General features: G+C 44.4%; 1 protein-coding gene, 1 long non-coding RNA gene and 1 pseudogene across 7 annotated transcripts; 2 read left to right on the top strand and 1 right to left on the bottom strand.

The window, feature by feature from the left end:
* Nucleotides 1-16,383: 16,383 nt before the first annotated feature.
* Nucleotides 16,384-17,241, top strand: LOC122614647. Its single transcript, XR_006325752.1, has 3 exons — nt 16,384-16,607; nt 16,692-16,760; nt 16,835-17,241. It is a non-coding gene; the product is annotated as an uncharacterized LOC122614647 (long non-coding RNA).
* An 11,643-nt stretch (nt 17,242-28,884) lies between these two features.
* LOC122614391 lies at nt 28,885-33,021 on the top strand (annotated as a pseudogene).
* Nucleotides 33,022-64,758: 31,737 nt separating this feature from the next.
* Nucleotides 64,759-71,413, bottom strand: LOC122613849 (choline/ethanolamine kinase). 6 transcript variants are annotated; one of them, XM_043788254.1, is made up of 8 exons: nt 71,187-71,413; nt 68,143-68,401; nt 67,647-67,992; nt 67,430-67,582; nt 66,647-67,038; nt 66,361-66,429; nt 65,616-66,039; nt 64,759-65,552 (listed from the first exon to the last, which is right to left on the bottom strand). In XM_043788254.1, the coding sequence occupies exons 2-8, from the start codon at nt 68,397-68,399 to the stop codon at nt 65,490-65,492; spliced, it is 1,704 nt and encodes a 567-aa protein (XP_043644189.1). In that variant the 5' UTR covers nt 68,400-68,401; nt 71,187-71,413; the 3' UTR covers nt 64,759-65,489. The 6 variants fall into 6 exon arrangements, with proteins under 6 accessions (XP_043644189.1, XP_043644191.1, XP_043644192.1 ...); XM_043788256.1 differs by having other exon boundaries at nt 68,143-68,288; nt 71,187-71,412; XM_043788257.1 differs by having other exon boundaries at nt 68,143-68,249; nt 71,187-71,412.
* Nucleotides 71,414-72,089: the final 676 nt, after the last annotated feature.

The raw sequence follows: 72,089 nt of genomic DNA, 5'->3' as shown, positions 1-72,089 counted from the left end.
TCCTTGCCCCTCGACGGGTCCTTCGACCCTCTGGCCCGTAGTGGCCAGCCTCCTTGTAGGGTGCATCTCGGTGGTTGCGCTCATCTTAGTTGTCGAACTTCTTGTGACTCGAGCCCCTCGCTCGGCTCTCCTTTACACCTCGGTTTCGCCCTTTCCTTTTAGACCTTTACTGTTATGTCCCACGGCGGCCTACGTCGGCGTCGATCTCTTCCCACCTTCTACCTGCTCTCTGGTGTTGGTTCTTCGGTCCCGGGCTTTAGTCTGGCTTTGTCGGTCTCCGACTACAGACGCTCGTTCTTACGGTACTGTCACCTTGATTCTCGTACCGTCTCTCCTCTTTCTTCGGGACACTCAGCGAGCTTGTTGCCCGGTTGCCTGGCCTCTTTGTCTTTCCGTCCTGGACCCATAGTCTGTTTCTTCCTTCGTGGGGATTTTTTTTTCTAGAGTCGGATCTGGTCCCCCTTTCCGGTGGTGGGCTGTTGGCCCAGCTGGGCCCAGCTGGGCCCATCCTTATCTTCCATTCTTCCCCTCTGTCCCGCTTCCGTCTGGAATGTTCATTGGTGCTCTGGTCCGCTCGTGGTCTGCATCCGTTGACTCTCGCCTTGGCCTGACGCTAAAACGGTTGTCCGACTCGCCGTCTGTCCCGTTGACTCTCGCCTTTGCCTGACGCTAGAACGGTTGCCGAGCCCCGTCCGTTCTCAGGTGTTGTGGACTTCTCCTGCATGCCTTCCCTGCTTCCTTTTGACGGATCCGACTCCACGTTCTTGTCCCCCTTCTCCTCCCGATCCTGCTGTTTTAGATCGCTGACATGTATCGTGCGTTCCTTTTTGTTCGTCCGGTGGCGAATCTTACATATCACTGGCGATATGAAATCCACGATTTGATACGGTCCATCGAACCTCGGAGCTAGTTTGGCCGCAAACCCTTCAGCCGCTTTAGACAAATGGTGCTCCTTGGCCCACACCACTTCACCAATGCTTGGCTTCCACTGCCTTCTCCGCAGGTTGTAATGCCTTGCTTGGTCCTGGGACACCCTCTCTAGGTTCCTGCGCACAATCTCGAAGACCTCTCTCATCTTCTCAGCGTTTCCTTCCGGTGACTCTGGTTGCCTTCCCGTACCTAGCGTTTCTCTGTCATAGAGTGCGTTCGGTAGTCTTGGCTCGCGGCCCTGTGTCAAAAATGCCGGTGAGTAGCCTGTGGAATCTGAAACACTGGAATTCACAGCCAGCATGATTTCGGGCCACCTTTCATCCCAATTCCTCTGGTTCTGCCCGGCAAACTGTGCTATCATTGTCTTCACAGTGCGGTTTGCTCTCTCTGTCGGATTCTCCTGAGGGGTATACGGTGCCGTAAACTGCTGCTTTATCCCCATGTCGTTGAGGAACTTCTTAAAGGCCCGACTCGTGAACTGCACGCCGTTGTCCGTGATCACCACCTTCGGTACTCCAAATCGCGAGACTATGCGTTCCCTGAATGCTTTCTGCAACGTTTCCGCCGTGGCTGTTCGCAACGGCACCAACTCCGTCCACTTCGAAAACCTGTCGATCAGTACCAACAACATACTGTTTCCGTGCTTCGATCTTGGTAGTGGTCCGACGAAATCGGCGCACACTGTCGCCCAGGGTTCCTCTGGGATCTGTGTCAACATCTTTCCCGCCGCCTGCCGCTGATTCGGTTTGAACCTTGCGTCTCTCTGCATTCCTGGCCAGTAGTACCGGGCTGCAAGCCGTGCAATCGTCTTCCGACTGCCTACATGACCGGCTGCTGGGGAGTCGTGGTTTTCACGCAAGACAGTTTCTCTCAGCTGCCGCGGAACACATAGCTTCCAGGACACTACATCTTCGTTCCCTGCTGTATGCGGAATCTGCCTGTAAAGGGTGCTACCCTCCCACACGTAGTCTGGGAACTTTTGAGGCTGTGCTTTTAGTTTTTCTCGCATTTCCTTGATCCAGCTGCACTCTGATTCGGCCCCCTTGTCCTGCGTTCTTCTCAGCATATCTGGTACTGCTGAGTCCGACTCTGGCAGTGGCTGCCTCGACAATGCGTCTGCTACCACGTTCAACTGGCCTTTCCTGTATGCTACCTCGAAGTCGTACTGCTGCAGCTCCAATGCCCATCTGGCAATTCTTCCCGAAGGGCTTTCTATGCTGTTCAGCCACTTCAGCGCCATATGATCCGTCACTACCTTAAAGTGGTAGCCCTCGAGGTACGGCTTTAGCTTCCGAATAGCCCACACAATTGCCAAGCACTCCTTCTCTGTTGTCGAGTAGTTCTTCTCGGCTCCGTTTAGGGTCCGGCTGGAGTATGAAATGACCCTTTCGCCATCTTCTGTGTCCTGTGTGAGGATAGCCCCAATCCCGTAGTCACTGGCGTCCGTTTGCAGGATGAACGGTCTCCCGAAGTCGGGACACGCCAAGACTGGGTCGGTAACCAATCTGGCTTTTACCTCCTCGAAGGCCTGCTGGTGGTCCTGTGACCATGTCCACTTGGTACCCTTGCGGAGGAGGTCGTTGAGTGGCCTTACAATGCGCGCGAAGTCAGGCACGAAACGTCGGTACCACGATGCGACTTCAAGGTATTGCCTCAGTTCTCGGACCGATGACGGTGGCTCTAGCTGGGCTATCGCTGCTACCTTCTCTGGGTCCGTGCCTATCCCTTGGCTTGTGACGCGGTGCCCTAGGTACAGAAGTTCTTGTTTGAAGAACTGGCATTTTTCCGGGTTTATTTTCAGGTTCGCCTTCTTCAAGCGACTGAATACCTCCCTGAGGTTTCTCTTGTGTTCCTCTAGGGTGCGGCCAATCACGATGATGTCGTCTTGATACGCAAATGCATGCGGCGACATTTCCGGTCCAATCACCTGATCCAGGGCCCGTTGAAATGTGGCCGACGCGGAGTGTAACCCAAAAGGCATCACCTTCCATTGGAACAGCCCTTTCCCTGGGACCGTGAAGGCCGTGAAGCCACGGCTTGATTCTTCCAGTGGAATTTGCCAATACCCGTCCTTTAGGTCCAGGCTGCTTATAAATCGCGCCTCCCTTAGTTGGTCGAGGATGTAGTTTATCCGTGGCATCGGGTAGGCATCCTTTATGGATTTCGCGTTTATCTGCCTGAAGTCCACGCATAGTCTCCATTTTCCCGTTTTCTTCTTCACCATGACTATGGGTGAGCTGTATGGGCTCCTTGAATGCTCAATCATCCCCATCTCCAGCAGTTCGTCCACCTTCGCGTTGATCTCCCCTTGAATCTTTGGATTCTTGGGGTAGTATCTCTGCTTAATTGGTTTATCGTCCTTCATGGTTATCGTGTGCTCGGCAATACTCGATGTTCCGGTCATGGCTTGAAACTCCGCGAGCTCTGTTTCCAGGAATTTGTTCACGTCGTCCTCTTCGCCGTCCTTTTGGACTAATGCGACCGACAACTTCTCCTCGAGCCACCCGTTATGTCTGCCTCTGGCCGGTATTTGGATTTCATGACCGGCGCACTTGATCTCGGCCCCGACTTGCGTGAGGAAATTCCACCCCAGCACCAACGCATCCACTATCCCTGGTAATATTAGCATGCTCATGACGAGTCGCCTGTTGCCGAACTCCACTCCTATTTCGAGCTTTGCGCTGATTTCGCCACACCTCCCATCTGCCAACCTAACCTGCCGTCGTATCCTTGTAATCGCTCCATGGGCAGCCAGCTTGTCCGCCAGCTCTTCACTTATGAAGCTTGCTGTTGCCCCGGTGTCGATCGTGGCCTTGTATGTGTCCCCACCGATCTTTACCGCTGCGGACAACTGCTGCTCCTCCTCGATTAATTTTCCGGTTAGTTTGGAGAGGCGGCATCTTGCGACCCCGGCTCGTCTCTCTGCGGCTGGGATCGCTGGCCATTTCCCGCTCTTTGGCAGCATTCTGTGCTTCGGACTCCTATCTTCCCGCACATCCAGCAGAACAGCAGCCTCTGTTTTCGGCAGCCTCTTGCCCAATGGTCGTGTCCGCCGCACCTGCGACACGCTTCCTGTGGATTGGCAATATGGGTTGGGTTCTGACCCGGGTTGCCCCCTGACGTTGTTCCGGTGTATCTCTGTGTGGTGACTGGCGGCCTCCATAGGGTCGTGTTTTGTCGTCTGGCCTGGACCGGGGTATATTGTGCCCACTGTTCCCGGGTATGCGTGCCTGGATCTCCTGAGTCCTCACACCTTCTGCACGTGACTTGTGTTGCGGCCGGGGCTTTGTTGCGGCTGTATTTGTGCTCTTCCGCAAATGCCTCCCGTTCCCTGTGCAGTTCCTCGTATTCATCTGCCAGGATCATGAGAGCCTCTAGGTCGTCCACGTGGTAGGATCTTAACGCTATTCGGAGGTCTGGCGTGCAGTTCTCCTTGATGAGCTCCAGCGTTTCTTTCTTCCCATACCCAAGGGGTCTTATCAGGGTCTGCATCTCGACCATGTAGTCTTTGAATGCCTCCCTGAACCCTTGTTTCCTTTGTCTCGCCTTGTCCGCGAGCTTCGTGAAGTATCCCCTGGGCAGGAAATACGTCTGGAAACTGTCTATGAACTCGGCCCAAGTCCTCCAGTGCTTGTTGTTGGCTATGTACCACTTCAGAGCCTTCCCCTGCATTAATTCCGGCATGGCTCGGGGAATCATGTTAAGGTCCAAGCCGTATGTGTTCGCGGACCATTCCACCTGCTCCAGGAATTCGAGGGGTTTTTCTTCCCCGTCGAAGCGAAACGACCACTCTCTAACTTGCTTTGCTACTTTCGCGTAGTCTGGCGGACTGGATCTGGGTCTTTCTGGGCTTGGCCTCCTTTCCCTGCTCGTCTCTCTCCATTGACCTTCTCGAAACATCTCCTCCATGTTCAGACTTGCGATTAAGTCTTCACCCTCGGGGTTCGTAATCTTTATGCTTGGACCTGGTCTGTCTGGATATGCTGCCTCCAATTCTGTCCAGACTGCTGCGAGCTTTGGGTCGTTTTCTGTCTCTGCGTAGTACTCCGCTAGAGCCTTTCGCATGTCCTCTGTCCTTCCTGACAGCGATATGCGCAACCTCTGTGCGACATATGCGAAGTCTTCCTTTTTAAGACGGTAGATCCAACTTCTACCCATACTGCTTAATTTGTGTCTACTGCCGGGATAATCACGTTATTTGGGCGCCAGATGTAACGAACTGATTTGCTTGGTCTGCTCGCTACGAAATACGTGCGGCTAGCTCAGTAGAGTTTGTGTGTTCGTCCCACCAAATTTATAGAATAACGTGATCACCCGGTTACCAGTAATAACACTCGCAGTTTCGTTCTCGGGTCTTTATTCGATCTCAGTTTACAATGTATTTCAATTGTCCGGACGCCTCTGCTCTCGCTCGTCGTGGCCTCGGATCTTCGCCTGGTATTGCCGCTGACGTGTGCGGAGAAAGGTCGAGGGCTTAGGGAAGCGTCACCGTTCTCAGACTAGGGTGAACAATTGGTGGGCTCTCAAAGGCATACGCCTAGCTAGCCACAACCTCTTGTCCCTTGCTCTGTCCCGGCCGGTCCCGCCAGACGCTTGTCCAGTTCCTTCCGACGCACCGCGCTGTCGCCCGGATACGCCGCAGTCCCTGTAGCAAGACGCCCAGTGAAAGACGAACGTTCCACCCTACCTTTCCTCTTCTGCCGGTGCGGTCGGACCTGGGTGTCCTGCTCAGCGGCCTGGTTCCACTGTCTTACCGCCTTCGTCGTCCTGGGTGGCGCGGACCTTTGTTGTCGGGCGCTCGTCGCGTGGGCTGGGAATTGTTGTCGTACGCAGACTCACGGAAGCTCACGACTGTGATCCCCAAGGCAAACGCCTGTGGAACAGCAACGCGTCAACCCCACGTCTGGTTCGGACTGGCGGCGCCGGTACCACGCCTGCTTGGATTGCACGGACACACCAGGCTATCGCCTGGTTCAAGCACGCGATCTCCTACACAGTCCACCGGGTCTACACCACAATCCCTGCCGCTTTCTCGGGTGCCCGCTTAGGTCTGGCCTCTCCTGTTGTTTGCCTCCTGGCTACTCGTGCTTCGTCGTTGGACCTCAGCTACCTGCGTCTCAGTTCGGAGACCTTCTCGTCCCGAACGTCTTGACGTAGCGATCTTGCTCCTTGGTGACTATCACGATCGTAGCTCCTCTGCTGCTGTCGTTGTAACGCTGTTGACTCGTACACTTGCTTTCCTTGACTGTCCGTCCTGCTTCCAGCGCTCGGCCTGTTTATATAGGCCTCCTCTAACGGTTTATCCCTTTGGTCTCCAGTCCCCGGATCCAAAGTCCATGATTTAACCGTTGGCCCGGTCCAAAGTTCGATTTGTCCCGTTAATTGCCTTTAAACCTGCTGACTCTCCAAACTCTCTTTTCAGCAAGTCCGGAGTCTCCATCCTCTCTCTCTCCACTTCCCGAGTCTCCAAACTCTCTTTCTTTAGAGTCTCCAAACTCTCTTCCTCCAGCCCAGAGTCTCCAAACTCTCTTTCTCCGGGCTTCGCACTACCGTTACTACGCTTTGCCTTGTTGCGTAACTGGCAACGGCAGGCCCTTCTTATGCTATCACTATTCGCATTTGTGCGGAGTTTTAACTCCTCACAATTGTCAGCGCTAACATTCGGAACGGCTTCTACACCCTTCACGGCCATCAGGGTCATTCAACAGTTACCGAAGGATGAGCGGCGTTCATTTCCTAAAGCGAACTGGGCCAGTACGGATTCTATCAAGGCGCTAGGAATGTATTGGCTCCCAAATAAGAACTGCTTTAAGTTCCAGGTCAATTTTGTGATACCAGCTAGTTACACCAAAAGGACGATCCTCTCGAGCATAGCGAGGCTGTTCGACCCGCTGGGTCATCTTCATCGCGCCAGTGAAGTAGGTTTGAAGTAGGTAACCATGGCCAAGAAAGCTCATGCCGACGGCACTCTGACGGCCCTGGATTGGGACGACGAGGTTCCTAATGCTCTTTCGGAACAGTGGCAAGCATTTCGGAACAGCTTGCTTAAGATCGACGGTATAAGCATACAGCGGTGGATTATTATGCTCCTCGATCCATAGTTTCAGCTCAGCTTCACGCATTCTGCGCTTTTGACTGCAAAATCAAAGGTTACTCCTACTAAACCCTTAACCATACCTCGAACGAAGATGAGTGGTGCAGTACTAGCGGTCAAATTGGTCAAATGGCTGACCACGGCCAAGTGGCTAAAGGACCTTCCCATCAAGACCTTTTATTGGACGGATGCTACAATTCTGCTGCATTGGCTGGATGGGGACGTCAATAGATGGAAGACTTTCGTCGCTAACAGGGTCGCCTTCATCCTGGATCACTCCTCACCATCTCTATGAAGACATGTCGGAACTAGCGAGAATCCAGCGGACTGTGCGACAAGAAGGCTGCTTCCGAGTGAGCTGAAGAACTTTGCCTTGTGGTGGGAAGGCCCGGAGTGGCTTACACGCAGTCAAGGATACTGGCCTTCGACGGAGATCGGACAGGTCGACATTGAGTGATGCCGCGCTAGAGGCAATGGCGAACAACGTTCGCGTTCACCACGCAGTCCTAAGGTCATCGCTTCTGGGAAGTTTTTCGAGTTTTAGCCAGGTGGTACGAGTCATAGCATATATATTTCGGTTCAAAACCAATGCTATCAGAAAAAGAGATAGGTGCACAGGTCCTCTAAGCATTCAGGAGCTGGACTATGCTCTGTTCGCTATCGCACACACTCGCCAGCGGTTCTGGATACTGACAGGAAGACGAGCCGTCCAAACAGTTGTACGGAAATGTGTAAGGTGCTTTCGGACCAGGCCAATCGCTTCGACACAGCTCATAGTAAACCGTTCCTGGCGACGGGAGTTGACTACATAGGCGCTATAGAGCTGAAGGCAGCACATTTGCGAGTGACAAGGGACATTTGTCTTGCAACAAAGGCGGTTCACTTAGAACCGGTGACAGGCCTCACGATGGAGCATTTTCTTCTTGCTGCTCTTGCTCTTTTCTCTTTTCTTGCTCTTTTCTTCTTGCTGGTGTACAGATTCACCGGTCGACGAGGAATGGTTCAGCATCTCTACAGTGACAACGGAACCAACTTTGTGGACGCGGACAATTTAATGAAGGCGTTCTACGGCAGGCTCAAGGATGACTACGAGAAGCTCATAGCTCCCAAGCTTGCTTCGCAGCGGACCACATGGCACTTCAATACCCCTCAGTCGCCCAATTTTGGCGGGCTTTGGGAGGCTAATGTGAAGTCGGTAAAACATCACTTTAAGAGGGTCTGACCTATGAGGAGTTGTCAACGGTGCTTATAAGCATAGAAGCATGCCTCAACTCACGGCCGCTTTGCCCTCTCATAGCTGATGCAGACGACGAGTTAGAGGTGCTCACGCCGTCTCATTTTTTGTTTGGGGACTCAATGCTGGCGCCTCGGGAATATCGATCACAATCCAAGTTCTTCGTGGAGCAGTTTCTCATTCATCAAACCATGATACGACATTTTTGGAAGGCCTGGAGTCGAGACTGGCTAGCTTATCTGCAGCAGGGACCCAAGTGGTGTCAGGAGGCTGAAGGTTTTCAGCTCAACGACTTTGTCATCATCAAGGATGACCGATTTCCGCCGTCACAATGGTTACTAGGACGTGTCGTCGAGTTGCACCCAGGAACGGATGCGTTAGTCCGAGTAGTAACGCTTAAAACCAAGCAGGGTCATTTAAAACAGTCAGTGTCGAAACTGTGTTCGCTTCCAATCCGTTCTTAAGCGCTCTCACTTACACACCTCAATCATGGAAAATTATTTCTTGCGCACACTTCTTGTATCATTTTCTCCAAGCTAGATTCTACCCCACCTGGCAGGATGGACCGGACATGCGAGATTTTGCATGCTACGTTTAGCATTAGCGGGCGGAATGTTCAATTTGCTGCTTGTCCCAATGTGCGGGAGAGCAGCGATCAGCTGATCGCTCGCTCGTTTCTGCGCAACGCATACAACGAGGAGAAGGAGAATGGAGGACAGGCCAAAAATCAGTCTAAATTTGCACACAACGCTGAACGCCCGCCACCGGTCTAACTATCTATTTCTTTTTATATACACACACACACTCGCCTGTACATAATCTTAGCATAGCTTAAAGTAAATCAGTGAATAATTATACCGATTGAAATTAATTCGACTGTGTTATTGCCGGGGAACCCCTCTTGCAATGACCCCTATTTAACCATATATAACTCTACAAATTACGTATTTGTTTAATCTATAATTTGTTGGCGCACGAATATATATGTATGTATAATTCCATTAGCATTTCAAGTAACATTCAGGATCCAACGCGTCGAGATCTCATCGCTTAGGATGAAAGTACGTTTGACGGAACACAGTTCCTGCATTTTCTTTATATATTTTATATATACATATATTCTCGTAGAAATAAAAACAAGAGAGAACGCTATAGTCGAGTTCCCCGACTATCTGATACCCGTTACTTAGCTAGTCGAAGTGCGAAGGGGAAATTTCAGCAATGACAGTTTTGGACGTTTTGTGGGCGTGAGAGTGGACGTAGCAACAAATGCGCTGCGTCTAACTTTCTGGGATCTGCATACTTAATTTCAACTTTCTAGCTCTAAGCTCTGGTATCGAGGAGTTCATACGAACAGAAGAGAGTCGGACATAGCCAGATCGACTCTGCTATTAATTCTGATCAGAAGTATGTTTACTTTTTGGGTCGGAAAAGCTTACATTACCTGTTACATACTTCTCAACATATCTAGTATACTTCTTACAACTGATATAAATAGAAAACTCAATGGGTTAAAAACTTATTTGAATCGTGCACAAATCAAAATAGACTCACTCGCGAACAGAACGGAGGTATGATAAATCTGTTCATAAATTTAAGCAAAAACAAATATAAGTTTCCGATAAGAGTTTAACTCGGTATAACTCGCTCCCAACCCGCTTTCAACTCGCACTCAACCACCGCTCGATGCGGGCGATACGTACACCCTATTTGTAAGATCATAAGACTTTGAAGATTCGCACATAAAACCAGCCAGACTCTACAGCAGAGAAAGGGGTCAACTATCTCGTTGGAACTGATGACCGAAGTAGTCCAGAGAGAGCTCTATGCTGGTATAAAAAGACCTCAGCCCCCGATAAAGCATTCATTCAGGAGGAGACCTTCTAGGGAGGCGACTTTACCGACATACTGAAGGAGCCACCTACCAAGAAGAGACCGTCTCAAAAATTAAGGAATTCCATTCCAGAGTACTGGATTGGAATAATAAGGGGAAGAAGGAACCAACAGACAGGAATCAAGAGGGCGCCTTGTGAAGGAAGACTGACAATTCAAAGCAATATAGTTCAAGCCAAGCCAATATAGCCAATGTGATCAACGTCGTGGAAGTAATCAACCACAAAGATGATATTATAGGCTAGCAGCCTACAGCGTACAGCGTACTCATTGATTTCATCGCGGTGTTGTTCGTGTTTCTGGCAATATTGAGATTATTGAAGACCTCACCATACATAGGAAAAGATTGTATCCAGCATCCCGCAGCCTCAATAATTTACATCGTCAAAGGCGGAGTCCGCTTGGCATATATGAACACTGCACTGACAATGAAAATAAGCAAATTCAACTCACATAATTACGGCCGAGCATAACTTACTCTTGCCGGGGAACCCCTCTTAAGATGACCCCTATTTAACCATATATAAGGGGACACAACTTTACAAGGTGGCCCATGAGGGGAACCTGCAAGTGTAAAAATTTAAATTCGAAAAGTTTTGTGTGTAAATAGATTACGTTAGATCGCAACCGCGTTAAGTTGCAATTCGACTCGGCACATTGCCTGAAATAATTTAAACGCATAATAAATAAAACTGCGATAAATAGATGCAGCAACGGCTGTTTTGGAATTTGGCTTCTTCTTCCTCGCCTATCGGGGATACATAGGCGCCGCAGGTGACGCTTGCTTCTATTGTTTTTGGCGGCTTTCTTGTAAGTCTAATTTGGTGCACAAACGGATTCAGAGGCTCCGATATTGGATCAATTAGTAAATTTGCAGTCAAATCGGTACCAGTCCCTTAAATCGACGTTGCAGAATTTTAAGAAGGATTCGCAGTTAAGGAAAACGAGTATTTATTTAAAGAAGCGCCTATAGCAAGTGGAAGAGTTGCGGAACACGTTTCGGGGCACGGATTCCGTGATCGTGAACCTATAAGGGTTCGCTGGTTCGAACTATGTCGCGAAGAATTTCCAGTCGGAATTCGAGGAGCGCTATATGGACGCCTAATGCGCCATCGCAGAGGACTTAAATAAACTTTCACCCGAGAATCCTCTGCCCCCGCCACAAGCAGGTGGGGGCGCCGATCCGAAAGTGCGGGTAAACATGCCACAGATGACAGTGCCGAAATTTTCGAGTGAATGTGTGGACTGGGCAGGCTACTATGACGCCTTCACAAGCCTTATACACAACAACAACAATCTGAGCAATGTGCAACGGTTGGACTTTCTCAAAGAGTCGTTGCCAGAAGGGCGCGATAATGACATCCGACAAATGCAGCTCACGGAGGCAAATTACGCCGTGGGTTGGAGACTGATGATTAAAAGATACAATAATCCTCGTCTCGTTTATTCGCACCACATGAATTTACGCGTTGCCCAGGCTGCAAAAGGAAAAATGTCAATGTTTCCTCATTTCGCCGCGTTCAAGCCTTGGACGGGTAATCGCAGCAATGAGGCTCACAACGCTTGGGAGCATTATCAAGGAAGCGGTGCCACCGTTCCTACGTATAAGGATTTAGAATCATTTTTGAATGATTGGCTGGTCATAATGGATGCAAAGGAGTGCAAGTGCATAATGCACAGGAGCTCTCAAGGCGCTCGGATAGGGCCGTTTACCACTGCGGCGGCGACCACATCTTGCGATTCTTACAGGAGGAAGGATATAGTGATCAGAGCGAAATTATGCATTAATTGCTTGAGCAAATCACAGCGCCATCACACGCTGTTGCATTTCCCAGTAGTGGCTCATAATCAATCGTCGAGTCGCGCACAGCCGCATCTGATCCGGCCTCTAGCGCCGCCTCTTAGTGCACATGCAGCCATGGAGAACGTATCTCAGCAAAGCCTGCAAGCGACGGAGGACCCAAAGCCGCACGCATCTTACAGATGCCATTCGGCAACTTCATCGAATGTCCCTTCGAGGAATGTGCTTCTCGCCACTCGGCCTACAAGCAGACATAAATGCTCTCTTCGATCAAGGATCTGAGGCAACCGTAGTATCGGAACACGTCGTTCAGTCTATGCAACTAAAGCGGTCAGCCACCCGATCATCTACTTTTGGGGTGGGTCCCGGGGGCGGTCGTCGTTGCAAGTACACAGTAAATTTCGAAATCAGTAGTATTATTAACCCAAATTTCACTTTAGGTGTTGATTTAGCATATGTTCTCAATTCAGTTACTTCCGCGCTCGAGCAAATAGCGCCGGCGGTGGGCAGTGAAAGCAGTTATGTAAGGAATACTTCCACGAATAGGCACGTAGCATCCTGTGTGCTCCCGCATCACGCTGTCTTGAAGAAGGATTCTCAATCGACCAAACAGTGAATCACCTTCGATGCCTCCTTAAGGACTAGCAATGGATGATCTTTAAACGACATTCTTTGGACTGGGTCGGTCCAGTGCTGCAGAACGACATGTCGGCAGCCATACTCAATTGGAAATATCGTTTCGCTTTCACGGCGGATATACAGAATGTATCGCTGTATCGATGTGCACCCGGAAGACGCCCATTTTCAACGGATTTTATGGCGGGCAGCTTATGGATCCATCAATGTTTATGCATTGTCAACGCTAACATTCGGAACGGCTTCTACACCCTTCACGGCCATCAGGGTCATTCAACAGTTAGCGAAGGATGAGCGGCGTTCATTTCCTAAAGCGAACTGGGCCAGTACGGATTCTATCAAGGCGCTAGGAATGTATTGGCTCCCAAATAAGAACTGCTTTAAGTTCCAGGTCAATTTTGTGATACCAGCTAGTTACACCAAAAGGACGATCCTGTCGAGCATAGCGAGGCTGTTCGACCCGCTGGGTCTCATCGCGCCAGTCATCATCTCAAGGAGGTTGATTTTGAAGTAGGTAACCATGGCCAAGAAAGCTCATGCCGACGGCACTCTGACGGCCCTGGATTGGGACGACGAGGTTCCCAATGCTCTTTCGGAACAGTGGCAAGCATTTCGGAACAGCTTGCTTAAGATCGACGGTATAAGCATACAGCGGTGGATTATTATGCTCCTCGATCCATAGTTTCAGCTCAGCTTCACGCATTCTGCGCTTTTGACTGCAAAATCAAAGGTTACTCCTACTAAACCCTTAACCATACCTCGAACGAAGCTGAGTGGTGCAGTACTAGCGGTCAAATTCGTCAAATGGCTGACCACGGCCAAGTGGCTAAAGGACCTTTCCATCAAGACCTTTTATTGGACGGATGCTACAATTCTGCTGCATTGGCTGCATGGGGACGTCAATAGATGGAAGACTTTCGTCGCTAACAGGGTCGCCTTCATCCTGGATCACTCCTCACCATCTCTATGAAGACATGTCGGAACTAGCGAGAATCCAGCGGACTGTGCGACAAGAAGGCTGCTTCCGAGTGAGCTGAAGAACTTTGCCTTGTGGTGGGAGTGGCTTACACGCAGTCAAGGATACTGGCCTTCGACGGAGATCGGACAGGTCGACATGAGTGATGCCGCGCTAGAGGCAATGGCGAACAACGTTCGCGTTCACCACGCAGTCCTAAGGTCATCGCTTCTGGGAAGTTTTTCGAGTTTTAGCCAGGTGGTACGAGTCATAGCATATATATTTCGGTTCAAAACCAATGCTATCAGAAAAAGAGATAGGTGCACAGGTCCTCTAAGCATTCAGGAGCTGGACTATGCTCTGTTCGCTATCGCACACACTCGCCAGCGGTTCTGGATACTGACAGGAAGACGAGCCGTCCAAACAGTTGTACGGAAATGAGTAAGGTGCTTTCGGACCAGGCCAATCGCTTCGACACAGCTCATAGTAAACCGTTCTTGGCGACGGGAGTTGACTACATAGGCGCTATAGAGCTGAAGGCAGCACATTTGCGAGTGACAAGGGACATTTGTCTTGCAACAAAGGCGGTTCACTTAGAACCGGTGACAGGCCTCACGATGGAGCATTTTCTTCTTGCTGTGTACAGATTCACCGGTCGACGAGGAATGGTTCAGCATCTCTACAGTGACAACGGAACCAACTTTGTGGACGCGGACAATTTAATGAAGGCGTTCTACGGCAGGCTCAAGGATGACTACGAGAAGCTCATAGCTCCCAAGCTTGCTTCGCAGCGGACCACATGGCACTTCAATACCCCTCAGTCGCCCAATTTTGGCGGGCTTTGGGAGGCTAATGTGAAGTCGGTAAAACATCACTTTAAGAGGGTCTGACCTATGAGGAGTTGTCAACGGTGCTTGTAAGCATAGAAGCATGCCTCAACTCACGGCCGCTTTGCGCTCTCACAGCTGATGCGTACGACGAGTTAGAGGTGCTCACGCCGTCTCACTTTTTGTTTGGGGACTCAATGCTGGCGCCTCGGGAATATCGACCACAATCCAAGTTCTTCGTGGAGCAGTTTCTCATTCATCAAACCATGATACGACATTTTTGGAAGGCCTGGAGTCGAGACTGGCTAGCTTATCTGCAGCAGGGACCCAAGTGGTGTCAGGAGGCTGAAGGTTTTCAGCTCAACGACCTTGTCATCATCAAGGATGACCGATTTCCGCCGTCACAATGGTTACTAGGACGTGTCGTCGAGTTGCACCCAGGGACGGATGCGTTAGTCCGAGTAGTAACGCTTAAAACCATGCAGGGTAATTTTAAACAGTCAGTGTCGAAACTGTGTCCGCTTCCAATCCGTTCTTAAGCGCTCTCACTTACACACCTCAATCATAGAAAATTACTTCTTGCGCAAAAAAAATTGAGAACAAGTTTCACCAATGATTATAACTCCAGAACGCATGAGCCGATTTCAACGGTTTTGCATTCGTTGGAAAGGTCTCGGGCTCCGTTAGGACAAAAGCAAAGAAAATTTTGGAAAATGTCAAAAGAAAAGCGGGAAAACCGTTTTTTACATGCTGCACCATTTCTAAAACATAGGATGTCATTCTTCTTTGCTCATTTCGTTTTATTTAATTCATGAGACAAACTTTATTTGGTTCATAAATAAATTGTAACAGCAGGCATTTCTTTGGTGGTAAGTTGAACTTTGTTAATTATGTGTATCGTGCACTTGAGGTTAAACTCACCACTTCCACCTTCTTCGACTTCCTTATCCTCATCCTCCTTCTTCTTCATCAATTAAAAGATGGATATGTCAACAAGGGAAGCGACATGGCTGTTTTTGGAGTAACTGGTGACAAAAGGTATGATGAAATTTCACAATATCAAATGGGACGTTACATTAGCACTAATGAAGCTCTTTGGAGAATTTATTCATTTCCAATGCATGAGCGATATCCTGCTGTGGTTCATTTGGCTGTTCATTTGGAAAGTGGACAACGTGTTTATTTTACTAATTCAAATGTGGAGCAGAGAGCGGCACAGCCACCAGCAACAACATTAACTGCATTCTTCCAATTGTGTGAAAGTGATGAATTTGCAGGAACATTGCTGTATTCGGACGTACCACACTATTTCATTTGGACTGCAAAAAAATGGCAACGACGTAAAAGAGGAGCCCCAGTTGATGGTCATCCAGGCGTTTTATATGAAGATACTATGGGAAGGTTTTTCACACTATAAACTCGCTACTGCGAGGGCATCGCCTTATATTCATTCTTACATAGGTTCCTATCATCTAATTATATAATGCAGCGCTTGTAAGACGCTGCAGTCTGCGTTGGTCAATGCAGCTGAGTATTATCTTAAATCTATGTTTGTGGCCTATGACCGCGCTAATCACCTCACGCGTGGTCATATCTCTTGACACTTCGACAGTAGACCACTGCAATCGTACTTATCTGTAGTTGCCACTTATGCTGTCCCGTGACATGTTTATTGCAGCCCTTACATAGAACATATTTATAGTTTGTCTACTTATCATGTCTAAACACATGTTTAGACAAAGGTTGTACACAGTTCATCCAAACAACGCAGAGTGCTTTTATTTGCGACTGTTGTTGGTAAACGTTGTAGGACCACGCTCATTTCAACATTTGCGAACAGTTAATGGTCATTTACATTGGGATTTGACACTTAACGATGCATCGATTTCTTCTTCTCCACATCAAATACGTATGCTATATGCCATAATATTATGGACATGCTTTCCATCGAATCCACTTGATTTGTGGAATAAATATAAAGGTTTAATGGCCGAAGACTTTTTAAATCGAATGCGTCATCACAGGTCAATTAGGTATGCCTTCACCGAATCGTCCAATGCATGATTTGTTTGATCGAGAATTGCAAAGTGAACAACAGTACAATATCAATAAATTGCAAACATTTGTGAATTGGAATTTACCCAAATTGAACGACCAACAAAAACATGTTTACGATAACTTTATGCAAGCAGTACAAAATGATGTTGGTGGATTGTATTTTTTGGATGCAACAGGAGGTACGGGTAAAACATTTGTGGTATCATTGATTTTGGCAGCCATTCGGTCACAACAAAAAATTGTATTTGCACTTGCTTTGTCAGGAATTGCGCTACTTTATTGGATGGTGGACGAACAGCACACTCAGCAATAAACTGCCGTTAAGTGTGCAGGTTTGTTTGTATTCATTGATTGATCTATTTAAAATACATTAGTGCTAATTACTATATTATTTTTGAACGTATAGGCGATTGACAATCCCACATGCAACATATCAAGAAATTCTGCAAAGGCAAAAGTTTTGCAGCATGCATCATTTATTCTATTGGATTAATGTACAATGACCCATAAAAAATATCTGGAAGCATTAAACAGAACAATGCAAGATCTACGTCGCAATCAACAAATTTTTGGTGGTGCACTAATATTTTTGTCAGGAGATTTCCGACAAACATTGCCCGTCATTCCACGTGCAACGTTAGCGGATCAGGTCAATGCATGAATTTTAAGACTGCATGCGGCGAAGCGCATAGGGCCCACTAGTGTATGTATAATTCCATTAGCATGTCTAGTAACATCCAGGATCCAACGCGTCGAGAACATAGTTCCTGCATTTTCTTTATATATTTTATATATACATATATTCTCGTTTTCTTTTTCTTACGACCAATAAATACATTTTTATAATAGTGTAAACCACATGGTATTAGGCATAAAAGATAAGCCAAAAGACTAATGAAAAACTATCAAAACCTTTTTCAAAAGTGTGGGCGTGGCAGTTTTGGACGATTTGTGGGCGTTACGGTAGGCGTTGCCAATATTTTGTTTAGCATATCGATAGAAATTGGAAAGACAAACAATAAAATGAAAATATGTCAACACCATTTTAAAAAGTGTGGGAGTGGCAAAATGTTTTTGGTAAATCGATAAAAATTTACAATACTATTAAGAAACATTCAAAAATATGAATAAATTTGTTAAGAGTGACAGTTTTGGACGGTTTGTGGGCGTGAGAGTGGACGTAGCAACAAATGCGCTGCGTCTAACTTTCTGGGATCTGCATACTTAATTTCAACTTTCTAGCTCTAAGCTCTGGGATCGAGGAGTTCATATGAACAGAAGAGAGTCGGACATAGCCAGATCGACTCTGCTATTAATTCTGATCAGAAGTATGTTTACTTTTTGGGTCGGAAAAGCTTACATTACCTGTTACATACTTCTCAACAAATCTAGTATACTTCTTATTTGAATCGTGCACAAATCAAAATAGACTCACTCGCGGAGAGAACGGAGGTATGATAAATCTGTTCACAAATCGATTATTTAAAGAATTTGGTCCACCGCTCTTTTAAGCAAAAACAAATATAAGTTTTCGATTAGAGTTTTACGACATTTGTTGCGTACACCCTTTTTGTAAGATCATAAGACTTTGAAGATTCACAACCAGAATCTAAAGCAGGGGAAGGGGTACTATCATCGCGTTGCGTCAGACTAGAAGACCGATACCCGGAGTAGCTCAGAAAAGCTCTAAGCCGATATAAAAAGACCGTGGCCCACCGATAAAGTAGTCAATACCCGGGAAGACTCGAAGTGAATACCCGAAAGTGAATATCCGGGAAGACTCGAACTGACTACCCGAAAGCCAATACTCGAGAATCAGTAGTCGGGATTCAATTCCCGAAAATCCTTTTTTTTTGAGCCTTTTTTTCACGATTTAAGTAAAGACTGCCTTAAAACGCTAATAACTACGGTGAAAGGAAAAGTGCTGAGAGGAGCGAGCACTCCATCAACCCCCAGGAAAACAATACGTAGTCTGGAAGGATCCAGGGTCCAAGGATCCAGGACCAATACAAGGAACACGCTTGAAGAAAAACTACAATTCTATAGAGATCTCAAGATGGGCTGCAAGGAGTCTAAGTCTCCGACAACACCGCCATAGTGATCAACACCGTGGAAGTCGTCGACCACAAAGAGGAGATATTAGTAATGCAGCATACCCTGGAGTTCATCGCCGTCCTATTTATATTGCTGGCCCTATTGAAGCTAGTAAAAATTTACAAAAGATCAGTACAGCGCGACCATCACCATATCCTAGAAAGAATCGTATCCAGTATCCCACAACCAGTGAGCAGTGTAGCGATCAAAACAATCCGTCAATTAAAACGCACTTGCCTACTACCGAACATAAGATAAAAGCCGGCAAAACAAATAAACAAGGAATAAGTGAACCGGTGCATTTTTTTATGTGGATATCAGCAAAGACAAAGTAACAGCAGTGACATTCCTAACAATTTAGGTAATCTGAGAGTCGGATGGTGGCCGACTATATACATATACTCTCGTGCCAATTTTATTTTCATACGATTAGTAAATATACGTATATTTATACCCGTTACTCGTAGAGTAAAAGGGTATACTAGATTCGTGGAAAAGTATGTAACAAGCAGAAGGAAGCGTTTCCGACCATATAAAGTATATATATTCTTGATCAGGATCAATAGCCGAGTCGATCTGGCCATGTTCGTCTGTCCGTCCGTATGAACTCTGAGATCTCAGGAACTACAAAAACTAGAAAGTTAAGATTAAGCATACAGACTCCAGAGACATAGACGCAGCGCAAGTTTATCGATTCATGTTGCCACACCCACTCTAACGCCCACAAACCGCCCAAAGCTGCCACGCCCACACTTTTGAAAAATGTTTCGATATTTTTTCATTTTTGTATTAGCCTTGTAAATTTCTATCGATTCGCCAAAAAACTTTTTGCCACGCCCGCTCTAACGCCCACAAACCGGCAAAAACCGTCAGTGTTGAAGACTCTCCTGCGCACTTCCAATAGCTGAGTAACGGGTATCAGATAGTCGGGAAACTCGACTATAGCTTTCTCTCTTGTTTTTCAGAGTCTGGATGCGCATTTAAAGATTTTGCAGTTCATTAGTGTTGTTGATAATCAAGTGCTTCAGCGGGACCACGTTCCATGTCTCCTTGTCATCTATAATTCGTAAACTGGGGAAGATAGACATTTCAGACGCTGCCGAAATTACTTTTTAAGGAGTTATTATTTTTGTATCCCCTAATATTGCTGTGCATCCTGCAAGTAGTTGTATAATGCCTTGATTGGGCAGTCTTATAACTTGATACTGTTGGTTGCATCTTATATTAGCTGTTGTATTTCGAAACAGTCTAAATAGCCAACGGTTGGATCCACTTATCTCTTTGATGAACGAATTGCCTTGGAATTCCATCATTTCGCATGAGGGTGCCTTGCTTGGTTTCAATGGAGATATTTCGCAAGAGTGATCATCCGCGTTTTTCCATGCCCAATTACTTTCGCAAAGCCATGTTGTCGAATCCTCTTGTCTGCATTGGTTAATTTCCATTTCAGACATTAGGTGATATGTGTTTATGTCTGTATTGAACGCAAAATATTTAGAATTTAATTTCGGAATAAGCTTTGTTCCGTTTGTCCACAGTGGTATTGGGATTACTTCAAAGAGATCCGTTTCCTTATTGTTTTATATCGGCAATTTTGCTTCAATAAATAGGACATTATCATTCAACATAGCTTGTGCCTTCATCAGTTTATAGATCAGTGGTAATTGTATAACTGAATTTTTCTGAATTATTCTAATTTCATTTCCGATATCAAAGAACAGTATAAACCTTTTCTTTCGGTTGGTACGGTTCCGTAGTATTTTGTCTTTTTCTTTGATGTTGTCAATTTTTGTCCGTATTGTCGTGCCGAAGGAATCGCAGTAGTCCTTTTTTCGCAAACCAAGCGGGATTCTTCCAGGAAGTCCTCTGATTGTTTTATGACATCAAAATAGGCTTGCATGTCATAATAAAACAATAATTGCCAACTGGATGTAGCGACTTCAATTTTACCAATTTGGTTCACCATAACTGCAGCTTTTGCTTCGATGTCGTAAATTTTCCCAAGTTCTTTGGCCTATTTTCGAGGTTCCGAATTTTCTGTCGCAGTTGTAGCTTGCAATATCAATGAACAGCATAGCACAGTAGCTATGCTTCTATTGCCATTCCTTTTGTCTTTTAGAACTCGCTGCCTAAGCTTATTGTCCTTGCGTAGCTGCATTGACTCCGTTATAGATGGCGTTGCAGCTCCAGCTGGTTTTGCTTCGCTAACAGGAAGTTGACAGATCTTGTTAAGCGATCTTTTTACTTCCCCATCGTTTGTTTTAACCGTAACTACACGGAGTTTATCATCTTGTCCTTTTTTTTTTTTTTTTTTTTTTGGAATCGAACGTCGGCGAGTGCAGACGTGTTTCTTTCAAGCTACGAATAGCAAGTCCTAAAAACTACAACAGTATAGTGAAAGTTAAACACAAAGTGTAAAGTGCAGTTTGCACAACTAACAATTATTGTCTATAGTAATTATTTACTAAAATAAATAATTATTCCATATTGTTCTGGTAATTGTTATATGTGGACTTAGAACAATGAATCAAAACGACATACGTTCTCAGCGACAATGTGAACAAGACGAGCGCCGGCTCTCTTTACAACGCAACAATGCATACTTTTCTTTCGTCTCACCGCAAATCGGTGATCGAGCACCCTCACCTTCAACTAACTCGAAACTTTTGCCCTCAGGGAACGACAGACCGCGTTCTTGCTCTCCCTCTCTGCCTGCTTCGGCTCACAAGTCGTGGAGCGAAGAGACCGCCTCTCCTACCCCGCTCCTCTCGCAGCGCCAAACGACCGTCCCGGGTAACTGTAACACTGCAATAACGAGTGCAGTGACCTCACTGGCAACTGTCACTGCTACCACAACAACAACTTCGTCAGCGGCCCAACTAATTATCGCTGTGCCAGCTGTAAATAATTCAGCAGCACTGACCGTTTGCAACAACAATAATGCACGCAAAGAAGAATCAAAACAAAAGCAGAAGTCGATTTCGACTGTGCAGACTGGCATGGATCGCTACATCCAAATCAAGAGAAAGCTCAGCCCTCAAAACAATAAGGCAGGTAATCAACCCAAAATCAATCGAACCAACAACGGCAATGAAAACTCTGCAGTAAATAATTCAAACCGATATGCTATCTTGGCTGATTCTGCGACCGAACAACCCAACGAAAAAACGGTAGGGGAACCAAAAAAGACCAGGCCTCCACCAATTTTCATACGAGAACAAAGTACAAATGCACTTGTAAATAAACTCGTTGCTTTGATTGGTGACAGCAAATTCCACATTATCCCACTTAAAAAAGGAAATATTCATGAAATAAAACTACAGATCCAAACAGAAGCAGACCACCGTATAGTGACTAAATACCTAAATGATGCTGGTAAAAACTACTACACATACCAATTAAAAAGTTGCAAAGGGCTACAGGTAGTACTTAAGGGCATTGAAGCAACAGTGACACCAGCTGAGATAATTGAGGCTCTGAAGGCCAAAAACTTTTCTGCAAAGACAGCTATTAATATCTTAAACAAAGACAAAGTTCCGCAGCCACTATTCAAAATAGAACTCGAACCAGAGCTCCAGGCACTAAAGAAAAACGAAGTGCACCCAATATACAATTTACAGTACTTGCTACATCGGAGGATCACCGTGGAGGAGCCGCACAAACGTATCAATCCAGTTCAATGTACTAATTGCCAAGAATACGGCCACACCAAGGCATACTGCACCCTTAAGTCCGTATGTGTTGTCTGTAGCGAACCTCATACTACCGCAAACTGCCCCAAAAACAAGGACGATAAGTCTGTGAAGAAATGCAGTAACTGCGGGGAAAAACATACTGCAAACTACAGAGGCTGTGTGGTGTACAAAGAATTGAAGAGCCGCCTAAACAAACGTATTGCCACAGCACATACATACAACAAAGTCAATTTCTACTCTCCGCAACCGATTTTTCAACCACCCCTAACTGTCCCAAGCACTACTCCAACAATTTCTTTCGCTAGCGCCCTAAAATCCGGACTAGAAGTGCCCGCCCCACCGACAAGAACTGCTCATTCCGAACATACACCGACAAACATCCAACAAACACAACAAAGTGGCATCGAAGCTATGATGCTATCCCTACAGCAAAGCATGAAAGACTTTATGACGTTCATGCAAAATACTATGCAAGAGCTCATGAAAAACCAAAATATCCTGATTCAACTTCTTGTATCTTCAAAATCCCCATAATGGCTTCCCTACGAATATCTCTGTGGAACGCAAATGGCGTTTCACGGCATACACAAGAGCTCACACAGTTCATTTACGAAAAAAACATCGACGTAATGCTACTATCAGAAACGCACCTCACAAATAAAAACAATTTTCATATACCAGGATACTTGTTCTATGGTACAAATCATCCAGATGGTAAAGCTCATGGAGGCACTGGAATACTCATCAGAAATCGCATAAAACACCACCACTTAAACAATTTTGACAAAAACTACTTACAATCTACGTCCATAGCCTTACAACTCAACAATGGTTCAACGACTCTAGCCGCAGTCTACTGCCCACCGCGCTTTCCAATCTCTGAGGATCAATTCATGGAATTCTTTAACACACTAGGTGACAGGTTCATCGCAGCGGGTGACTATAACGCCAAGCACACCCATTGGGGATCTCGACTTGTGACGCCAAAGGGTAAGCAATTGTACAATGCGCTTACGAAGCCAGAAAACAAGCTAGACTATGTATCCCCGGGTAAGCCTACATACTGGCCAGCAGACCCAAGAAAAATCCCAGACCTGATCGATTTTGCAATTACCAAACATGTCCCCCGCAACATGGTCACCGCCGAAGCACTAGCAGATTTATCATCAGATCATTCACCTGTTTTTCTAAATATGCTAACTCGCCCCCACATCGTCGACCCACCGTATAGACTCACAAATTTTAGAACAAACTGGCCAAGGTATAAAAAGTATGTCTGTTCACACATAGAACTAACGACGGCATTATCTACAAAGGAGGATATAGACAAGTCAACGGAAACTCATGGAAACATTTTAGTTTCGGCTGCAAAGGCATCAACCCCGCCAGTGACGTATGCAAAACCAAACTACATCAAAACTAATCGCGAAATCGAGCGGCTGGTATTAGATAAACGACGCCTACGAAGGGATTGGCAGTCTAATAGATCACCAATTACAAAGCACATGCTTAAGATAGCCACACGCAGGCTTACCAATGCTCTCAAACAAGAGGAAAAAAACAGCCAACGTTCATATATCGAGCAACTCTCTCCCACCAGCACTAAGTACCCTCTTTGGAGAGCTCACAGAAACCTAAAGACTCCAATAGCGCCAATTATGCCACTACGAAGTCCCTCTGGCACCTGGTTTCGAAGTGATGAAGAAAGAGCCAGTGCTTTCGCTGACCATTTACAAAATGTATTCCGACCAAATCCCTCTACCAACACATTTATTCTCCCTCCTTTAATAGCAGCCAATCTAGATCCTCAAGAACCCATTGAATTCCGACCATGTGAACTAGCAAAGGTTATCAAAGAGCAACTGAACCCAAGAAAATCGCCTGGCTACGACCTAATAACTCCAAGAATGCTCATTGAACTCCCAAAGTGTGCTATTCTTCACATCTGCCTGTTGTTCAACGCAATCGCCAAGCTTGGATACTTCCCTCAAAAATGGAAAAAGTCGACCATAGTAATGATTCCAAAGCCAGGAAAAGATAAAACGCAGCCATCATCATATAGACCGATAAGCTTACTAACATGTCTTTCAAAGCTGTTTGAAAAAATGCTACTCCTTCGGATTAGCCCTCATCTTAGAATAAACAACACACTTCCAACACATCAATTTGGCTTTAGAGAAAAACATGGAACCATCGAACAGGTCAATCGAATCACGTCAGAAATTCGTACTGCTTTTGAACATCGAGAATACTGCACAGCCATTTTTCTAGACGTCGCGCAGGCATTTGACAGAGTGTGGCTCGATGGACTTTTGTTTAAAATAATCAAGCTGTTGCCCCAAAACACACATAAGCTACTGAAGTCATACCTATATAACAGAGTGTTTGCAATAAGATGCGATACAAGCACTTCACGCGATTGCGCAATCGAAGCTGGAGTGCCGCAAGGCAGTGTACTGGGTCCAATCTTATACACCCTGTATACGGCGGATTTCCCCATAGACTACAATCTAACAACCTCCACGTTCGCTGATGATACCGCGATACTCAGTCGCTCCAAATGCCCAATAAAAGCCACGGCACTCCTATCCCGACACTTAACATCTGTAGAACGATGGCTTGCCGACTGGAGAATTTCAATAAATGTTCAAAAATGCAAGCAGGTTACCTTTACCTTAAACAAACAAACATGCCCACCACTGGTCTTGAATAACATATGCATTCCACAAGCCGACGAGGTAACATATCTGGGTGTTCATCTGGACAGGCGGCTCACTTGGCGCAAACATATAGAAGCCAAATCGACACATCTTAAACTTAAAGCAAGGAACCTCCACTGGCTCATAAATGCTCGCTCTCCACTTAGTCTGGAGTTCAAGGCTCTTCTATACAACTCCGTCTTAAAACCTATCTGGACTTATGGCTCCGAGCTGTGGGGCAACGCATCCAGAAGTAACATAGACATTATTCAGCGAGCACAGTCAAGAATTCTGAGAATTATCACTGGAGCGCCGTGGTACCTTCGGAACGAAAACATACACAGAGACCTAAAAATCAAATTAGTAATCGAAGTAATAGCTGAGAAAAAAACGAAGTATAACGAAAAGCTGACCACCCATACAAATCCCCTCGCAAGAAAACTAATCCGAGTATGCAGTCAAAGCCGGCTGCACCGCAACGACCTCCCAGCCCAGCAATAAACTTATTAGGGCATTAATGAAAAAACTATCACTAAGTGAAAGTTAATTAAGTTAGATTAAGATTTGAACACTTATTGTTAGTCTTTTAACACAAAGGGAAGATTCAATAAATAATAAAAAAAAGCAAAAAAAAAAAAAAAATCTTGTCCTTTAGTCGTACTAATGATTCTTCCCATCTGCCATCTTGCAGGGTGAGTGTTCTCATGTTTTATAAGAACCAGCTGTCCCTCCTTCAGATTTGGCTTTTCTTGGCGCCATTTGGTTCGCTGTTGCAATGACACCAGATACTCCTCGTTCCATTTCTTCCAAAAATCACCTCTGATGCGTTGAATAAGCTTCCATCTATCCAAAGAGCTGATTGTCTGACTTTCGTCAAAATGTTCAGGAGCTCCAATTAGAGGTCTTCCCACCAGAAAATGACCCGGCGTTAATATGTCCTCACCATCGTTTTCGATCCTTATAGTGACTAATGGTCGCGTGTTTAGCACTGCTTCGATTTGACATAGCAGCGATGCAAATTCTTCATATGTAAAGCTGTTTTCACCAATAACTCGTTTAAGGTGATGCTTCACTGATTTTACACCGGCTTCCAATAAACCTCCCATGTGGGGGCTTCCAGATGTATCGCTTTTGTTGCCATACAAACAAATACACAAATGTATCCTTTATACGTTTTTTGACCTCTTCCCTTTGAGCAGCGAATCTGGAACGGTCCGGCGTAGTCGATTCCAGTATTTTAAAACGAGTAATCAGCCGTTACTCGATAAACTGGTAAATTTCCCATCAGTTGACTGGATATCTCTTGCTTGTATCGTATCGTATTTTTTTAAGGAACTTTGTATGCCAAATATCCAGAACTCCCTCTGAATATATGTTCTCATAATGTTAATTCCGCCATGCAGAGTTTCTTTATGAGCATCCTTTGCCATTAACCAAGTCAAATGTGACTTATCCAGTATAATTGGATGTTTTACATTATAGGGTATCATTGCGTTTTGTAGTCGTCCACCAACTCGAAATATGCCATCACTATCCAAAAACGGATTTAGCGCCTGTAACTTACTTTTTGAGTCTAATGGTCTTTTGTTTTTGAGTAGTCTGACTTCGTGTCCAAAATCCAGCTGTTGTTGTATCTTTACCACGGCAATCTTCGCTAGCTTTAATTCCTCCACCGTAAGATGTGACGGCTTTTGCGATTTTCCTCTCAGCTTACTTCGATAAAAGATGATTTTGCAGATATTCGGGTTTTATCTATGTGGATACCACAACAATTTCCGATTCCTTTTGAGTGGGCCAGTGTTGTGCATCTATTCTTTGGTGTGATCCGTTGGAGGATTTTTTGATTGGTCGCCCAGTTGACCTAGCTGTGCCTCGACTCACTGCTGATTGATCAGCCAAGGAAAAGCAAGAACACAATGTTTCGCCTTATAGTCCTAGTACTTTAAGGCGTGGTCTTTTATTCTGTGTTTCTTACCACTGGTGGGGGAAAACAACAGAATTTCTCGAAGGACCAAAATGATCACACTATAAACTTGTGCGTACATTTAATGAGTTTAATTCGGGTGTTTGAATCTAACTGACTCGCTACTGCGAGGGCTTCGCCTTTTATTCATTCTTACATGATTCTTATCATCTAATTATATAATGCAGCGCTTGTAAGACGCCGCAGTCTGAGTTTGTAAATGCAGCTGAGTTTTATCTTTAAATCTATGTTTGAGGCCTATGACCGCGCTAATCACCTCCCGCGTGGTCATATCTCTTGACACTTCGGCAATAGGTCGCTGCAATCGTACTTATCTGTAGTTGCCACTTATGCTGTCCAGTTACGTGTTTATTGCAGCCTGTCCAAGTTACGGGGTTTGGACTGTCACCCGCTCTCCGCTCCCTCTCACGCTCTCCTGCTCTTCACCACAGAGTCTCCAAGGAGTCTCCGCTGCGCTTGGGAGAGCCTCGCTAATTAGAATAGGCTCCTGTGTCAAAACTACTACTAGCGAATAAACATACGCCCGGTCGCGCCCGCGCAATTAAGAAAAGTCGTGTTCGCCCTTTCGAGTGTTTTTCTTTTCAGCAACACCACAAAATTCAAGGACAGCAACCCCAATTCGACCCAACATTTTGATCCACTCGAGCCAGATCACCTGGATTTTCAAGTTTGTCCACCAGCGAACAAATTACAAGTAATATTATTGCCGGTCTGCAGCAAAAGGTTCGAAAATCCAATTTCGTTCAATTTGCTGTAAGATTTATTGTCAAATCTAACGGATTTCTCCGACAAAAGGCGATTAAAGAAAAGTACTTATTCATTCCTACGGGCGCCGCCATATTTCCCAACGTTCTCCTTTCACCCTCATTCGTGAAAATTTATAAGTCCAAATTTCCGAATATATTTAAATATTCATCGTCCGAAAAGTGCAAAATTCCAAATGTGAAAAAGTGAAAATAATTTGTGCCAGGTTCAGTGAAACTTTCTAAGTCCAAAGCCTGCCAAAAGTGTCAAAAATTCAGTTCTCGTTTCACTGTGTCCAACGCAAGCCAAATTCTTTTCGCAACACATTTTTTCTTTAACTCCGCAGTCCAATTAATACAATTTGCTATCGAAGAATACAATAACAAAATATACAACACACCCCCTCTGCCCATTCAAAAAAAAATATTAATAAAACTTTTCCCCGCCAGTTCCATATATTACATCCACATATATCATATATACATTGCATATATTACATCCACATACAAATATCACAGTGTACATTTTTTCCCGTCGGCAAATCCAAACCACAAATAAAATTTTTTCCAAGTGCCGACGCGGAAAAGGCGTTTTGTTTTCCATCAATTTTTTCCATAAATTTCCAAATCAATTTCCGAGCAATAAATTAAAAGTGTTTTTTTTTTTTTTTTAACAAATACATTTTTTATATTTATTTAATTATTTTTCAAAATTTTCAAAAAAAAGTTTAAAAACTACAAGACAATAATTTTTTAATCCATAAATAAATAATACGACCGCCAAATATAAGTCGTTCACCCGACAAATATTTTTTCCTGTATTGCTTGGATATTAAATTGTGTTTGTTTTTAGAAGTACTTACAACGCGGAGAAAAGATTCCAATTCCACCATTCCAATTTCTCCGTTTCCAGTTGTAAACAAAAAAATAAAATTTTCTACGTTCTAATAAACATTTTTTTCACCGTGTTCCACTTTCCAAGTGTTCCAACCGTAAATCAGGTGGACCTAATTACCATACATCACCAGTCATTTATACAATTCGCTGTTCACTCCGAGTCAGCTGTCCAATTAGTCGAAACTACGCCGTTTCCACTTCGTAAATTTTACACCATTTTCTCACCCGTTACATCCTATACGGTCTTTTTCCGCTGCTTTATACCGTTCACGGCGGCAAGCTTAAATTTATTAAGTGCAGTCTAAGGAATCTGTCCACACTTTCCATTTCGCATTTCTTCGATTATGCCCATCGGGGCCGATAAGAAGAAATGGTCCGCTGACAAACCCAGGTCTATTTTTTCACCACAAGGGCCCAAGAGTCCAAGAATTTCAAGCATTTCGGTGAAAACGCCTGCGCAGATTTCCGACGACTGTGCTACTCCATCCAAAGCCACAGTACAGCACACGATGCTTAGCGTCCGTCGCGACCAAGTCCGAACCCTATGGGACAAGGTTGAAAAGGAATTCGACATCTGCTCAGAGTGCCTTGTGTCAGCAGGTGAAGCGGCAGCAGGCAACATGCCTATTCTCAGGGCTAAATACAGTTATTGCTATTCAGTCTATGAAAGGTGTGTTGCCCAGCTCGTTGATAAAATCGAGCAGGGCACGTCTCAGTCCATCCCAGCCGCGAACGCTGCGCCCCAGGCCTACATTTCTTCTGGCTGACGGTTGCCTAAATGCGATACAGAAGTTTTCGCAGTCGACTATCTTCGCTGGCTGACTTTCCGGGATCTTTTACAGCCATTTATATCAATAATCCACGGCTGACTCCGGTTGAAAAGTTATTCCATTTAAATGCCAAAACAAGTGGCGACGCGCATGCCATCGTTTCGATTTCGCTTCTCACCAACGAGGGTTTCCGCTCTGCGTAGGAAAACCTAACAGAGCGTTTCGAAAATAAACGATTGTTGGTAAACAGTCAGTTGAAAATACTGTTTAATGTGCAGTCGATACCACAGGAATCTGGGGCGGCCTTGAAGGTACTGCAAAGTACTGTTCAGAGTTGTTTGACTGCCTTAGAAATGTCAGGCATCAACACTGAGAACTGGGACTGCCTGCTGGTATATATGTGTTCATCCAAGCTCCCGAAGATAACTCTCTCCTTATGGGAGCAGTCGCTCCATAAGAAAGCCGACATCCCGACATGGGTAGAGCTGAACACCTTCCTCACAGAACGTCATCGAACCCTAGAGGCCATCTCCAAAGCGATGAACTTAAGTGGGCCCTCTAGAAAACTAAATTCCTATGAGACGAAAGTGTCTCCAAAATCGAAAAGCAGTTATGCTTAAACTGCTTTGCAAAGGGACATCAGCTTCGTGAGTGCAAAAGCACGCCCAATTGTTTTACTTGCCGTGGCCGGCATCACACGTTGTTGTACCGAAACAACCCCTTTTCCAGCAATTCAAGTCCTTCAAATCCTGCAAGGCCAATTTCTGCTAATCAGGCCAATTTCGTTCCAAATTAGCAAGCCGGTGTTCAAAATTATTTCGCCACGGGCTCCAGAGCTATCCTTCTTGGCACTGCCGTAATCAATATTTCCCATCTTGGCACTAACTTTAAGGCACGCGCCCTGATCGACTCCGGATCAGAGGCAACATTCATAACCAAGCGACTGTTCAATCTAATTAGATTGCCATTCTAGGTGGTTCAAGCCCAAGTCTCAGGCTTAAACCAAACAGTATCCGCTCAGTCCAAGAAGCTCTGCAGTTTCACCATCCGATCTCCGACTAGGCCCGCGTTGCAGTTGGAGACAACGGCCTATGTCCTCCCTCAACTAGCCGGAAATCTGCCTTCCTACCCAATTCCGCAAAGTTTCCTTCGGGATCTTTCCGATTTTCCACTGGCGGATCCAAAATTCTATGAGAGCGCACGAATAGATGTCCTTATCGGAGCCGACATTCTGACTTCGGGGCTTCTGAGTGGAGCAAAAACCAACATCTATGGCTCTCTCTTGGGGCAAGAGACCATTCTCGGCTGGGTACTAACTGGGCCACTGTCAGCCTCAGCACAAAGCAGAATTTCCTCCTTTTCCTCCTTTTCCTTACTCACAAAATTTTGGGAGGTGGAGGATATACCAATAAAGTTGGTAAAAGAGTCCGATTCCATGTGCGAGAAGAATTTCCTTTAAACGACCACGAGAAACGAGTGCGGCAAATATGTCGTTACTCTGCCTTTTCGCGACCCAGAACATATCGGTTCCGGGCTAGGGCATTCCAGGTCTTTATCGTTGGCTCAGTTTTTAAGAAATGAGCAGCGTCTAAAAAGAGATGAGGCTTTAAAAGCGAGATACGATTCGGTGATCCAGGAATATCTCGACTTAAAGCACATGCGACAAGTTCTTCCTACCCATGATTGCAACGCCTATTATATGCCACATCACGCCGTCTTAAAACCGGAGAACGTATTTACTAAACTCGGTGTAGTATTCAATGCCTCCAGCCCTTCATCGAATGGTACCAGTTTAAATGATATCCTTCATGCTGGCGCCGTGTTTAGCGCCGATATCGAAAAATGTATCGGCAGATCTGGGTAGATTCCTGGCCATCCGAGTACTGCAGCAGCTAGCAGCTGACGTAGAACTCAGCCATCCAAAAGCTAGCAATATCATTCGAAATTTCATGTATGTGGATGATGTTCTAGCCGGAGCGGACTCCACGGAAGAAGCTCAGCTCAAGGTGCAAGAGCTCCGAGACGCTCTGAATTCCGCCGGATTTCCATTGAGGAAATGGACCTCCAACCAAAAGAAAGTTTTAGCGGCCATTCAGAGCAACCATCTATTAAATACTGATTTTCTCGAGATCGATGCAGAAAGCACTGCCAAAACCCTCGGTATTCGCTGGAAGGCAACCTCCGACGAATTCTTCTTCGTTCCGCCAGAGTTGGCTATTGAAACGTCCTTTACAAAACGCCAAGTCCTGTCCCAAATTGCCAAATTGTTCGACCCTGCAGGCTGGTTAGCGCCGTTTATCGTTCGAGTTAAAATTTGCAGGAGATTTGGCTACAGGAGCTTGGGTGGGACGAAAACATTCCAAATGAGCTTTCTCAGCGATGGCTTAATTTTCTCCAAAGTTATTCGGTTTTAGAGCAGATTCGCATTCCACGCTGGCTCTCGTTTCATCTAGATTTCAAGGTCGAGCATCATGGCTTTTGCGATGCATCGCAAATAGAAGTGTCCGCGTAGAAGTGGGCAGCACCATTATGGTGCAACTCCTAACCGCGAAAACCCGGGTAGCAGCAGTCAAAACGGTTTCGCTCCCAATACTGGAGCTGTGCGGAGCGTTATTGCTTTCCGAAATGGCTGCAGCCATCATTTCGCAGATGCCTACGATCAACTCCGAACTTTACTGCTGGACGGACTCCACAATAGTGCTTGCATGGTTAAGCAAGCCAGCGTGCCAGTGGACCACATTTGTAGCCAATAGGGTGACGAAGATCGCCCAGGTCACAAAAACAGAGAATTGGTCTCATGTTCAATCTGAGCATAATGCAGCAGATCTGGCAAGTAGAGGAGTTTCCCTCCAAGATCTAGCCGATAGCCAGTTATGGTGGCACGGGCCGACTTGGTTGCAAAATCCACGCAACCAATGGCCAACTCAGGTCGACAACGCTCCGGTGACCGACCTGGAGAAGCGTGCTTTGAAAGTCCATCTCGCAAAAGATAGTGATTCCTCCGTATAACTGCCTGCTTTCTCGCCTCCTTGCGAATTTCACACACCGCATAACTCTCCATGCTGGTAACCAGTTAATGGTGCGCCTCATCCGGTCAAAATACTGGATTCCGAGAATTACGAACCTGATGAAAGCAGTAGTAAATTCGTGCAAAGTATGTGTGATCCACAAAAAGCGGTTGCAAAGCCAACTGATGGGTGTCCTGCCCAAAGAAAGAGCATCGTTCTCCCGACTATTCACGTATACTGGCATGGATTACGCCGGTCCGATCGATATGAAGAACTATACGGGAAGAGCATGTCTTATTACAAAGGGGTATGTGTTAGTTTTTGTTTGTTTCTCCACCAAGGCCATCCATTTAGAGCCTACATCTGACTTAACGACCAAAAAGTTTCTTGCCGCTTTCGCTCGTTTTGTATCCAGAAGAGGGTGTCCATGTCAAGTCCAGTCAGACAATGGCAAAACCTTTGTTGGCGCTGCCACTCTGCTTTCCCGGGATTTCCTTCAAGCCGTAAAAGAGTCGGTGACGAATGCCTATAGTCATCAAGAGATGGAATGGCAATTTATTCCTCCGGGGGCACCCCATATGGGAGGCCTTTGGGAAGCAGGCGTAAAAAGTTTTAAGACGCTATTTTACAAATGCACTGCCACACGAAAGTACACGTTCGAAGAGCTCTCCACGCTCTTGGCAAAAATAGAAGCGTGCCTTAACTCCAGGCCGCTCTCTCCTATGTCTGAGGATCCGACAGATTTGCTGGCTCTGACGCCAGGTCATTTCCTTGTCGGGGGACCCCTTATGTCCACGGTGGAAACCGAAGTAAAGGGAGAAACGAAATCCATTCTTAATCGGTGGCAGCATTTGAAGGCTCTCCATCAGCAGTTCCGTGTGCGATGGAAAGAAGAGTACCTCAAAGAACTCCACAAGCGCACTAAATGGCAGGCCCCGTCCAAAAATCTCCGCATCGATGACATGGTCGTCATCAAGGACGACAACTTACCCTCTAATGAGTGGCGGCTAGGCAGAATTGAATCTGTCTTCCCAGGAGCCGATGGCAACGTCCGTGTAGTAAATATCCGGACTGCACGTGGAGTTGTTAAACGTCCAGTGGCAAAAGTGGTGCTTTTGCCGACGGAGTCTTCCGAACCTCCACAATAAATAGGCGGGCCTCTCGTCCTTAGTTGTAGTTCACTATCACAAATCATCCATTCTTTTTCATTTCGTTTTCGATCTCCTTTCGCCATTCAACTACCCGCAGCATGGCTGCGTTCGAAACGAACGCAGTGCTCGTGACTTTTAGAGCAGACGTACCCGAGATACTCAATCCTACCGTTGCCTAGTCTGCCGCGGTATCCATCCTCTTCGGAAGTGCGCGAGGTTCCTACAGCTCAGCGCTGAAAAGCGTCTGCGAGCAGTCCTCATTAACAAATACTGCGCCAATTGCCTCGCTCACGAGCGGTGATCGTTGCAAGAAGTGCGACCGATCCCACCAAACGCTGCTCCACATGCACGAGCAGGTTAGCTCGTCGTCGCGGTCGCGCGCTCGCGTCTCCAACCGGTGCCAACCCGGCAAGCAGCTTCGTCCCAGCGTTCCCGCCGGCAAAATCCGCCAACTCAGCTTAGAAGTTCACCGCCACGACGCCCGGAATCGACCACGCCAGGCCCATCGCTCGCGTCGCTACTGCAACGCCACAGCGTGAACATCCTTCCGACAGCGCTGGTCAAGTTGGAGACCGGGACGCAGACCTTCGAGACCGCAGCACTCATCGATCCGTGCACCCCCATGAGCTGCATCGACGCTTCGTTGGCGTCAGCCTTTAAGCTGCCGATGACCAGTGTTGGCGACGAGAAGATCTGCACGACGACGATTCGTTCCAGGGTCGACGCGGGAACGAAGCTGGAGGTCGTGCTCAAGATCGAGCCCAGTGTGCGGATCCGAACACCTGTCCGGGCATTGAGCGACACAGTGGTGTCCAAGTTCCGGGACATCATGCTGGCTGATTACCAGTTCCATCGGCCTGCTACCGTCTCCATGGTCTTGGGAGCAGATGTTTATCCAAAGGTCATCCAATCCGGATTCCTGACCTTCGACGAGGGAATGCCGGTCGCCCAGAAAACTGTTTTTGGGTGGATCGTGTCCGGTGCCTGCAGCCTGCCGTAGGATGGCTATGTTGCAACCCCAGTGAATGCAAGGGGGGCGGAATGTCCAAGTTACGGGGTTTGGACTGTCACCCGCTCTCCGCTCCCTCTCACGCTCTCTCGCTCTTCACCACAGAGTCTCCAAGGAGTCTCCGCTGCGCTTGGGAGAGCCTCGCTAATTAGAATAGGCTCCAGTGTCTAAACTACTACTAGCGAATAAACATACGCCCGGTCGCGCCCGCGCAATTAAGAAAAGTCAAGTGTTCGCCCTTTCGAGTGTTTTTCTTTTCAGCAACACCACAAAATTCCAGGACAGCAACCTCCATTCGACCCAACACAGCCCATAAATAGAACATATTTATAGTTTGTCTACTTATCATGTCTAAACACATATTTAGACAATATTTCATTAATACACATTAAATGTTCATATTTCAATATTGTTTAAATAAAAATAACTTTTCAGCGGCGAGTATCCGCCTTGTTTATGTTATGCAAAAACATGAGCCCTCAGAGCGACGTTTGTAGTCGTGAATAGCCAACAATTTTTGTTGGTGATGAATTCGATACTCCCCGCTAAAAACAATTATAGTCAACTTATCTGAATCTTTGTATGCTAGCCTTTAATTTTTGTATTACAAATGGCACTAGTTAACAATTTGTGGGGACCACCCACTAAACTTCCACACCGTGCTGCGTCCGTCGGTGATTGGCAAACAGCCAACACACTTTTCGATAGTTAGCTTTTTCGATAGCTTTCGAGGGCACTCTCTCTTTCACCAGCAGCGGCCACGTGCAGAACATACGTGCTCTGATCTTAAGTTTATAATTTAGTCAATAAGGGATTACTTATTCATCTACTGCGATCTCCACACGATTTAAGCGAAAATCGTGTGGAGATCGCAGCATTCCGGCGAACTTATTGACTTCGGTTGAAAACTGGCACTTTGGTGGTACATAACCTCAAAATATGGTTAACGACAGCGATGATGAATACGCCCACTCGAGGCAGCAACCGCCCCAGCAGGCACAAGCAGTGCCCCCACAACAAGCGCCTCTTCAATGGCCGCAGCAGACGCTTCAAACACCGCTGCAACAGCAGCCGGAGACCCAACCAGTTGGGCAACCGCAAGGTTCATTCCAACCTCAAAATTTTGTACCTATTGCGTTGCAGCAACCCGTTGCGTTTTAACCGAGTTCATCCGCTCCGCCGCCATCGATCGCGATAAGGCCGGGAGGCGACGAGCATTAAAATTATTGCCGAACACATGCCTTCAACTCAGTCCCAGTTCGCACAGTTGTTTCGGTCGCTGGAGCTTGGAGCTGGAGACAGCAAGCCGTCTGCATTGCTGCGCCGCATGCACGAACTGGCCAGGGACGGCATTGGAGAAGACGCCCTGAAAGCCATGTGGCTTGAGCGGTTACCCGATGGCGCAAAGCGATCTTGACAATATCGCGATAGTGGCGGACAGGACCTGGGAGTACGCGCACCCTACGATCAAGACGGTCGCCGCATCTGCTCCGATTACAACCCATAGCGCGTCAGCACGGCACGGATCTGTGGAGCAGCAATTGACGAAGTTGAGAGCGATGATAGCCGAGCTCGGAAGACGCCCAGACCATCAGAGCCGTAGTCAAACCAGAAGCAACAGACCCGGCTCTCGTGGAAATAGCAGCAGTCGATCAAAGTCCCGTGACGATCGCTTTTGTTTCTACCACAATCGGTTAGGTGAAAATGCGAGGAAATGCAGATCGTCTTGCAAGTGGCCAGCGGGAAACTAACCGCCACATCGCAAGAGGCAGCATGCGAATTTCGACAGAAATTCGAACACAGAATATTTGATAGACACTGGTGCGGACATATCAGTTCCGCCCCCCAACGCATTCCCTCACCTAAAACCATCGTCAACGCATCAATTATACGCAGCCAATGGCACACCAATTAGCACCTACGGGACGAGAACCCTAGCACTAACACTTGGACTCCGAAGACGTTTCAACTGGACGTTCATAGTGGCCAATGTGTCAAAAGCTATCATCGGCGCCGATTTCATCTCTCGCTACGGTCTCATCATCGACATCAAGCGACGCAAAATTATCGATGGAGCCACCTCACTGTCTACAGTCTGTGAACTTCGTCATGTCCAGTACTCACCCACCTCGACCGTTGCCACCGAATGTGAGTACCATGACATAACTTTACAATATAAACCCCTGACCCTGCCTCCTGTTTTCGATGAGGAACTCATGCATAATACCCGAGTGCAGCACTACATTGCGAAAGAGGGCCAGCCTGAATGCTGATACTCTAGCTACCGCCAAAAACGAATTTGCACGAATGCTCGAAGCGGGAATATGCCGACTGAGCAGCAGCAGCTGGGCATCGCCATTACATATGGTGAAAAAAAAAGAACGAAGACCTTGTGGTGACTATCGTCGGTTGAACGCGATCACTGTTCCTGACCGATACCAAACGCCAATAGCAAACGCCCCCCTTTGCTCTCCATGTTGACGCCAGCAATTACGCGGTCGGAGCAGCGCTTCACCAGGTCAACGACAAACAACTACAGCCCCTGAGTTTCTACTCTAAGCGCATGACGGAAACACAAAAGCGGTACGTACGAGCGGGAGCTACTAGCGATTTTCCAAGCCGTCAAGTTCAATCGTCATTAATTTATGCGTTTCGACAGGATCACGAGAAAACATCACCACGCAAGCGAGACAGTTGTTGTTTATCGCCGAATTCTGCACGAAAATCGAGCATATTAGAGGTGCGTCCAATACTGTGGCAAACGTCCTATCCCGACCAAGTTCGAGTCGGGCCTCTTCAAAGAGCTTTCGCGCATCCTAGGCGTAAAATTAAGCAGAATCACACCATACCACCCACAGACGAACGGAATCATTAAGCGCTTTCATCGTACACTAAAGGCAGCATTGAAAAGCAAACGATTAAGAGTCAGCATCGATCGACTCAAGCCAGCAGTCCTACCCGACAAAGAAGCAAACGAAGGACGTGCATCGACTAGGACGAAATAGCGAAGTCTTCAGCAACCAGCGACCCGCTGCCAACATCGACTACAACGCGAAGTGGACGTCATGTGCAGCTGCCGCCTCGCTTCAAGAGCCAGTGATCAGCCTCCTGGTCCAGCAGTTCCAGCAATCGGCAGTGCTGACTTCTGGGGGGGAGTAATGTGGGGACCACCCACTAAACTTCCACACCGTGCCTGCGTCCGTCGGTGATTTGCAAACAGCCAACACCGCGAATGACACTGTTTGATAGTTAGCTTTTTCATAGCTTTCGAGAACTCTCTCTCTTTCACCAGCAGCGGCTACGTGCAAAACATACGTACTCTGATCTTAAGTTTATAATTTAGTCAATAAAGGATTACTTATTCATACTCCCACAAATTTATTAATCAATAAAATTATGCTATTACGTTAACTACAACAAAATAAGTAGGTAAACATTTCCAAAGGGAGTGCTGACGCGAGAAGCGGAGTTGGTCAAAAACGATGACATAACGTTTGACGGACAACCTTGACAAAGGGGATCGTATTGCGCGGCTCGCGACGATCCATCAAGCGTGCGGAGGCATGAAGGGAAGGGAATGTGGCCGAAACATTGCTCGATCGTTTTACGATCAAGCTACAGCTTGTGGGGATCCCGCGAATCGAAGAACTTACGCTGGCAACATAGTGCTTGAACATCGGATGCCCGTCCCTCGGCCTTAGTCCTTACCCAGGCATTAATACGCCGACGTAACACATTTTTGCGAGTAAGTTTAACTGCTGCTTCCGTTGGGTTACAGGTCGTCTTTCAAGAAGTTGGCTTAAGATGGTGCGCACCATAGAAAAATTCTGCAGGTGGTTGCGTACACCCTTTTCGTGAGATCGTAAGACTTTGAAGATTCAAGACCAGAATCTAAAAGCAGGGGAAGGGCTACCATCATCGCGTTGACTCAGTTGGATTGCGACAAAGATGCAAGTAAACAATAAACGAGCGTCCGATAACCCGGTCAGCGGCCGCAATGGATTGCAGAAAGAAAGGAAAATCAACACCAGTTCCGGGCACACTTCACCGAAGGGGTATTGACTCCCAAAATAGGGGAAAGTTAGAAATATGATTCCTAGGTGGGAACACTTGGCATAGAACACCAATAGATCAGAAAAAGCTCTATGCCGGTATAAAAAGACCGTGGCCCACAGATAAAATAGTCAGTCAGTACCCGGGGAAAGCACCCGTATTCAATACCCGGGGAATCATCCGTACGTCAAATACCCGGGCAATTATCCGTCAGTCTATAGCCGGAAAGACTCAAGGATAACTGCAGTCGAGAAAAAAAATGTCTAGGAGCAAGGACACTATCAACCTTTAAAATAACAGCACCTACCTTGGAAGAATCCAGGACTAGCAAGGAAAACACTTTAATGGAAGACCATAGTTCCACAAAACTCTCAGGATGGGCGGCAAGGAGTCTAAAGCCTCCGACAACACAGCAAATGTGTTCAACACCGTGGAGGTTGTCGACCTCCCCCGGAGGAGAGACCATCACAATACCCTGGACAGAATTACATCCGGTTTCCCACAAAGTGCTGAATTGAAAATACTAACGGAAAAACAATTAAATAAAAGAACAAGTGAACCGGTGCTTTGCCGTTAATGTAAATATCAGCGAAAACAAGCAACAGCGTAGACTTTCCTTACAAGTGCTTACTCCAAGTAATCTGAGAGCCGAATAGCAGCCAAAGCTTGCCACACAAGAAAAGAAAACCAACTCATTCATTCATTCATATATATGCATACTTCACTTAGTGTATTTTTTTGTATCTTTGTTTGTGTATATCTTATTATTGTTCGGTTACAATTAATTGGTGCACGAAGGTATATTTATGTATAACTCCATCACTATATATGTATATATAGCAACACCCAGGATCCAACGCGTCGAGATCTCATCGCTCTCTATATTCATATATATACATATATTGTCGTGCTCATTTTATTTTTACACCATTAGTAAATATAAGTATATTTTTGTAACAAAGGTAACCGAAGGGTGTCAGGTTTAAAGAAAAATATTTTATTGTTAGCCTCTTCCAGGCAATGTATTTCATTAATAGAAGTTAAATATTTTTGTGCTCGATATTGTTTTGTTATGCAAAAACAAGAGCCCTCAGAGCGACGTTTGTAGTCGTGAATAGCCAACAATTTTTGTTGACGTGCACACCTTTGCTTGGTGATGAATTCGATACTCCTCGCAAAAAACAATTATAGCCAACTTATCGTAATTTTTGTCTGTATTACATGGCACTAGCCAACAATCTATTAATAAAATTATGCTATTATGGTAACTACAACAAAATGAGTAGGTAAACATTTCCAGAAGGGGTGCTGACGCGAGAAGTGGAGTAGGTCAAAAACGATGACATAACGTTTGACGGACAACCTTGACAAAAGGGGATCGTATTGCGCGGCCCGCGACGATCCATCAGGCATGCGGACACATGAAGGCTACAGCTTATGGGGCAATGAGGACTGCTGACTGACGAACGGTACGAACATTTTCGTTATGTTGGAGAGGTGAGGGGCTTACCAAGATCCCACGACCCGAAATCGACGAGCTTACGCTGGCATCATGGTGCCTGAACATCGGATGCCCCTCCCTCGGCCTGAGTCATTACCCAAGACACAGGCACGAATACACCGACTTAACAGAATTGGCGCCCAACGAAAGGATTTGTCATATTTGTTAAGGAATAGTGTCATTAGTTTCAACAAAAAATAGGCATAAATTCCATCTTTTATTGTCTATGTATAGAATATTGAACTTAAGTAAAGTTAGCGTACGCTTAATAATTATTTTACCATTTAGTCTAACTTAAAGTCCACAATTTCTGCAACCGAGAATGCGCATTAATGGGCCAGAATGGAGGCATGACTTTGAGATCACTTTTATTTATCTTTCCTTTAAAATCGTAAGTCCTTTGTTTTGTCCTTAGAAAAATCGGTTTGAAAAAATGTCTTAAATCAAGAAGATACCGTGTGTGTTTTCCCTTTTTACCCGTCGAGGTTCGTGTGAAGTTAACAGATTCCCCAGCCAGAGGCACTGGTGAATTTTTGTATCCGATGTGGATCGGTGTCGGATAGGTCGGACGTGTCTATCAGGAATCCGCTTCCCAGTTGAGCAAGTCTTTTCGCTTGCAGTGCTGGGCAGTGGCATAATAGATGTTTCCATTCTTCCATTTTCTTCCATTGCCTCGTTCCTACAGCTACGGCAGAAATCATTATACGGGGCATTTAGTTTTTTGCATTCTGGGGGCCAGGTGTCTGTGAGTTCCACTCGTCCCATTCTGGGATAATAGTTTTGAACGGTGTTTGTATGTATTCCGTTGGAGTACAGTAGTCTGTCCTGGAGGGGACTATTTGGGTGTGTTTTAGGATACATGAGTGACCCGCTTCTTGTGGGTTCCACTGTTTGGTATCTCTAAGCCTGATTGCCGCTACTGTGGCCTGTTCCATGCCAGCTAGTTCTGGGCTTGGGAGGTTGAGTATGGCATTTAGGGCTTCGTTTGGGGTGGTGCGGCTCTTTGCATCTTTGCTAGCATTTTTATGCTGGATTTCTTTTTCAGGGCCGGCCACCATACCACGAACCCATACAGTAGTATTGGTCTGACGATGGCCGTATATATCCAGTTTACTATATAGGGTATCATGCCCCATTTGAGCCCTATTGCTTTCTTGCACGTGAAGAGTGCTATTGAAGCTTTTCTGTATCTGTCTGCGAGGTACAGGTTCCAGTTTAGTTTCCTGTCAAGTATTACACCCAGGTACCTTGCGCTGCTACTGAAGGAAAGTCTTTGATTGTTGAGGATAGGTGGGACTAAGTCTGGTATATTATACTTCCTAGTGAAGAGAACCAGCTCGGTCTTTGAGGGGTTAAATCCTAATCCGTTATTTTGGGTCCAGTTGAACAAAACACTAAGCTTTTCGCTCATAAGATCGCATAGCGTTTGAGGGTATTTGCCTGTGAAGATGATAGCAACGTCGTCCTCATAGGCTTTTATCCTACAGCCCCCTCCTTCCATGTCGCACAGTATCGAGTTGACTGCTATGTTCCATAGAAGTGGGGTGAGGACGCCTCCTTGCGGAGTGCCTCTGCTGACGTGCCTAGTGAGGGTTGACGCGCCTAGTGAAGACATAACCTTCCTGCAGGTGAGCAGTTGGTTTATGAGTCCCACCAAGTGGCGGTCCACCCCAAGGTCTGTCAGAGCTCCGGTAATAGCCGTTGGGATGACGTTGTTAAAAGCTCCTTCTATATCCAGGAAAGCTACCAGCGCATATTCCTTTTGGGACAATGATTTTTCTATCTAGGCGACGAGAGAGTGTAGTGCTGTCTCTGTCCATTTCCCTTTCTTGTAGGCGTGTTGCGTGTCTGTGATGAGACTTGGATTGAGAGTTGATCTCAGATGAAGGTCGATGATTCTTTCAAGGGTCTTTAGTAGGAAGGATGACAGACTAATTGGTCTGAAATCCTTGGGTGTCGTGTGGGATGAAGGCAATTCTGGACTCTAGCCACGATTGCGGTAGGTGTCCATGAAGTAGGGACCTTTTAAAAATGTCTAGAAGCCAGTTTATGGCTATGTTTCCCGCAAGTTGGATTTGTGCGGCTATGATTTTGTCTGGACCTGCAGATTTGTATGGAGGACCTTTGGGTCCAAACACAGTTCGATGCTTGCCAGTGTGGCGTTTGTATGTTGGGAGGTGAGAGCGTTTTGGCTGTTTCCTGGGGAGTGAGTGTGTAGAAGTATCTCCAGAGATTCCTCACTCGAGCTGGTCCAGGAGCCATCTGCTCTTTTAAGGTAGCCAAGGGTTGTGACCGATTGGGAAAGGATTTTTCTAAGCCTGGCTGCTTCAGTTGTATTTTTAATTTCTGAGACTAGTTCGTTTAGACTAGAAGTTGTTTGAGGGTATGGGGGAGGGATCCGCTGGGACTTTTTCCCTTTGAATATTTTTGTATTTTTGCCAGTCTGTTTTCCTTGGGTTAGAGAAAACTGCTGGTCTTGGGGTTGTGAGGGTTGTTTCTATATACCTGGGTCCGAGAAAGAGTGCTTATCTAGCACCCTCCAGTGAGTTACTGTCTTTAATAGTTGTTTAGAGACGAGAGTTAGGTCTATTACCTCTTTACGGTTCTTAATGATAAAGGTGGGGTCATTACCTTTATTGCATATGAACAGATTTGAACTAAAGATAAAGTTAAAAAGAGACTTACCGCGGTCGTTTGTGTCTGTACTTTCCTATTGTGTATGGTGGGCGTTGGCGTCACAGCCTATTAGTAGGCCTATGTTTTGCTTTTCGCTGTCTTCTGCCAGTCTCCTTACCAGCTCATCCGGCGGTTCTTGCCTTTCGTAGGCCATGTACGATGACAGCACTCGGAACCGAGATGGCTGACTCTCCACGGTGGCTGCCGCGTTATCTGCATCGCTGTAATTGTGGAGCAGAAAAATGCTAAAGTGCTTTTTGGCTAAGATGCAGGCCCTTACTTTACCTTCGCTGGGAGCTGTTAGAAGCTTATATTCCTTACGTCCTGGGAGCGCTCCCTCTTAGATGGAGGTCGCTTTTTGACCTCTGTGGGCTTGGATGGCTTGGGGGCTTCCTTGCCAAAGTTTGGCAGTACGGATCTTGCCCATTCCACCTTTTTCAACCATTCCGCAGAAGGAGTCGTTTTCGATCTCTCCTGGCTGCGTAGGATTTGCCCCGCAGATCACTCGGTTGCCACTGAGTGCTTGCCGTCCTTGGCTGCGCCTGAAGGGGGCATCATGGCACTAGGGCCTGGAGATGTTCCCATGGCGACGGCTTTGGGCGGCTTACACTCAGTCGCCTCAGATTTGAGGCGGGGTTCACCCGAACTCGATCCTGTGGTGGTGGCCAGGCAGGTGGGCTCATTCGCCAGCTTCGCTGCCTTGAAATTTATACGGCCAGACTCCGTCGTCACTGCCGTTTGAGTAGGTTTTTTGGAATATCCGGACTCCTTTTTATTTATATTTTTGGATTCCATGTAATTCCTACGAGTTGCGGAGAAAAAGAGGGTCCACCCGGGCGGAGATCCGCGACGCCCGGGTAAGGCTTCTTAGAACAGGGGGTCGCCAGGTACCCTGAGCTCTCCATTTGAGACTGAGCTATTTTGTGACCCGGGCCCTCAGTCAGGCTGACTGTCGGCACGGGTCAGCACGGTTTGTAATTAACGTAAATATAATTTGAGGGTGGCTCACGCTTCCAACGTATTAGGCCAAGTAGCCAGATCGTTCGAGAAGGTTGAGTCCAAAGGGGATAGGAGCGCAGATATAATGGTAACGCATTTAGCGTTGGGGTGCAGGTATATCGTTTATTTTACGATCCAGTACAGAGGGGGTGGGGGAACTGACCGGAAAACGTAAAATCGACGCTGCCCACGTACTAGGCTAAGGAGCCAGCTCGTTTGAGGGGCTCGACTCTTTACGGCTTTCAATAACTAATTATGGTTCACGCTGCCGGCGTACTAGGCCAAGTAGCCAGGTCGTTTGTGAGGCACGTGGCCAGGGAAATAGGAAAACTGTTGTGGAGTCCGAACGTATCGGTCAAATAACAGCAGGTTGTGGAGTCCGCAAATATCGGTCAAACAGCCTGATTTTCCGACGACTGGCGGGAGGGGGTTTTCGGACATACACTGTCTTAGGTGGACCAGATCACATATGGAGCCATCGTAAAAGCTCTCCAGGAGAAGATGGGCCAGCTCACATATGGAACCAAGTAAAAGCTCCCCTGGAAAAGTTGGGCCAGTTCACATATGGAACCATAGTAAAAGCTCCCCAGGAAAAGGCGGGCCAGTTCACATATGGAAACATCGTAAAAGCTCACCACGAAAAAAGAGGACCAGTTCACGTACAGAACCATAGTAAAAGCTCCCAAGGAAAAGGCGGGCAGTTCACGTACGAAACCAAGTAAAAGTTCCCTAAGCAGTGGAAGACGGAGGCATGTTGGCCGGGTGTAACCATGTCAGGGCAACGACCAACATCCCGGGTAGTTATTTGTTTTTTTTTTTGGGCTTAAATACCGGACTGAGGATAGACTTATTAATGGCGTAACAGCACCCCAGCTTACCTATCTTATTTTAGCAGTTGTAGTCAGCAACGTTCACGGTAGATCGTGTCATATATTTAGCTGCGTACCAAGCAGAACAAAGAAACAAGTCTTAAATAGAGCAATCCAAATCCGTAAATGAAGGGGACAAAAAAGAAAGTGTTGTTTCAACACGCCATCGGGAGAGTAACCCGATCGCGAACACAAGAAGACGGTCGTGCACCGCGAAGTGCAAGTGCGGGAGACACCCCCGACTATATGAGGCACTTAATCAAGAGAGTCTTGAAAACCGGAAGAGGTAGGACACTTGTCTGAACAGATTGAAACTCAATGGATGAAGCAGCCGGAGGAATGGATTTACCACTAGGACCGCCTAGGGGACGCTCCAGAATGTTTCCACTGTACCAGGCAAGTTTAGAAGACCGTTCGGAGACTGCCGATAGGCGGGAAAGAGAACTAATGGATTTAGTGAGACAAAGTAGAGGTGCGGAATTGGCAATAAACGCTTTTAAGAAAAAAGTGGCTGAGTTACAAGCCACCCAAACCTTTACCGAACAACCAAGAATGGCCCCACCACCTGGACTACCCAGAAACCCCACGGATAGCTTTCTAAGACATCAAGATAACCCGACACCAGAACAAGTGTCTCAAGAATCAAGCACCCCGAGTTAGATCGTTGTCTAACGTTTCAAGCGCCAGCACAAAAGGGTGTTCGGCTAGATAAATGGAACTTAAAATTTGACGCGGTATGACCATTGAAAATTTTTTATTCCGTGTGGAAAGACTACAAGAATTATATGGTATAAGTCGACAGCAAGTGTACAGAGAATTTCAAAGTCAGCTGATCGGTGCAGCCAGCAAGTGGTATTGGCAACACATGGAGGATCGAGCCGAGGATTACGATTTTGGTTACTACTCGCTCACCAGTGAAACGAAAAGCGCTTTTTCTACAACTGGAAGTGACTTAATGAAAATCAAAGAATTGATGGAGGGGAAACAAGGGTATAACGAGTCCTTCAGCGATTATGTCGCCGTTGTGCATGTCGGCTTACACTTTAAGTTAACACACAAGATCGCCGAGGGTGAATTTGTAGAACTTTTTAAGGACAACCTGAACTCCCAAATGGGTGGGTTACTGTTGACATCCCCAATAAGGTCTCTGGCAGAGCTTAAAAATGAGGGGCTCAGAGTGGATCGGTGGTTAAGAAACCATGGGAAACCGATGCGAGGTAGACCAGTAAATGAGATCCAACGCTCAGAGAGGCAAGGACGTATTTCCCATGGTGTCCTTGTGGAAGAATTCCAACGCAGACCGGGAGACAGCCGCGATTCCAACAGAACAGCGCCTGGGTACAGAAACTATTTGCACGATATGATATGCTATACGTGTGGATACGGAGTGGATTTCTACCGCCAACACCCCGGAAACAAGAATCCATGCACGTCTCGATTCCACGAGGTCACCTGCCGCTTTTGCCAGAAGTCAGGCAGAGACGCTAGGCGCACGGGTTTTCCGCAGAGTCCGCCAGGCCGAACCGGGGAAACCAGGCGGACCAGGAACTCGTCAAACCCGTAAATGCCATCTAGAACTCTAGAACAACGAGAGCAGGAATATGCAGCGGCACGAGAGCGCATTTTTAACAGCGCTGAGGAAAACAAAACTAGCACACGAGATGATCGCGGGACACTAAAACACCATGAGAAAAGGACAGTAAGGACAGTAATGCTGTAAGCGTGCAACATGACAACCGATTCTTTGCTAAAACGAAAGTTGACGGAGAAGAAATACTGGCGCTGCTGGATACCGGAGCTAGCGCAAATTGTATCGGAAAAGGCGCAGAAAAGTTCCTAAGAAACAGATCACAGCCGGTAACGAAATTCAAGGAAGAAAGTGTGCGCACGGCCAGCGGAGGCAAGACCAGAGAGACAGGAGTCATTACACTACCCGTGGAATGGGAAGGCAAAACGAAAAACTTGGAGTTCCTAATCGTGCCTGGTCTAACTCAGCGGTTTTATTTTGGAATTGATTTTTGGGAAAATAGGTTTCTCGGCATGACTGGGTGGTACCGGAGATTCATTCAGAACTACGCTCAGACTGCCTCCCCGCTTCATGACTGCCTTAAGAAAGATCAGATTTCAGCGTCGAGTATCTGCCTTGTTTTATGCAAAAACATCGCGTCAAGAAATTCGAGCTATCCGATGCGGCCGTCCAGGACTTTGAGTCGCTGAAAACCGACATGGCAGCAGCACCTGTACTTGTCACTCCAGATTTCAAGAAACAATTCGTCATTCAAACTGGCGTGGGAGGAGTCCTGTTTCAAAATGATGACTGTTCACGCCAGAAGGGCGCAAACAATTGAGCGGCAGTGTAAGCAGTGTAAAGCTCCTCCACGGCTCGCAAGCACCGCTGCTCGCGCTCTCCTTCTCTCCTCGCGCTCTCCTTCTCTCCTCTCGCTCTATTCACCACTGCCCAATGTTAATGCCCAATGTTAGTTTTAAGTTAGTCTTAAATTACAAGTGCTGAAATAAAGTGCGAATCTGAAGTCGATCCCGTGACGTTTTCATTTCTGAGGAATTTATCAGCAGCAGCCGCAGCAGCAGCCACAACAGCAACAACAACGACGTCAGAAGCCACACTATTATCCTGATCAGACAACTCCGCCCACTCCATTTCATGGTCCTTCGAGTCCGCGACACATCGTGATCCTGCCAGCGTTCCTTGCGGAAAAAATCAAGATAAGTACGGCTCTATATCCTATTCCGTCCGTGGTCGCCATTTTCGTTTTTTCCAACGGCGTTATTCTTTCCGTTCATCCGTATCAAGTGAAAAGTGAAAATTAAGTGAAAATATATAAGTACATGCGCCCAGCCACCGTGATTACTTCTTTTTTAAGTGCATAAAAAAGCACTTTGCCTACCGGCCCCCTACTTCGTCTCACGGTGATCCGCTGGTATCCAAGCGCATATACATATGTATATTTACATTTTTTAAAAAACACTGTCCAAAATTCACTATTATCGTCCGCTGCTAAACTGCTGTTTTTTGCCTCAATATAAAATACAAACCACAAAGTCAAATAAATTAAATCAAATATACATATACGTATTTAGCAAAATTTTACATACACATAAAATTACACATACCCATAAATACATATCCATACATATATATCCATACACATATAAATATACATATCCATATAAATATACATATACATATTCCAATAATATTTACATCTACATACATATATAAAAATCAATCCATATATTTAACCAGTTTAATACACAAATAAAACACATTTCCAAAAAATAATAAATAATATCGAATCCGAACTGAGAACAAATTTTATCTCTTGGCTCAAAATAAAACACAAATCTCGACATACAGAATAAAATAAAATCTGACTTTTTCTTCCGTTATTACATTACATATATATGTTTAAACTCCAAAAATTACATACATACATACACACAGTCGCGACTTACATAGGCTTGCCAAGTGCAAGTTCTTTCGTCTCCTCTTTGTTCTTTATTGCCCTGACAAAAACCGGCGCATAGCGACGAGAGAATACCCTATAATCGAAACATAAAATAAAATAAATAAGTCCGACGACAAAATTTAAGAAAAAAACTGACCCGATTATTTAATAATTATTTAAGCCAAATAATAATTTTTTACAAGCTATTTCTGGCTCCTATTTCTGGTTCCTAAATTAAAATAATTATTTATCAGTTCCACCCGAATTTATCAGCCTCCCAACTTGGCTTTTTGGCGTGTTTGTTGGTTTTTTTTTTGGTGTTTATGTTTCGCATCCGTTTGTCGCGATTTTTCGTTGTGGTCCTAAATCCGGTAGCTATTTTTATAAATTATTAGCTATCATCCGAACTCCATTCGGTAGCTATTATTTAGCTATTTTTCCATAAATTCAAATTTATAGCTATTTTCTATATTAGCTATTTTTTTTTCGGGATTTCAAGTCGGTAGCGATTTTTTATAAATTATTGGCTATTACCCAGACTCCATCTGGTAGCTATTTTTTTTAGCTATTTTTTTCCATAAATTCAAATTTATAGCTATTTTCTATATATTAGCTATTTTTTTCGGGATTTCAAGTCGGTAGCGATTTTTTATAAATTATTGGCTATTACCCAGACTCCATCTGGTAGCTATTTTTTTAGCTATTTTTTCCCATAAATTCAAATTTATAGCCATTTTCTATATATTAGCTATTTTTTTCGGGATCTCAAGTCGGTAGCGATTTTTTATAAATCATTGGCTATTATCCAGACTCCAGCTGGTAGCTATTTTTTGGCTATTTTTCTAGAAATTGCAATTCATAGTTTTTCTTTTTTATAAATTTAAGCTATTGTTTTTCTAGGCTCCAATATAGCTATATCTTCTTGTGGACTTCACTCTAGCTGTTTTTTTGAGAATCCTCCTAGCTATTTTTCGCACTGAATTTTAGCCATATTGTGCTTCATTTAAGCTTTTTCCAGTTGATTGAAGATCTATTGGGGCCTTATTTCACAAAAATTGGGATTTTTTTCTCCTTTCGTGCTCCAATCTCCAGATCCCAATTGCAACTTTCTCCCAAATTCCGACGGGATTCTTTGTCCATCCAGATTTGGGTGCTCTCTGTGTCTGGTTCTTTTTCGATTCCACATTTTTTGCGGCGGGCAGGCCTTCTTGACTTCCTTCTCCTAGGGCATAGCTGAGCATGCCCCTAGAGGGAGACAAGAAAAAGACACCCGCACCTGGAAAAGAACAAAAGTTCAACCCGCAATCTCCGCTATCCACTCGCGGTAAGCCAGCACCCAAGTCCGTTAGTCCCAGGGTCAAAACCGCGACTCTCACTCCGAAAGCAAAGGTTTTGCCATCGACCAATTCGAAGACAACTCCTAGGATTGTCATTTCCCGACCAGTGACGCGAGCGTCTAGTGAGTCTTCTCTATCGAGAAAATCCGAGAGTCCCTCCGCTGTCGGGACTGATTTCCTCCGCGTCACACGCTCTACCACAAAGAAAATGGCATCCTCTGAGCAGCCAACGCCCGCAACCGCAGCGTTGCATAAATTCATCGCCGTCAGCGATCGCGTAAGCCTTTTCGAAGCGAAGATCAACACTCCTGACCAAGCCTCTCCGTCCCTACACACGTTACAAGTCCGTCTGCAACAGGTGCGAGCCTTATGGGACAAAGTGGAAAGAGAATACGAAACATGCTCTGACCTAATGGCCCAAGAAGGATCCCTCGACACAGTGTCTATTCTCCAGGCCAAATATGACTACTGCTACTCAGTATACGAGTCATGTGCAGCACAAATTGGCGAAACAATCGACAGAGCAACGCCTCAAGTCGCGCAAGCACCCTCTCAGCCGCTAATTTCGTCCGGCTGCCGATTACCTCCATGCGACACGGAAGTCTTCGATGGCGACTACCTCCGATGGCCCACTTTCCGGGACCTATTCACGGCAATTTACGTAAACAACCCCAGGCTGACTCCGGTCGAGAAGCTATTCCATCTCCTAACCAAAACAAGTGGCGAAGCAAAAGCCATCGTGACGAAATCTCCTCTCACGAATGATGGTTTTGCTTCGGCGTGGGAGGCGCTTCGAGATCGGTTCCAAAACAAGCGACTTTTAGTCAACAGCCAGCTCAAGCTCCTTTTTAACTTGAGTTCAATTTCGCAAGAATCTGGTCATGCTCTAAAAGAGCTACAATCCACGATTCAGGGGTGTTTAACAGCACTAGCGCATTCCCAGGTATCCACAGAAAACTGGGATTGTCTCTTGGTTTTCCTTTGCGCGAGCAAACTGCCCAAGCAGACCCTGTCCTTATGGGAACAGTCGCTAACTGCCAAATCCGAGATCCCAGCTTGGGAAGAAATGAATGCCTTCCTGAGCGAAAGGTATCGGACGTTGGAAGCCATCGAAGATATGAAACCGACTCAGGCGTTTCCAAAAAGGCTTCAATCCTTCGAGACAAAGGTCAGCACCAAACAGAAAGGGTGTGACTTATGTTCTAAGGAGAACCATCCAGTCAGATTGTGCCCGCGTTTTCTTCAAATGTCTGTTGACTCGCGCTCCGGCTATATAAAAAAGAAGCAGCTATGTCTGAATTGTTTTGCCAGAGGTCACCAGCTACGCGACTGCACAAGCACACACAGCTGCTTTACATGTAAGGGCTGGCACCATACGCTGCTGCATCGCAGCCCCCCAAATTCCGAAAATGCGAGTTCCTCAACCTCGCCCCCTACACAGCAACCTCCGAGACCCTCCAGCAGAAATGCATCGGCAAGCACCTCAGCGGTGCAAACTTTTTTCGCGTCCGGCACTTCAGCCGTCCTACTGAGCACAGCGATCATTGACGTGTGCCATTTGGGGACGAACTACCGAGCCCGAGCCTTAATCGACTCGGGATCCGAGGCGACGTTCATTTCAGAACGCCTGTTCAACCTCATCAAGTTGCCATTCCGCAACACCCAGACCCAAGTCTCCGGGCTAAATCATTCGGTCTCCGCGAAATCCTCGAAGCTGTGTCACTTCGGGATTCGCTCTCCTACTAAGCCAGGTCTACAGTTAGACACTGAAGCGTACGTCCTCCCGGAGCTCTCAGGCAAACTGCCCTCCTATCCGATCCCTCGGAATTCTTTGAAGGACCTGCCCGCACTCCGCTGGGCAGATCCTACCTTTTTTGAGAGCTCTCAAATTGACGTACTGATCGGGGCTGACATTCTACCATCCATAATGATGGATGGCACCCGACAAAATATTTGCGGCTCGCTCCTGGGCCAAGAAACTATTTTCGGGTGGGTGCTAACGGGGCCGATTTCCAAGGGTAAGCCGAAACGGGTCGCATCCTTCACGACCCAGGTGCACCAAATAGGCGACCCTGATTCGCTCGACACGCTTCTCAGCAAGTTCTGGGAGGTGGAGGATCTACCAGTAAAGATGGTAAAAGAGTCGGACTCCTATTGTGAAAGGAACTTCCTCCAAACAACAACAAAAGACGCAAGCGGGAGGTACGTGGTGACGCTCCCGTTCCGGGACCCCGAGAATACCGGATCCGATTTAGGATATTCAAGGTCCATTGCGTTAGCTCAGTTTCTTAGAAACGAAAATCGTTTAAAAAGAGACTTTCCCTTAAAAGAGCAATATGACAGCGTGATTCAGGAGTACCTGGATCTGGGTCATATGAAAGAAGTTCCGCCGATTCACAATTCTCCCTCGTATCATCTTCCTCATCACGCGGTAGTTAAGCCCGAAAGCACCACTACAAAGCTTCGCGTTGTATTCAACGCTTCAAGCCCGTCGGCAAATGGGACCAGCTTAAATGATATCCTTCATGCTGGTCCAGTCCTACAATCCGATCTAACGATCCAGGTCCTGAAATGGCGTTATTTTCAATACGTCTTCAGTGCAGACATTACGAAAATGTATCGTCAGATCTGGGTCGATCCAAAGCATACCCCGTTTCAAAGAATTCTGTTCCGAAACAAGGAAGGAGATATCCGAGACTTTGAACTAAAAACAGTTACCTTCGGGGTCAACTGCGCCCCCTTCCTCGCCATTCGAGTCTTGCAACAGCTGGCAGAGGATATCCAAGTGCCATTTCCAAATGCCAGCCGCATCATCCAGCAGCACATGTACGTCGACGACGTTCTGGCAGGGGCGAATTCCGTAAACGAAGCCCAAAGTTCGATTCGAGAGTTGCAAGCAGCCCTAAGTGCCTCCGGGTTTCCGCTAAGAAAGTGGACCTCGAACAACAAAAGCGTCCTTAAAGACGTCCCGGCCGAACACCTCCTTCATAGCGAGTTCCTCGACATCGATGCCGAAAGCACGGCCAAGACGCTCGGTATTCGGTGGAGGGCAAAGTCCGACGAATTCTATTTCGTTCCCCCCGAAATTGTTGCGGAACCCTCCTATACAAAGCGAGAAGTTTTGTCCCAAATCGCTAGGTTGTTCGATCCTGCCGGGTGGCTCGCGCCGTTCATAATCCGGTCAAAAATGTTCATGCAGGAGATTTGGTTGCAGAACTTAGGCTGGGACGATAAGCTTCCCACTGAAATGAGTCAGCGGTGGCAATCGTTTTTAGACGAATATTCCGACCTCAACCAGATCCGCGTTCCGAGATGGATCTGGTACCAGCCTGAGGTAATCATAGAGCACCACGGTTTCTGTGACGCGTCTCAGAGAGCCTATGGAGCGGCTATATACATCCGCGTCGAGATGGGGCAAAAGATCCTGACTCGCCTGCTTACAGCCAAAACCCGAGTGGCCCCGGTAAAAACCGTCTCCCTTCCTCGGCTAGAGCTCTGTGGTGCCGTGCTGTTAACCGAAATGGTGACAGCAATCCTTCCGCACATGCCCTCCGCCAATTCAGATATCCGCTGCTGGACAGATTCCACAATCGTCTTAGCCTGGCTACGAAAGCCTGCGTGCAACTGGACCACATTTGTGGCCAACAGAGTTGCCAAGATCACGCAGGCGACGCCAGTCGACTGTTGGGCACACGTTCGCTCAGAACAAAACTCCGCCGATCTAGCCAGTCGAGGCGTATCCCTACATGAATTGGCCGAAAACCATCTCTGGTGGCACGGACCAGAGTGGCTGCAAGGGCCACGAGAGCTATGGCCAGCACAAAGCGACACTCTTCCAGTGACAGAGCTAGAGCAGCGCGCGGTCAAAGTGCATTTTGTCAAGGCCCCGTCCATCGACTTTCTCGAACGGTTCTCCAAATTGGACAAGGCCCTGCGAGTTCTGGTCTATGTTCAACGCTTCCTTAAACGCTGCCGCAAAGGTTCGTTCTTGCCCAATTCACGCACTACAAGTGAAGAGATCCGGGAGGCAGAACGAACTCTGACCTCCATTGCGCAGCGCAGAGCATATGGCCAAGAGCTTCAGCATCTGACCGAGAAAAGGCCTCTTCCAGTGTCAAGTCCTTTGGTGAATTTGTTCCCGTTCATTGACCAACACGGCCTTTTAAGGGCGTGCGGCCGTCTCACTGCCTCCAAAACCCTGCAATATGATGAACGTCATCCGATTATTCTCCCCTACGACTGTAGACTGTCGCGCCTCATCGTCCAATTTACCCACCAGATTACTCTTCATGGCGGCAGTCAATTGATCGTACGCCTGATCCGATCGAAGTATTGGATTCCTAAAATCAAGAATCTGGTGAAGGCTGTGGTCAATCCGTGTAAGATTTGCACGATTTACAAGAAGAGACTCCAAACACAGCTGATGGGCGATTTCCCGACAAATAGAGTCTCCTTCTCGAGGGCGTTCACCTACACGGGTGTCGACTATGCCGGCCCGTTCGAAATAAAAAATTATACAGGGAGAGCGTGTCTCATAACGAAGGGATATGTTTGTGTGTTTGTGTGTTTTTCCACGAAGGCTATCCATTTGGAACCCACTTCCGATCTAACAACCGAGAAATTTCTAGCGGCCTTTGCTCGTTTCGTCGCAAGGCGCGGTTGTCCTCAGCGGGTCCATTCGGATGATGGTAAGACCTTTGTGGGGGCGGCAACTTTGATTTCCAGGGACTTTCTCCAAGCTACCAAAGAATCCGTGACTGATGCATATAGCCATCAGGGACTCGTATGGCGGTTCATCCCACCAGGGGCTCCACATATGGGGGGTTTGTGGGAAGCAGGGGTGAAAAGTTTCAAAACCCTGTTCCTTAAATCGACGTCAGCCCGCAAATACACATTTGAGGAGCTGGCGACGCTTCTCGCTAAGATTGAGGCTTGCCTTAACTCTAGACCCCTCTCCCCTATGTCCGAAGATCCCTCAGATTTGCTGGCCCTCACACCAGGCCATTTCCTTATTGGAGGGCCGTTGCTTTCCACGGCGGAACCCGAGATAAAGGGCGAAGCCAAGTCGATAATAAATCGATGGCAACACCTCAAGGCACAGCATCAGCAGTTTAGTGCACGGTGGAAAGAGGAGTATCTTAAAGAACTCCATAAACGTAACAAATGGCAATTTCCGACCAGGAACCTCCAAGCCGACGATATGGTAGTTGTCAAGGAGGACAATCTACCACCGAACGAATGGCGGCTCGGCAGAATCGTTTCTGCCTTTCCAGGAGCCGACGACCGCATTCGAGTCGTTGAGATCCGTACGTCTCGCGGCACCATAAAACGCCCGGTCCACAAGGTTATCCTTCTACCGATGGAGGACAAAGAGTCCTCCGTTCCTAGGGATTAGGGCACTTCCCCCATTCCGGGGCCCAAATAGTAGTCGGCTCATACTAAGTTTTTTATTTCTTTTATTGGCAGACTTACTACTCACTTCCTAAAAATAATGGCTCCTCGTCCTCGTGCCACCCAGTCGTTGGAGAGCAGACGTACTCGAGGTATTAAATCCTACCGCTGCCGAGTCTGCTCTGGAATCCATCCTCTTCGGAAGTGCAAGAGGTTCCACAAACTGAGCGCTGAAAAGCGCCTTCGGGCAGTACTTATTAATAAGTACTGCTCGAACTGCCTCGCCCATCAGCACTCAGGAGGAGACTGCCGCAGCCAAGACGGATGCAAGAAGTGTGGAGGAGACCACCACACCCTACTCCACATGCACGAGGTCCTCCCCGCTCCGACCCCGGCAGCGCTACCAGCTCCGACGCGCAGAGAGCGCCATCCCGCTGCACCTCGTCCGGTCCGGATTTCCGGCACTCCGCCACCAGCCCCAGTCGCCAACAATCGCCCGCGTCCGAAGGTCTCCGTCGCGTCTCCGTCGGTGGCAACGGGGCAGCAGAAGGCTGTCCCCATCCTGCCTACAGCCGTCGTCGTGCTGGACACGGGCTCGAAGACTTTCGAGACCGGGGCCATGATCGACCCATGCATGCCGGTGAGCAGCATCGACCGGTCGTTGGCGGCTGCGTTCCGACTGCCCATCACACGGCTGGGAGACGACGAGGTCTGCGCGGTGACACTCCGGTCCCGAACAAGCACCTTCCAACTCAACGTCGTCCTGAAGATCGAGCCCAGCCTAAGGATCCGGACACCCATCCGAGCTCTGAGCGACGCCGCAAGGGCCAAGTTTGACGGTGTTCGTCTCGCGGACGAGCGGTTCCACCGGCCGGCCACCATCTCCCTCGTGTTGGGGTCAGATGTATATGCCAATCTGATCCAACCGGGGTTCCTAAAGATTGAGGATGGGTTGCCCGTCGCAAAGAACACGGTGTTCGGATGGACCGTTTCTGGAGCGTGCACGGAGTGAATAGGCCGATCCTGCTGTCTAGCCGGCCAGGGATACCTTTGCCTACGCAAGGGGGGGGAGAATGTTCACGCCAGAAGGGCGCAAACAATTGAGCGGCAGTGTAAGCAGTGTAAAGCTCCTCCACGGCTCGCAAGCACCGCTGCTCGCGCTCTCCTTCTCTCCTCGCGCTCTCCTTCTCTCCTCTCGCTCTATTCACCACTGCCCAATGTTAATGCCCAATGTTAGTTTTAAGTTAGTCTTAAATTACAAGTGCTGAAATAAAGTGCGAATCTGAAGTCGATCCCGTGACGTTTTCATTTCTGAGGAATTTATCAGCAGCAGCCGCAGCAGCAGCCACAACAGCAACAACAACGACGTCAGAAGCCACACTATTATCCTGATCAGACAACTCCGCCCACTCCATTTCAATGACGAAGGCGGCGAACACCCAATCGCATACATGTCCGCAAAACTAAACAAGGCACAGAGGAATTACAGCATAACTGAGCTGGAATGCTACGCTGCAATCCTCTGCATCACAAAATTTCGAGCCTATGTGATACCCTGGACAGAATTACATCCGGTTTCCCACAAAGTGCTTAATTGAAAATACTAACGAAAAAACAATTAAATAAAAGAACAAGTGAACCGGTGCATTGCCGTTAATGTGAATATCAGCGAAAACAAGCAACAGCGTAGACTTTCCTAACAAGTGCTTACTCCAATGGTAACAATGGTAACCGAAGGGTGTCAGGTTTTAAGAAAAATATTTTATTGTTAGCCTCTTCCAGGAAATGTATTTCATTAATAGAAGTTAGATATTTTTGTGCTCGATATTGTCTTAAATAAAAATTACTTTTCAGCGGCGAGTATCCGCCTTGTTTTTGTTATGCAAAAGCAAGAGCCCTCAGAGCGACGTTTGTAGTCGTGAATAGCCAACAATTTTTGTTGACGTGCGCACCTTTGTTTGGTGATGAATTCGATACTCCTCGCTAAAAACAATTATAGCCAACTTATCATAATTTTTGTCTGTATTACATGGTACTAGCCAACAATCTATTACATTCTATGCGTAACCGCATCGATCACTTCGAGCCTGTTGCGTACACCCTTTTCGTGAGATCGTAAGACTTTGAAGATTCAAAACCAGAATCTAAAAGCAGGGGAAGGGCTACCATCATCGCGTTGACTCAGTTGGATTGCGTCAAAGAAAATGCAAGTAAACAATAAACGAGCGTCCGATAACCCGGTCAGCGGCCGCAATAGATTGCAGAAAGAAAGGAAAATCAACACCAGTTCCGGGCACACCATAACCATAAGGGACCATAACCATACCCTGGACAGAATTACATCCGGTTTCCCACAAAGTGCTTAATTGAAAATACTAACGAAAAAACAATTAAATAAAAGAACAAGTGAACCGGTGCTTTGCCGTTAATGTGAATATCAGCGAAAACAAGCAACAGCGTAGACTTTCCTAACAAGTGCTTACTCCAAGTAATCAGAGAGCCGAATAGCAGTCAAAGCTTGCCACACAAGAAAAGAAAACCAACTCATTCATTCATTCATATATATGCATACTTCACTTAGTGTATTTTTTTGTATCTTTGTTTGTGTATATCTTATTATTGTTCGGTTACAATTAATTGGTGCACGAAGGTATATGTATCTATAACTCCATCACTACATATATATATAGCAACACCCAGGATCCAACGCGTCGAGATCTCATCGCTCCGGATTAACGGAACCCTGTTCCCGAGTTTTCTCTATATTCATATATATACATATATATTCTCGTGCTCATTTCATTTTTTGCACCATAAGTAAATATAAGTATATTTTTGTAACAATGGTAACCGAAGGGTGTCAGGTTTTAAGAAAAATATTTTATTGTTAGCCTCTTCCAGGAAATGTATTTCATTAATAGAAGTTAAATATTTTTGTGCTCGATATTGTCTTAAATAAAAATTACTTTTCAGCGGCGAGTATCCGCCTTGTTTTTGTTATGCAAAAGCAAGAGCCCTCAGAGCGACGTTTGTAGTCGTGAATAGCCAACAATTTTTGTTGACGTGCGCACCTTTGTTTGGTGATGAATTCGATACTCCTCGCTAAAAACAATTATAGCCAACTTATCATAATTTTTGTCTGTATTACATGGTAATAGCCAACAATCTATTACTCAATAAAATTATGCTATTATGGTAACTACAACAAAATGAGTAGGTAAACATTTCCAGATGGGGTGCTGACGCGAGAATTGGAGTGGGTCAAAAACGATGACATAACGTTTGACGGACAACCTTGACAAAAGGGGATCGTATTGCGCGGCCCGCGACGATCCATCAGGCATGCGGACGCATGAAGAGGAGGGAACGTGGCCGAAACATTGCCCGATCATTTTAAGATCAAGCTACTGCTTGTGGGGCAGTGAGGACTGGTGACTGACGAACGGTACGAGCTTTTTCAGGCACTACTAATATTTATTATCGTTATGTTGGAGAGGTGAGGGGCTTACCAAGATCCCACGACCCAAAATCGACGAGCTTACGCTGGCATCATGGTGCCTGAACATCGGATGCCCCTCCCTCGGCCTGAGTCATTACCCAGGACACAGGCACGAATACACCGACGTAACAAGGTAATTTACTTTCTTGGGGAGAAGTGATGCCAAACGAACATCGGATGCCCCTCCCACGGCCTGAGTCATTACCCAGGACACAGGCACAAATACACCGACGTAACAAGGTAATTTACTTTCTTGGGGAGAAGTGATGCCAAACGAACTAAGCTATTTGTAATGGATAATTATACTGGATATCCATCTTTAATATTTTTGCTGTTTTATGTTTTAGACGTTTAAACACAACGCTCAGCAAGTCCATTTAATACAGGAAAGATTGTAGCTATGGTTAAATGGCTGGAAACAAAAAATATTAAATTCGGACGCTTAGTTCTCGCTGACTAACGTTTTTTAATAACCTGCTATTGCTAAGGTGGATGTCAGTGCTGATATTGCGTTTCCCGTTGTAGTCGTCATTTGTTTTACAAAGGGAAACTGAATATAGGCATCGACGCATATAAGTTAAATTTAGGACCTGCAAAGTCAAAATTCTCCCTTTCTAGCTTATGTATTGAATATCCTTAATTGTGTCTGGATTGTCAATTTTGCAAACGCTGCAATGCTTTGTCAATTGTACAATGTCTTCGTCAATACCTAGTCGCCAAACATGTTGTCGTGCTAGTTGATTCATGCAAACTATTTCCAGAGAGTCTGAAGCTTTTGCAAAGCGGCTGTGCTATCAGGATATATCTTCGTATTTTAGTTTTACCATAAATAGGGTAGGTTTAGAAAATAGTAGCGATCTAATATCTTCTGAACTAAGAAGATCGAACCTCAAAACTACAAGACTGCAGTTATGGTCAATTATTATTATACCCGTTACTCGTAGAGTAAAAGGGTATACTAGATTCGTTGAAAAGTATGTAACAGGCAGAAGGAAGCGTTTCCGACCATATAAAGTATATATATTCTTGATCAGGATCAATAGCCGAGTCGATCTGGCCATGTCCGTCTGTCCGTCCGTCAGTCCGTCCGTATGAACGTCGAGATCTCAGGAACATTAAAAGCTGAGATTCAGCATGCAGACTCCAGAGACACTCTAACGCTCACAAACCTCCTAAAACTGCCACGCCCACACTTTTGAAAAATGTTTGAATATTTTTTTTTTTTGTGTTAGTCTCCTTAATTTCTATCGCTTTGCCAATAAACTTCTTGCCACGCTCACTCTAACGCCCACAAACCGCACAAAGCTGGCACGCCAACACTTTTGAAAAATGTTTTGATATTTTTTAATTTTTGCATTAGTCTTGTAAAATTCTATCGATTTGCCAAACAACTTTTTGCCACGCCCACTTTAACGCCCACAAACCGCCAAAAACTGTCAGTGTTGAAGACTCTCCTGCGCACTTTCACCATCTGAGTAACGGGTATCAGATAGTCGGGGAACTCGACTATAGCGTTCTCTCTTGTTTTAATTTATTGATAGGTTCTCTCAGGAAACAATTCACTTCAATCCACTAATTTATTGTTATAGAAGCACTCTAGATGGGCTTATATGGAAATTAGATTGTGAAGCATAAAAAAGACCATAGCATCTAAATATATTTTAATGTTAGCCCCGAGATAGACATCGTCCTTTCAACAGACGCTTGCAAAGCTATTCTTGCAGGATTACCTTTTCACAAATATATTGCAAACAAAAAATACTCTAAAACTTTATAGCCAAAGCACTTTAACCAAATGAAGAAAATATATAGCACAGTAGTATTATTAAAATTTTAGTTTTTAAGCTAATGGCACTTCTTGCCATATTTGGTATATGTGTTCTGTCAGAATGCACAGGTGGCGCTCACATCATCTGCATTTAACTTCTATCAACCATCATGTTGATGCATGATGGCACCTATTACTTGCTAAGAATTCCCCACGTTATCGAACCAACTAGATAGAATACGCGATAATATTATGTAATAGACAAAAGCCTGTTCTGTTTAGGCTATAAGAAAATAGAGCATAAGGAATTCGGGCTTAACAAAAGTCGAGTTCCCCGACTGTCAGATATCGGTTACCCAACTTGCGGAAGAGGAAACGAGAAATTTTAACATTTTCTGAAATATCGGTAGAAATTGGGAAAAAATATTTTTGGCAAATTAAAAAAAAAATTACAAAACTAACAAAAATCGAATAGAAAAATCAAAAAGCAAATCGATAGAAATTTACAAGACTAATAAAAAAATGAAAAAATATCAAACCTTTTTTCAAAAGTGTGGCAGTGGCAGCTAAAGGCTGTTTGTGGGCGTTAGAGTGGGCGTGGCAAACAAATTTTGGAAAATCGATAAAATTTTACTAGACTAATAAAAAATTATCAAAACATTTTTCAAACGAGTGGGAGTCGCAGTCTTAGCCCAGCAGACAAAGAGCGGACGTAATGCGGATGGATCGGAAAAATAACCGCTAAAGATATTAAATACGGGCGTAGAATCGTTCCCGCACTAGGTTCCATGAATGCTCAAAAACGGACGCTAAAACGGACAATTATCGAAACTGTGGCGTCCCTCAAAAGTCCGCAAAAGTATTGCTAACGGACACTGAAACGTACAGTGCGCGGGCAAATAGCGGACTTATCGCAAGGTTTGCCTAATTATCGAAACATGACCCGAAAACGGACGCTAGAACGAACGAAAACTGGGATCCGTATAAATGCCGCAAATTTCTCGCTAACGGACACTAAAACGGATGGCACGCGACACGCGATGTTGTCATCGAATTTTCTAGAAATCGGGGAACGGTTCTTTTCCTTCCTTCTTTTGTAGCGTGACTGTTTTTTATTATGCCGCTGCAAATGAGCGAGAGGCACATAGTCAAATATAATAAATGAATGAGAGAGAAGATGTTCTTGCATCGTCTCTTTGCGAACTTCTTCGACGCCTCGTTGTAATTGTTGTTTTCTTCTAATGAACCGCTACTTTTGCAATGTTGCTTTTGCTCAACTTTTTTGTTTTGTAGAATTTATAACGACGAGTCGGTTTTCGATTTTGACCGGCAAATAGTGCAGACGTGAGTTATATAATATTTAGTGAGTTATTTAATTATTAAATTCCCTCTTCCAAGCGCCACAAAAGGAAATTAGCCGACATAAATCTTCGCTTGAGGCGCTTGACAACAGGAATGAAAAAATGTTCTTGAGTTTTATTTATTCTGAAGAAATTTTTTTGTAGTTTAACCACCATCAACGGTTCCTGCGACTTATTTGCAGGGGGAGTAGTTCCATTTTTACCATTTTTTATCGTTTTTCTTGTTTTTTTCAAAATGCCCAAACGCAAAAGTCGACGTTACTTGACACGCTAAAATACACGGCTTTTGACGGAGGTCACATCTTTAAGAAGTGAAGTGGCTTCTATCAAAGCCAAGGTTTGCGAGGAAAACAAAACCCCTAAACTTATAATGCCGCTGGAGCCCTATTTAAATATTGACGAATTGAAGATATTTGAGCTAGCACTAAAAGACTCCAATATTTTCTCAAAACTTGTAAGTTTTTTAACATAATATATGTTTAATTGAAAAGAAAATCTAGCAGGATATATATTTATTTACAGGTCAACGATTTGTCTCTATGTGGGGAGAAATCATCTGATAAATTCATCCGTCAATGTTGGCGCCAATGCTCCTGGCGTGGGACTGAGGCCAAATTATGTTTTATTGGGATGGTTACAACGTCATCCGTCAGAGGTATATTTGTTATCGTATATTTGTTTAATAATTAATTACTCATAATAAGTTGTATTCTTACAGTCGCTTCAAGAATAAATTTGCGTTTGAGGACGCCGATTTTGACCGCATTACCAAAAAATATTTTCATATGCGCAGGATATAATAACAAAAACTAACAAGAAAATAAGAACTATTCTATAAATTATAAATTTGTTGTTATTAGTAAATATAATAAAAATAAATAATAACAACAATTTAAACTAAAATAAATCATTGTTTTTTAGTTTTGCAAAAAAAGGAATTAAATTATTTTTTTATTATATATATTTTTAGTTATAGAAAACATCTTTATGATATAGTCATCAAAATAACATTAAATAATAAATTCTTTAAATAAAATTAAAATTGGTCATTGCTGGAAGTACATATCTAAAACGATACCAAATCCGTTTCGTAAATAATATTAAAAAAGTATCGCGAATGATACAAATCCATTTCGTTAATAATATTATAAAAGTATTGCAAAAGATACCAAATACGTCCCGTAAATAATATTATAAAAGTATCGCGAATGATATAGGAATCGGCATTATATATCGAAAAGGTCCGCAAACTCAATCATTTTCAGGTTCCGGGTTTGTTGCCACAAAACCCCTGACAGATGATGAACTTAAGAATCGTTTTTGGATCTAAAATCGAACGTTTTGTCCCCCTAAAGTCAACAAAAATTTTTTTTTTTAAATCGATAAAAATTTACTAGACTTATAAAAAAGTATCAAAACATTTTTCAAAAGAGTGGGCGTGTCAACATCAGTTAACAATCTCGCGCTGCGTCTCCGGAATCTTAACTCAAATCATACGAACGGACGGACAAACGGATCCGGATACCGGATACGATCCGGCTATAGATCCTGATCAAGAATATATATTTATCTTCTATATATATATATAAAAATTAAGAACAAGTTTCACAAATGATTATAACTCCAGAACGCATGAGCCGATTTCAACGGTTTCTGGAAAAATTTCAATTCTGGAAAAAGTCAAAAGAAAAACGGGAAAACCGTTATTTACATGCAGCGCCATTTCTAAAACATAGGATGTCATTCTTCTCTGCTCATTTCGTTTTATTTAATTCATGAGACAAACTTTATTTGGTTCATAAATAAATTGTAACAGCAGGAATTTGTTTTTGAGGTGGTAAGTTGAACTGTGTTAATTATGTGTATCGTGCATTTGAGGTTAAACTCCTTCTTCTTCATCAATTAGAAGATACACGAGCCGAACGCAATAAAGCAAGAAGACTAAAGCATCAACAATCACGCAGGTTTTCAGAAGAAGGAGGACGAGGAAGACGAAGGAAGAAGAAAAAGGTAGAGGAAGAAGAAAGAGGATGAAGAAGAAAAAAAAAGGATGAAGAAGAAGGAAGAGGAGGAAGACGAAGAAGGAAGAAGAAGGAGGAGGATTAACAAGATGGAGGAGGAAGAAGAAGGATAAGGATTAAGAAGATGGAGGAGGAAGAAGGAGGAGGAAGAATAAGGAGGAGGAATAAGGAGCATGAAGAAGTCAGAAGAAGAAGGAAGAATGAGGAAGAAGAAGGAAGAGGTGGAAGACGAAGGAGGAGGAGGAAGACAAAGAGGGATAAAACGGTGAATTTAACCTCAAATGCACGATCCACATTATTTACACAGTCCAACTTACCACTTTATTGAATCTAAAATTTCATTGATTTAAGCTGCAGCGCCATTTCTGAAATATAGGATGTCATTTTTCTCTGCTCAGTTAGTTCTAGAGTGCTATTCTCTTTTATTCAATTTTGTGCTTTTGGAAATCAAATTGGATATTTTATTCCACGTGCAACGTTAGGGAATCAGGTCAATGCGTGCTTGAAGTATTATTTCCTGTGGCGATATGTCCAAAAATTGACATTGAACATAAACATGCGTGTTCAATTGCACAATGATCAATCTGCAGAACGGTTTTCGAAGCAATTATAAGAAATCGGAAGTGGCAAAGTTCCAAATACAAATGGCTTGATCACTTTGGAAAACAATTTTTGTACAATTCTACAATCTAAAGGCGAATTAATAGAAAGCGTTTTTCCAAATATAATTGTGCAATGGCACAAGATTGGTTGTAAAAAAATTGATGCCGAATTTAATTGAAGCCACGATATTGACTGGAAAAGCGAAAGGAGAAATGGTGCTCATACCGCGTATTCCGGTAATACCAACAGACATGCCGTGAGAATTTAAGCGACTGCAATTCCCAGTGCGTATATCATTTGCCATGTCCATTAATAAGGCACAAGGACAAACGCTTCAAGTATGCGGGTTGAATTTGGAAGAGCCGTGTTTTTCTCATGTATAGCTGTAGCCTGTTCAAGAGTTGGCATTCCAAAATCTTTATTTGTATTCGCTCCAAATGGACAAACGAAAAATATAGATTATCCAAATGTTTTGGATTGAAAATAACAATTTTCAAATAAAATAAATGACTTTCATATAACAAATTCTAGGAATTTGTCATTGAATTTTAAGACTGCATGCGGCGAAGCGCATAGGGCCCACTATTACTTTATATGATCGAAAGCGCTTCATTCTGCCTGTTACATACTTTTTAACGAATTCAGTATACCCTTTTAATCTACAAGTAATGGGTATGAAAATATTGAAATGTGGTTACAGGTTGCAACCATTACTGCCATGTTTAAAAAGTGGACTTTACATTCCCGTATTTGTATTTCTTTATTTACAATATGCTCAACAAAATTCTAAAAGCAAAAAAATACTAAATGGGACAGTTAGTAAGATACATAGAAGGCACTCGCTTGACAATGGCCAAATTACTCAGATCGTAAAAAGTCCTTAATGAATTAAATGAAATATAATTTTGATATAAATACAACTAATACTTTACTGTATCAAATAGTATAGTGTGATAAATAAAAAACATTACTTAGTTGCGAAAGTAATGATTAAACTTAAAAGACATTTAATTAGGAAGTCATAAATTCGAAAGTAATATAATCTATTTAAACCAGGAATAAGATTGCTTTAAATACAATATTAAAGGATGTGATTGGTGCTGACTGTAATACTTTCAATCCAATCTGCTGGTAAACGAACAATCTTGTACCACTTTCGCAATTGGAACAACCATTAAAGATAAATAATATTATTATAATTGTTTTTTCTGTAACCTGTCTGACGCAATTATTAATTACGAAAAGAAAATTACTCATTAAAAATTCCGACAGTCTTTTTAAATAGTTCGATATTATTTAATGTTTTGTGTAAACTAGTTAAGAAGGGAACCAACCAACTAAAGAAAATTTCTACTAAAAAATTGTATAAATACGGACAAAGACGGACGTGTATAGAAAGGTCAATTATGTTTAGTCTAGTTAACAATGGTTCTGATTCGATGTATGCGAAGGTTCATATATTTGATTTATTTAGCTTGATAAGCTGCCTTTAGCTTTTGATATTCCAGAATTCGAGCAATACCATATTCCTGAAAAATAAGTGATAATTTGAATATATATATTTTCCAAAAACCAGTTTTAGATTTCCTTACCCAATAACCGAACTCAATCGCCGATGTGACATTAATTACGGACCAAAGGCTCCAGAATAGATGAGACAGCATTGTAAAGAACTGAATCTCAGCGTCTACTTTTATCAGCTCCTGGCCAGTGATATTATAGTTCTCGTCATCGTGATACTTCTTTAAATAGTTTACAATAAAGTCGCGGCGCTGCTGCACTGTTGCGCAGTTACTTGAGTTATGGTAAAAGTAAGGGAACTGTGGATTGGTGTAGTCGAAAGTCCACTCAATAAAATGATTGGCAAGATCATAACCACGGTAGTTGTAGGCACAATACTCAAAGTCAATGATAATAAGATCCGGCTCATTATCGCCTATAAAGCTGGCATCCAGGGCTGAGTCATTCGTAGTGTCCAGCTCGGTACATGGTGAAGGCGACACGCTATGTGATTTGCTATACGACACGGAAAGTTTTTGGATTCAATTATAATTTGGTTTAAATTGCTTTGAACGAATGTCATGGATAACCTGTGTTTCGTTTTGCTTTGGCCAATAATACTATTGCATATGACCAACACATATTTTTATAACGCATACCACGACCGCAGCAAATTTTGGTCATCTAAAATTGTAGACGTGTATATATAGGTCTGGCGAGCAGGAACTTACGACTAATGGGCCAATAACAAGTAGGTACTGGATAGCAACCCACAGCAAAATAACGGCTTATCAGGAGAATTAAGTAAACGTTTCCCAACGATCGTGGTCTACTTACTTTGTCTCTGTGTCCGATATATTGCTATTTCCATCAAGGCTATCACCCAAAGTTTCATCGAAGTTGGATCTGTAAATTAAATAAATTAAATTATTGTTTACCCATTGTCATTTTATGCCAAAAGAAAGACTTTGTCAATTATTTTTTTGATAATGTTAAATTAGGACTTACAACAAAAATTGTACAATGGCAAGATCATAAATACCTAATAAGTACTAGGAGCATTAGATAAAGCAAAACAAATAACTTAAAATTTACATATATTTATTTATGTAATTTAACACACCTCAGGCTACTAATAGATTCCCGGGGGGTCCGTTCGTTTTGACCACCTGTCGATTGTCTCATTAGAATGTTGCCTTCTTGCAGATCATTGTGACAGAACACAACTGGATATTCTCCTTCATCGATAATCGACCTAATCCAGGCGATTTCTTGAACGTAGTCAAAAGTCCGCATCAATTGCATTTGCTTCTTCACTACCGACGATTTTGGATTCGTTTGGACACTGCCGCTAACAATGCTCTCTAAACCGGAAACCCAACGCTGCATACAATTCCATATCCAATCGGGCTCTTTAGACATGGGTATATTGAGACTGTGGATCTCACCCATTTTCTCAGCAACTTTCATCAATATTCGTTGCTCTCCTAATTCTGCTGTGGTCAAAGCGCGTGCCTATTGGAAATAAAGCTAATTTTATCTAAATGCTGTTTCAGTTTATTTCAATTTATTTGAATTATATATTTACATTTATAATCTACATACTATACTCTACATATATATAGTATATATATATATTATATAATATATATAGTCGTATGTATGTACATTCAGACGTAAAATTTAAACGGTTTTAATATTAATATTTTAACGAGCACCGAATGTAGTTTGGTTATAACCTTTATTTTGAAGACACGAATAAATAAATACAATATAAATTAATACTATGTATTTTCAAAAGAGAAAATCTTTTTAAAACATATATTATTTTCAAGAATAAAAAAACTCAGAAACAAAATCTACCTTAAGTATTGCACTCTACTTTTAAGACCTCTACCCAACATACCGGAATATATTGCTCAATGCGTCCGCCCGGAAAGATTCCGTGCAGTTTGGGCCCGAAGTTTCGTTCACTTAGTAGGGCGAATACTACGGACTCGGTAATCATGCTCTCCAGCGCGTGATCGCCATGTGTCTGACCATAAATTCGCAGTAGGACCTGTGAGTGTTTATCAAGGACGAACTTGTGAAGAGCATTCGAGGTACAACTGTGGATGACCTACCTCACGTGGTTCCTGCTTAAGGGCGTGCAATCGTTTCGAAGAACTGGAGTCGCGACTATCACTATCGCACCGCTGACGTTTGTGTGCTTGTTTGGCGCTTGGTGCTGCGTCGGTGACGTCTTCGTTGTTTATTAATTTCGTCGCCACCAATGTTACACCCACCGCCTTGGCAGCAGAGTCATCGTCTTGAGTGAAAACCACGCTACTATTGGTCAGAGTTGCGGTGGCTGCTAGGACATCTTCGCTGACGTTGACATTTGCCTGCTGTTGTTTTTGTTCCTCCAGCTCATCGTAGTCATTTAAATTGGGAAGGCTTACGTAATACAAAAAATTTGACAGACCGCCACTGGAAGAAAGAAATATTGTTGCAATGTTTTGCTTCAGCAAAGTCTTTAAGTATCTTTAAATAAATAAAGGAGCCGTTTTATTAACTTATTGCAAAAACTACACCAAACTTCAGGCAATACCATCATATTTTACAAAATAGAAGGCTTACCTTATGCGCTTCACCACCAAATTCTTTGGAGCTACCACTTTCCAGGGTCCAGTTAGATAGTCTCGGCAAATACGCGCGGCCGCATGGCGAATTTCCTCAAGGGTCGCCTGTGTACGATAGAGTGGTGGGTTGTGTTTTTTTTTTAACTTGAAAGAGAAAGCGGCCGCAAAGAGAATTCCAATAAAAGAAAAAGAGTGAGAGGCCGAAAAAAACCATTCACCCCGGTACTGGTTGTGTACTAAAAATAACAAAAACATTTCTAGAAAGAAAATGCGAATGCATTTAGAAGGCTGACTGCTAACAACATTCATATTGATTTAATAGGCAATGACGATGGAAAGTAATACAATTGAAAGTTATTTGTGGTTGAATTTTCGACCAAAAAAAATTATCTAATAAAATATATGTATACTATAAAATTATTTTATATAATGGATACATTATTTAAAAATGGCCTACATTGCTATTAAAATGCTGCCATATATTTTCATAGTTGCAAAGTTTACTCAAACAACAGTTTCGATTTTTATTGTCTGGCTGCTGGCGACGTTTGAGTGCTTTATTATTCCTACGATTTCGCTGTTTCATGCTACGCGTAGTATATTAAAATATTTATGTACTATATAATATAAATCGTATTATATAAATTTAAAACAAGTAGCAAAAGGCACACAGGAAGTCTTTTCGTTTAGCTCAAAGCGATAAATAGTTCCCAGCTGGGCGTACGAAAACAAACTGACTCATCGTTACAAAACCGAGACCCAGTGGAAGCCGAAATAGAAATCCCGCACCGCTGCGCTCTCTCGGCGGTTGTATACTATGAACTGCACTATGAACTAAGGACGCAGCCCCCACCCACCGTGTGGCCCGGTTTACCTTACTGACGGCTAGGTAGAAACCAAACAAAGATTTCCCCTACTTCGATTTTTTTTTTGCTCACAACGGCGAGGAATCAGGGTAGCAGGTAAAAATACTGGAAAAAGTACTTACAAACAATTTTCTTATAATTCTTGGCAATTAGAGAGATTAAGTGTCTTCTATAAAGTAGTTGTTGTAAACATTCGTTTAATTTTAAAAATATTATGCCTCTTTGATTGTCCAAAAATACTTTATCATGCCCACAAACCAATTTTGATAATTTTCATAATAATATAATAAATAATTCATAATAATGATAGTAAAATCTAGAATTAAGCAAAATTTAAATTTAAAGCAAATTTAAGCGATTCAAATTCAAAATGAACGCAGAGGCTTAATTTATGGAAGTTTCCACGCAATCATCGTGAAACGCATCGAACTTTTACAAGAAAATTCCAACCCCCACCACACACACTCTTATTAAGCCCGTCCAGTTTTTATTGCCATGTTGCCATTGCTGTTGTTTTGGTTTCTCCAGAAACGGAAACCAATTAAGCATAACAGACTAAGTCGAACATTAAAACTCAAACAAATTTAGTAATGATTAGTTACATATATTAGTGAAATGTTGGTAATAATCAGCAAACGACCAAATAATAAATAAAATCGTTGTGTATCAAATTAAAATAAAGCTATATGTATATTTAATACCTGTCTGAAGCTTTTTTTTTTTAAGATAAATAATTTATTTGCTAATATCTATAATAAATGCGTACCTAAAGCTACCCCGAATTACATACTTATTTACGTCCAATTTTACTATTATTATTGGGCTTTGTATTAATTGGCCACGCTCTTAACTTAAGTTGTCAACAACCTGGTATTTCATGAGCTTAGTCTCCCAAAATCGTAAAATGTGTAATTATACCCGTCACTCGTAGAGTAAAAGGGTATACTAGATTCTTTGAAAAGTATGTAACAGGCAGAAGAAAGCGTTTCCGACCATATAAAGTATATATGTACATATATTCTTGATCAGGATCAATAGCCGGGTCGATATGGCCATGTCAGTCTGTCCGTGCGTATGAACGTGGAGATCTCAGGAACTATACAAGCTAGAAAGTTGAGATTCAGCATGTAGACACCAGAGACATAGACCCATGTTGCCACGCCCACCCTAACGCCCTTAAAACTGCCAATTTTCTCAAAATTTCTCTCGATTTGCCAAAAAAATTCTTACTGCCATTGAATCGTTTACTATGTATATAAAAGCAACAATGTAGCCAAACTATGTATGTATATATGCATGTATTAATGTATGTACGTATGTATGTAATTCAATCTTACAATTTGTAGGCCAGAACAACTTCGAAATGAGCGCCGCACGCAATACAAAAATGGAATATAAAAATACTGATAAGTGCAATAAAGGAGAGTGGTAACGGCAATGAACGAAGAAGTGATCGATCCACGAGGCGATAACAACCATTCTGTGAGATTACAAATCGACATGGAACCGCAAAAACAAAAAAAGGAATGCGAAACATTTATTATTAAATAGATTTTGTTGATTTTAAGGCAGGTACTCAAAGACAATATACTTCCTACCTAGACGATGATTCAGTGATAACATGCCAATGAACCATACTTTCTTTAACAGAAGGTAAGACACATCACAACAAATCTTAAGAAACATTCTATTTTCATACATATGGACATACATAAAAAAATATATAAGTATGTACAAATGTATGTATGTATGTAAGTAGGTTTATCAGTAGGCGAGACTGAAATTCATATTTATATTGTAATATATTCATTCATATATTGATAGGGACATTGTAAACATGTTCAAACATTCATATTGAAATGGTAAAAAGTTATTGTTGTTATTAAAGTTATCATAATCATAAAAATCTTTTAAAGAATTTAATCAGCAATATATGTGTAAGTATAAATGTACGCACGTAAGTGCAGGGTTAAAACCTCTCCGATATAAAGATACATATATACATATAGATGTACAAATGTGGCTACGATCTAAATACGTAAAACCCCAACTACAACCGCGGCCATTGTACGAAAGGTAAGGGGTATGGGACAAAATTTGCACACAAACTCGTAAAACCCTAAGAAAAAATTGTTAGGCGATGACGTTGACATGAGTAACGAATTTTCCTTCTTACCTTTTGCAGGTTGATAGACATTGTCCTTCGCTTTTTTATTTATTTATGGTAATTAACAGTTCCGGAACCTAGGCACCTACAACACACTTCAAAAACAGATTTTCGCCGTGGATTGGACGTCACGTGGTTTTTATTATAGTGTAATATATTAACATTAAGTAAATACGCGGTTTCAGTCTCAGGTTTCAACGCGCCTACTCGCGAGAACGCTTCAGATTCGACTACTTAGAAGCACTCGCCGCCTTTGATCGGCGGCGCCATGGAAAAAGCCTCAGTATTGGTGGGAGAAATAGCAGCGAGAGCAAAATCGAAATCAAACTCTCTTCTACTACTTTATCTGTTATTGAAAAGTACTGCAACACTTTTATCTGCTCTCGAAATTGTATTTAAAATGTTAAAACAATAATAAATCGATCAGCCAAATAAATGTGAACTGAACTAAACTAAACTACGGCTGTAAGATAATACTGTTTAAAAATAATAATGAAATCGATCAGCCAAATAAATGTGAACAGATACGAACTGAAATGCTGATCTTGCTAGCATCTGTTTTAATGTGCTTTCTTTTTTTAACGAATTTCCCTGGTCTGTCAGAATGACAAAGTATTAATAATAGTTAATATATATTCTAATAAAAAAGTTTCGGTCTGGTTTAAGACACATATTTTTCCAATTTAAATTTTACCGCTTAGATTGAAAGCAAAAATGCCAGCTCTCAGGTCTGTTGTAGCCGAGCCAAAACTAGTCAGCCGTAAGTGTTTCCAAAGGCCAGTACTACGTGAAAGCCTGACTTGTTTTGATAATAATACAGTTTGTATTGACTTTTGAAATTTTCTTACATAATATCTCTGTGAACTGCAGTGCGGATAGCGACTACTATATGTACATACACGAAAACATAAA

Source organism: Drosophila teissieri, chromosome 2R (assembly GCF_016746235.2).
Source record: "Drosophila teissieri strain GT53w chromosome 2R, Prin_Dtei_1.1, whole genome shotgun sequence".
In the NCBI taxonomy this organism is placed as follows: domain Eukaryota; kingdom Metazoa; phylum Arthropoda; class Insecta; order Diptera; family Drosophilidae; genus Drosophila; species Drosophila teissieri.
This window is presented reverse-complemented; position numbering and strand designations above follow the sequence as displayed.

Bases quoted from the DNA above. Each gene is read 5' to 3' on its own strand.
- LOC122613849 (XM_043788253.1), bottom strand. From the start codon at position 70,489: ATGGTTGTTATCGCCTCGTGGATCGATCACTTCTTCGTTCATTGCCGT. The intron at 67,993-68,142 runs GTAAGCCTTCTA...TCTTTCTTCCAG, and splicing joins TTGGTGGTGAAGCGCATAAG to TGGCGGTCTGTCAAATTTTT. The intron at 65,553-65,615 runs GTAAGGAAATCT...CTTATTTTTCAG, and splicing joins CGATTGAGTTCGGTTATTGG to GAATATGGTATTGCTCGAAT.